Below are 72089 nucleotides of genomic sequence, written 5' to 3'. Positions count from 1 at the left end.
CTATGACATGTCATAGTGTACATTTCTATAGCATTTTCCTGTATTTGCCTTTTAACCAACTTCTTGAACCTGTGATTTCTATCCTTGGCAAATTCTTGGAAACTTTTCATTTACTATGCTTTTCTCTTACTGATTTGTCAAGTATCCACTTTTCACTCTGTTTCTACCATCTGGGAATACTAATTTAGTCCTTTGTTATTGTCTTATGAATTTGTTCCTTATCTAGCTTCTGAAGTTCAGCATGAGAAAGACCTGTCTATAAGCGCACTCCGTCTAAACTATCATCCTTATACTACTGTTGAGATTACCCAAGGAGACTGAGGTGTTACAAAGTCTACTAAGGACTTTCATGTAGCTTTTACCACTTAGGTGAAATTGGCCTCTCCTTTTGCCCCTTTCATCTTTTTATTTGTGACATCAAGAGACTATAGAATTGATGTTTAAATTTTTATTATAGTGTTTGCTTTAAATTTTTTTGCTTGTTTTTATGTTTTTTGACAGAGGGTTTCTCTGTCACCCTGAATGTCCTGGAACTGTACACATGAATCAAGCTGATTTTGAATGCATGGATTTCTACCTGCCTCCGTCTCCTGAGTGCTGGGATTAAAGTGCCAGCACATGGCATTATTTATAGTTCTTATTGAGTGGTTCTAACATCTGATCCCATTTTTATTGACAGTGGTTGATTATCTTATTTCAATCAAATTATGGATTTGCTGAGATTCTTATGACAAAGATTTTAAGGACATTTTAGTTTTTCTGAAGTGATCCTGTTGTTCCTGTTTTGTTTTCCCAAGCAGTCTAGGTTTTTATCTAGTTGTGTGAACTTTGGCCCATGGCAGTTTGGGTTTCAGAGCCCTGGTGATGCTAATCAAGTCTGCCCAAGTGCAGTGGTGCTGCTGAGAATCCTTCTTGGGGCTTCTTGGTGTCATGTGAGAGGGAATGAGAGATGCTCGCATCAGCTCTTAGTTTTTCATCAGTTTCCTAGGATACATAAATTTTAATGTAGCTAAATAGAATTTTATCTTTTTCACCTGTCTCTTTTTATTTTAATTTGGCATATGCCTAAATGGGCATGTATAATTTATGAAAATTTTCTCTACTCAGAGGTTATCAATAGTTACAGATCTTAATTAAACATTTAACCTTTTCTCATCATATGTTTACAGTACCTTTTAAACAGTGATTTTTAAAGTTATATTTTTCAATTTTAGATTAACTTGTTGACTAATTTGTAGAACAAATCTTATCACAGCAATGTGATATGATGTTGAAATGTCTAATTACTGCAGCCAAACAACATTTAAATAGAGATTGCCAAGAGGAAAAATAACTGATTATGACTACATGAAAACCACAAGGAATCTACAAAACCCTTTTCATAACTAACAAAGTAAGTCCATAAGGTTGTCCACATACTCTTTATGTAACAAAGGCTAACCTTAAACTCCTAATCTGCTTGCTTCTACCTCCCAAATCCTGGGATTATGTGATACACCATTTGCATATTTCGGGTATAAATTATGTGTGGCCATTTAATAAGAATTTCTCAGTAGCTTCTGGTTTCCACCTCCGGATCTGGAACACCCCTGGCCACAGCGTGCCATATCCAAGAGTCACAGGAAGCTATAGACCTGGCAGCCAGCTCAGAGGAGAGAGCTAGCACAGCCTGCATCCAGAATTGATCAGGGCCACAGAGCTATATACCTAAATACAAGAGAGTGGGTCTCAGCTGCCATCTTTGCTTCTGTGACTGTGTAACAGATTGGTAGTCAGGGTTCCCCAGAGTAGAGGATCGCTTGGGACACACCCCACCAGGACTCCACCTGCACCTAGGAACTCGGCAGCACCACAGCTATTTGTGCCAGGGGAAAGCAGCTCACCCAGGGTAGCTGAGATAGGCCTACAGGCACACACACAGGAGGGGCAAGGTCCAGCCAATTACAGCAGGCCCAACTAACACCAGAAATAACCAGATGGCAAAAGGCAAAGGTGGGAACATTGCTAACAGAAATTGAGGCAATATGGCACCATCCAAACACAATTCTCCCACAACAGCAAGTCCTGAATACCCCAACACACCAGGAAAGCAAGATTTGGATTTAAAATCACAGGTCATGATGCTAATGGAGGGCTTCATGGAGGGTTTCAAGAAGGACATAAATAATTCCCTTAAAAAAATACAAAAGAATACAAGTAAACTGCAAGAAGCCCTTGAAGAATGAAGGTAAAACACAACAAAACAGGTGAGGGAATTAAAGAAAGCCATCCAGGATCTAAAGAAAGAGGTAGAAACAATGATGAAATCACAAAGGGAGACAACTTGGGACATAAAAAACCTAGGAAAGAAGTCAGGAGTCATGGATCCAAGCATCAAAGAGAATATATGAGATAGAAGAGAGAATCTCAGATGCAGAAGAAACCATAGAAAGAATTGATACAATAGTCAAAGAAAATGAAAAATACAAAAAGCACCTGACCCCAACTATCCAGAAAATCCAGGACAAAATGAGAAGACCAAACCTAAGGATTATAGGTATAGAAGAGAGTGAAGATTTCCAACTTAAAGGGCCAGTAAATGACTTCAACAAAATTATAGAAGAAAACTTCCCTAACCTAAAGAAAGAGATGCCCATGAACATACAAGAAGCCTACAGAACTCCAAATAGATTTGACCAAAAAAGAAATTTATCCTGTCACATAATAATTAAAATACCAAATGTACTAAACAAAGAAAGAATATTAAAAGCAGTAAGGGAAAAAGGACAAGTAACATACATATAAAGGTAGACCTATCAGAATTACACCGGATTTCTCACCAGAGACTATGAAAGACAGAAAAGCCTGGGTAGATATCATGCAGACTCTAAGGGAACACAAATGCTAACACAAACTGTTGTATCTAGCAAATCTCTCCAGTACCATAGATGGAGAAACCAAGGTTTTTCATGACAAAAACAAATTTACACCAAAACAATCTTTCCACAAATCCAGCCCTTCAAAGGATAATGAATGGAAAACACCAACAAACGGAGGGAAACTACACGCACAAAAAAAGCAAGAAAGTAATCTTTCTTCAACAAACCCAAAAGAAGATAACCACACAAGCATAAAAATTATATCAAAAATAGCAGGAAACATCACTATTCCTTAATATCTCTTAATATCAATGGACTCAATTCCTCAATAAAAAGACATAGACTAGATTTGTAAACAAGACCCAACATTTTGTTGCATACAGGAAACACATCTCAGTGTCAAAGACAAACACTACCTCAGAGTAAAAGGCTGGAAAACAGTTTTCCAAGCAAATGGTCCCAGGAAACAAGCTGGAGTAGCCATTCTAATATTCAGTACAATGGACTTTCAACCAAAAGTCATCAAAAAAGACACAGAAGGACACTTTATACTCATCAAAGGAAATATCTACCAGGAAGAACTCTCAATTTTGAACATCTATGCCCCAAATACAAGGGCACCAGCATTTGTAAAGGAAACCTTACTAAAGATTAAAGCACACATCGCACCCCACACAATAATTGTGGGGAACTTAAACACCCCACTCTCTTCAATGGAAAGATCAGGGAAACACAAACTAAACAGAGTCACAGTGAAACTAACAGAAGTTTTGGACCAAATGAATTTAATAGATATCTATAGAACATTTCATCCTAAAGCAAAAGAATATACCTTCTTCTCAGCACCTCATGGTACCTTCTCCAAAATTGACCATATAATTGGTCACAAAGCAGACCTCAACAGATATAAGACGATCAAACTAATTCCATGCTTCCTATCAGATCACTATGGAGTAAGGGTGGTCTTCAAAAGCAACAAAAACAATAGAAAGCCAACATATACATGGAAGCTGAACAATGCTCTACTCAATGATGACTTGGTCAAGGAAGAAATAAGGAAAGAAATCAAAGACGTTTTAGAATTTAATGAAAATGAAGGCACATCCTACCCAAATTTATGGGACACAATGAAACAATGCTAAGATGAAAACTCATAGTTCTGAGTGCCTACAAAAAGAAGCTGGAGAGAGCATACAATAGCAGTTTAATAGCAAACCTGAAAGCTTTAGAACAAAAAGAAGCTAATACACCCAAGAGGAGTACAAGGCAGGAAATCATTAAACTCAGGGCTGAAATCAACCAAGTTGAAACAAAGAGAACCATACAAAGAATCAACAAAAGGAGGAGCTGGTTCTTTGAGAAAATCAGCAGGATAGATAAACCTTTAGCCAGACTAAACAGAGGGCACAGAGGCAGTATCCAAATCAACAAAATCAGAAATGAAAAGGGTGAAATAAGAAATTGAGGAAATTAAAAAAAATTATCATATCCTACTACAAAAGCCTATACTCAACACAACTGGAAAATCTGGATGGACAATTTCCTAGACAGATACCAACTACCAAAATTTAATCAGGTTCAGGTAGAAGATCTAAACAGTACCATAACCCCTAACGAAATAGAAGTGATCATTGACAGTCTCCCAAACAAAAAAAGCACAGGACCAGATAGCTTTAGTGCAGAATTCTATCAGACATTCAAAGGAGACCTAATGCCAATACTCTTCAAACTATTCCACAAAATAGAAACAGAAGGAGCATTACCCAACTTGTTCAATGAAGCCACAATTTCGCTGATACCAAAACCGCACAAAGATCCAACAAAGAAAGAGAATTTCAGGACAATATCCCTTATGAATATCGATGCAAAAATACTCAATAAAATTCTTGCCAACCGAATCCAAGAACATATCAAAACGATCATTCACTATGATCAAGTAGGCTTCATCCCAAGGATGCAGGGATGGTTCAATATATGAAATCCATCAATATGATCCACTACATAAACAAACTCAAAGAAAAAAACCATATGATCATTTAATTAGATGCTGAAAAAGCATTTGACAAAATTCAGCATCCTTTCATGTCAAAGGTCTTAGAAAGAACAGGAACTCAAGGTCCATACCCAAACATGATAAAAGCAATATACAGCAAACCAGTAGTCAACATCAAATTAAATGGAGCAAAACTTCAAGCAATCCCACTAAAATCAGGGACTGGGTGAGGTAGCCCAGTCTCAAAAGAACACACATGGTATGCACTCACTGATAAGTGGACATTAGCCTGGAAGCTTGGAATACCCAAGACACAATGCACATATCAAATAATGCCCAAGAAGAAGGAAGGAGCGGCCACTGGTCCTGGAAAGGCTCATTGCAGCAGTGTAGTGGAATACCAGGACAGGGAAGAGGGAAGGAGTGGATTGGGGAACAGGGGGAAGGAAGAGGACTTATGGGACTTTTGTGGAGGGGGGATTCAGGAAAGGGAAAATCATTTGAAATGTAAATAAAGAATATATAGAATAAAAAATAAAAACACCCCCCCTTTTTTTTGGTTTTTTCAAGACAGGGTTTCCTCTGTGCAGCCCTGGAACTCACTCTGTAAAACAGGCTGGCCTTGAGAAAACACCTTTTGAAAATTTAAAAAAAAAAAAAGAATTGTGACATTTCATGGCCATTGGTATTATACTTTTAGAAGTCATGCTAATAGAAGATTATTGGGATTATTAACAAAGGGGGAAAGGATACATTTCATCAGATCAAGCATATTGACTCCCCCTTACTGTCTACTTAATACTAATTTATTCTTTGCATTTGCTTCTAATTTTAAAGACGTATGTAGGATGTGATCAGACAAATATCTAAGTGTGGCTAATTCCTATTCGTTTTTCACAGCTAGAAAACAGGGTGCAGCTATGAAGAGCTCTGTATGATTTTATATCTCCTATGGAAAGTCATTACACCACCTAAGTTCTGTATTTTAAGTTTATTGTTCATATGTTTACCATAACTCTCATTATATAAAAATAAAGAACATAACGAACATACAAAAAGGATTTCTCCGTAGCCAGTTATCTATGTTCTTGTCCAAGCTCTATATTCAAGATTTAAAAGCAAAGAGAAATGGTGTGAGATTTCTCTCTCTCTGCTTCTGCTGTGTAGTGAAGAGAGCAGAGCCCTGACAACACAAAAACAAAAGCACACGAATGAGAAATGACCACAGAGATATTACCAGTGAACTTGGATAAAAATGCAAAAGCTATTTAAAGAAGGATTGATAGCCTTTTCAATAAAGGGTGCTGCAGGATGGAATTATTCTTACAGCAATTTATAAATAACTGAGACACAATACAACTTACTTGAAAACGGACTCAAAATGACTTAGAGACTTACAGCATAAACCTTTTAGAACCCATGAAGGGAAAAGTATATAAGACTAAGAACATGCATATAATTTTTAGACATGACACCAAAAGTATGATCCATAAGGGGAGAAATTAATAAATTGTCTTGAGTCCATAGATTTTGAGATTCACTCAATGCATAAAACATAGCAATCATTTGGGGTCTAATGCTGATTGATTATACAATCATATAGTTGAAACGACATGAATGCCTGATTTAAATTCTACTTAATAAATTCTCACTTGCTAAATGTTCTTCTATAACATATTCAAATAAGCATTTTTTCATATCTTCCCATTGCAAGTTATCATTTATCACCTGAAACACATGATACTTTCCTATTCTCTGTTGGCTAAGCTACAAAGATGAAACGGAACAAAAACATATTGAGTAAAAACATATTGAGTATAAGCTAGGTTATTTACTGGGAAAACGGAAGCTGGCTGACTAATTTGTTTATATGATTGAAGGAGACATGAGAAACAAAATGTAGGACGTGGAATTCTCATGAGTGGGTGACTGCATGTATGGCTGGAGACACAGGATCCAGCTTAGTATGCATTGACTGAGAGAAGTTAAGTCATAGAGGTTTTGTTTTGACCTTGTGAAAGATTATTGGTTATGTAGTATGAGTAAATGGAATATTTTCTTCCTTATGCAAGAAAGAGAATGTGATAGACAACTATGAAGAAATGAACCAGCTTATTAGACTAAAACTTAATAAGCACCAAGATACCAAAATCACATGGCACATTAAATGGTAAGTGTTCAAAAGCAAAACCACACCCTAATTATCAGTTGTTCCATGGTGCTTGGAAGAAATATGTCCTGACTACTCTTAAACTCACCCCACAGTAGATGGTACTTTGAGCTAAAATTATCCCTGGGCTCTCAGTAACCCCAACTGATGTCATCACTTGTAAAATGGCAGGAAATAGTCCCTGCGTTAAGTCTTATATACTTACTTTTTCAAAGGCCTGAGTATCCTGTTCCCTTGTCGACAGGGGAAAAAACAGACTTCCCAAGTGAGGAGGCTGATAGACTTCAGGAAATTGTTGGAGGCATAGGCCCTCTGACTTGGCTTGGAAAGACCTGCAAACCTAACCCAAAGAAACCCAAAGATACACTGGAGGAGAAACATAGACTTTTGGTGCCTCATTTAATACCATAGAGCAAGTTAGTAACTAGACCTAGTTGAACCAGAACTTATTTGTAAAGATTTTATTTCCCTTTCATTCTAAATCTCTAGCAATCACCAAACAAGAAAGAGGGGACAATGAAAAAAGCTTTTTCTGGAGGAAGAATGGTCTCTTTCATTGCTGCCTTAGTCACAGGTGCCATCATAGTGGACTTCAGCAGAAATTGTATCTGTGCTGTTCTTCCTCCTGCCTAAAACTGCAGAAGCTTACCTCACCATGGAAAGTGGAGCCATTGATTGGAAGGAGGAGCTTGCAATGCACAGCAACAATGGCGGAGAAATAGAGGGCATGGTGAGCATCCACAATGTCAGGAAAACATTCAACTGATGTTTTCAAATCAGTGAAAATTCACAGTAGCTTTTGGAGAAGATAAAAGAAGACAAAGGAGCAGAAGGAGGAGGAGGAGAAAGAAGAAGGCATGCTCAACTGTGCCTGCAATGTGCTCACAGGGTGGGTGCAAAATATTCAAACATCTTCTCAGAGGCCACAGAACTAGAGAGGAACCACCCCCAGACCTGGAGAGAGCAAGGAATGAAGATCTGGGTCAGCAAAAGCTAGTCCCGGCGGCAGCCAGGATTGGCTATCCAAGCACTGCTGGGACCAGCGTTTTCTTACCCATTCCTTCCCAGACTTGACCCATTCCCAGCAACACTGCTGCAGGGATATTTTGAACTAAATCAGCACAAACCAGGGAAGTGCTAATGTTGACTTGGTTTGGCAAGGTTCCAGACTCTCCGCCTGACTCCTGTTAATGTCATTAGGAATTCTACCCACCGCGTTCCCTAATAGTTGAAGTTACATCAAACACATTCCAGAAGTCAGAATTTGGCATTGCAAACACATAAATCAGGGAGAGCTGGATTGGAAAACATGTCATTATATTCCTAATCTTATGATATAAACCCCCAAACACTGGACAGGTTATAGAAGGCAACTCAAGACATAATGAATGGAGAGTGCTATCTTAAGTCACCAACACTGATTTTTCCAAGATAAAACTTTATTGGAGGCAGCAAGCAGTATACTGAAAGTGAGAGAAACATGCCTTCATCCTATAACTGAACATCAGATGCTCTCCTCTGAGAGAGCGTATGTGGGGCGTCAAGGTAAGAAGCAGGTATGTTTTGTACATAAACTGCTTGGAGCGTGCTTATATGACAGTCTTTTTTTTCCATTTCGTTTTTCTCTCAGTTCTTCAACACACACTTTGACTTCATTTCGGGGAAAATTAAACAAAAGACCAATCTGCCCCAACTGAGAACAGAGGTTCCCTTCCCCGGAGTTACTTAGGAAATGACACAGCTGCCCTTTTCTTTGAAGGGATTCTTGTCTTCTGGGATTCCCTTGACCAGAGGATCCTCTCCAGAACGTTCTTCAATGTAGTTCTTTATTTCCTCAGAACATTTAGATACCTGGAATATAAGGGGAGGAGATCAAAAGAAATATGTCAAGGAAATTGAACTTTGCCACTGTTTTTTGTGAGGCTCATATAGTTTCATAAACCATATTTAAAAACAATTTTCCTACTCTAAGATTATTATTTTATGAATATTATTCATATGTCATATAATCTATGAGAAAAATACTGTTCAAGAAACAAATGTTTGAAAATCATTGTATTAATAGTTCACCAATGAAATTTTCTATTCAGATTTGTCCCATGATTTCTTTACTCTCTAAAATGCAAATATAAAAATGTACCCCATTCAAACTCTCTGGATAACAGGCAGCTATTAGTCCCCAAGTGTTAAGGGTTATGTCATACCACAGAAGGAAGCATGTCATACTTGGAAGACATGGAGAATTCCATGGAGTGACAGTGATAGTCATAGAAGAGTCAGGAAAAGGCTGACAAGGGAGGTTAGATTTGTCTATTCACCACACTCTCTAAATCTTGCCTCAAAACTGCTCTGATGATTAAAACAATTATTATATTAAAAGCTTTCCTAGAGGCTTATCAGGGTAACCTGAGGCTCTGCAGTTTAGGGAATCACCTTAAACTTTTCTTCTCGTGGGACAGGATTAAATTGTCTCTCTAAAAATTCTATCCTTAAAAGACAAGTTGAAGATTTATGTTTTTTGTTTTTGTTTTGTTTTTTTTAAAGTAAGAATAAGTTGGAAATGAAAAACAAAGTTGACTGTCTTCAGAAAGGCCTGGTTTGCAAACAGCGAGTTAAAAGTAAAAGTTACAGACTGGTGAAAAATAGGCTTTGAGTGACTCTCTCCTAACGTGTTTACATATGCATCTCCAAAATGCATCAGTATTTATAAACACTCGCAGATAGCACAGTGTTAATGCATTTTGCATAATTATGAAACATAAACTAGTAATTAAAAAGTGGCACTCAAAAATAAACAGAAATAGGAATCTCCTTACTTCATTATTTCCTTCCCATACTCTTAAAGTACTGTTTGTATGACTGCGTGTAGGACCTACTGATCCAAAAGTGAAAACTAGGTCAAACAGTTACAGGAATTAAAATGTGATAATAAATGCTATCTTTCCATGAGTTTAACGGCTGCTGGCATTTATAGCGTGTATGTTCTAAGGTAGTGTTAATATCCAGAGTCTGGGGTTCCAGGGAAACACCTGGGTACGATCCAGGTTCCCCACTCTTCTTGTAGAGGCTCTTATACTGGGGCTCTGAAAAGAACCACAATCTCCCAAAGTGGGTAATTGCTCCTTCTATGATTGAGAGGCTACATCTGACCAATAATTAATTAGCTGCAGCCAGATGTAACCTGTGTATCTGTCTGCTTGGCCTGAGCAGAGCCAGAGCTCAGGTGTTAACAAAAGATTGACATGCTGACCCGGAGGGTACAGGGAAAAAAAGACTACTGAAGTAGCGGCTTGTGGCTCTCTGTGACTTAAGTGAGGAACTGGTTATCATCTCTGGGACTGAGGGGTTTTTCTTCTTTCAAGTGAGAGGGTTGAGTGGAAACCAAGCACTTCAGTGCTTACCCAGCGGCAATATAATCTTCTATACTTCATAGCAAAAATAAAGCATTTGGGAATGGTAAGGAGATCCAGAATCCTCTTTGTGTCGAGGAAGAATCACTTTACATCTTTCTGTCTTCTTAGCAGACACCTAGAATTTTCTGAGTTGGTAAACCTGTGCTGGTGGGAGTGAGTACCCCAGAGCTGTGGCAGCTGACCGGGGGAACCATAAATAAGGATGCTTCACTATCACATTGACACACCCAAGATGCTGCCTGATGTGATTTTGGAACTGGTCCTTTCCTCTACCCTGTGAATTCTACACAATGATGCGAAATATTCAGACAGTCCAGCTTTGCAAAGGCAGAGTATTATTTCAGCACACACCACACACCAGGCTGTTTAATGTGCAATCCCTCTGGCTGACACTGGACAAACTCCAGCTTTGTCATCAGCCAAAACAGCCCCCTCCAAGAAACAACATTATCCCAGAGTCCTCTCAGCTGGCGTGTTCCTCTAATCACATGGTTTCTTAAAGTTACAGGAAAAATAGCATCTCCCACTGCAAAATCTAGGAAGAGTGTGACTTTGCGTGAAGCAAAGGGCTAAATCTGAGGGGGGGGGTATGCATAAAAATATAAAACTCAAAAACTTTCAGCATCTCCCAATAACCACTAAGGAGTATTACGTCTTATCATGAATGTGTGTGAAGCCTCTTTATACCTTTTGCTTCATTTCTACTTCTTCACCCTTTTTTCAAATAATTGAAACCGAAGGTAAAAGTCAAAGGGCCTGGGGTGTGGCTCAGAGGTGACCACATACTCAGTGGCATGGAATTTGAGCCCTAGTAACCCCAAACTCTTAAAAATAACATCAGTTCATAGCAAAAGGCTGGAAGAAGCTGAGGAGGAGGGTGACACCATATGTAGACCAGCGGTCTCAACTAATCAGGACCCCTGAGATCTCTCAGACACTGAGCCACCAACCAGGCAGCATACACTAATTGGTAGGAGTCCCCCACCCCCATCCCAGCACATATACAGCAGGGGACTGCCTGTTCTGGCCTCAGTGAGAGAAGTTGTGCCTAACACTCAAGAGACTTGAGGCTCCAGGGAGTCTGGGGGCCTGAGGGGGTGGAACTGTAGGAGGATGGACTGACCGGGAAAGGGAAATAACTTGACTGGACTGTAAAAAAGTAAAGGTAATAATAATAATAATAATAATAATAATTAACGTCAGTCCAAATTTTTTTTCTCTGAAGAAAAGAATACTTTTCTTCAAAGTGAACAAACTATCCAAAAGCCTTTTTTTAAACTACAGGTTGTCTGACAGAGTGGGTAAAGGAGATTAATGTAATGAAGGCTCCTACTACCAGCAAAAATTCCAAGGTTTCCATAGAGTTTCAGCGAAGACTCCTGAACATTTTTTCATTGACTGGCCAGAGTGGCCTGAAACTCCTGACCCTCCTGCCTCCACCTCATAAGTGACTGAGAATTACAGGCATGTGCCTCCAGACCCAGCATGTATGTATGTATGTATGTATTTTAGTTTGCAGCCATATGCCATACAGTAAAAATATAATTACATGTTTATATGTAAATACCGAAAACACTATATTAATCATTTTACACACTTACAAAACAAATTGGAAATTGCATACAATTTGCAAATAACAGAAACTCAGGCAGTTTGTTCTCAAGTCCCAATGGAGACAGGGTCTTCCCAAAATCAAAGCTAAAGTTGTTGGGAGATTTTAAAATGTGGTTTTAGAAAAATTCTCTCATACACTATCCTTTCCAGAATGGAAGCCAGCTGCCCTTTTAGGGATGTGTTTGTCTCCCTGTTTGGGACTCTGTCTTGATGCCATTTGGCTTTATATTCCATATTAGCTCCTGGCTCTTTGCACCTTGTTTGCGATTTCCCGATTTCCCTCACACCATCTAGCAGCTGCCAGCCTCTATCAGACCCCCCCGCCCCTTAAAGAGAAGCGCCCAGAAGAAGACTGGCCCCCTCCCCCCAGCGTTTAATCAGGTAATCCTGACCTTGGTGCATTTCTGAGAGGGTATCCTGGAGTAGCCAGCCACCTTACCTGTTGTCTCTGCAACTTCACTTCTTTGCGAAGTTGCTCAACCTCTAGTTTCAGCTTTTCCTTTTCCGGCAGATCCTCGATGTGAAGGGCAGGCATCTTTGCGCCAGAAGTGGGCCCAGAAGTCACTTGTGCAAGGGAGCCACTGGAAGCGCCTAGAACTGGGACGCTTCCCCAAATACCCGCGGGCCCAGACTACCCGCCCCTCTTGTGCAGGACGTGACTGGCTCGGGAACCGCAGCTCCCAGCTCCCTGGGGGCTCGGCTTCCTGCCCAAACTTGCTGCCGATGGCCTTTCCCAGACTCCAAGCAACCTCGGGGCGGCTTCTCCAGGCCCCACCAGCCCTGTAGCCAGGCAGCCTAAGTATGAGACATCCTCCTGGCTGCTCTGGGCAGGCTGCAGATCCTGCAGGAGCAGGACCAGGTCGCAGCTCTGGGCAGGACTGGCACAGGACCCTTGCCACGCCCAGAGGAGCTGCTGGGCTGGAGACAAAAGTTTTACTTTTGTTCCGTGTGTGTCCCTCTGTGTGTGTGTGTGTGTGTGTGTGTGTGTGTGTGTGTGTCCGTGTCCAACTTAGCATCCGGGTTTTGTTTAAAGCCAGGAAAAGGACACTACTCAGCAGGAAATAACTAACGGTCCTTCACCTTTCCAAGTTTTAAAAATACACAGCATATAACTTTTCCATATACGTAGTGGGGAAAGTGGATATTGGGGAGAAAAAGAAGAGTAATATGGAACCTAGCTAGGTCTCAGACATATACTAGAATTGTGTTGACACATTTCACATAGTTTCCTAAAAGTTCAAAGGGCCTTTCACAAAAATATGTTTGGAGGAAAGAAGTGGTTTGACATGCGGGTGTTTCCTGTTGTTAAATGATCATCTGGGTTCACCATAATAGAGTTTTCACTTTTGGGGAAGGAAAGCGTTTTGTAACCCTGGGAGGATAAGAGGACACCACAAGAAGTCTAACAGAGGCTCAAAATTCCCTCCAGACTTTCTTCCATCCTCCCAAGGCTTGGGAATAACCCTCTACACGAAGGGGCAGTTTTCTTGCTTTTTAAAGTTTTGAATTCCTGGCGGACTTCCTTTCCTGGATGCAAGCAGCAGAGTCACTTAGAAGAGCTTTCTCTACATTCTGGAAAGTGTGGCTCACAGAGTGAAGCCTTGGATAGCCAGGAAAGTGTCTACTGAGAAATGTTTAAGCAGGCAATGTCAACCTTCACTGGTTCCCTTGGTCATAGTGCTCAAAGACACGAAGTAGAATAAAACATCTACGCAGGAAACTTCCCTTGCAGTACAGCACTCCCCGTTCTTCCCACAGACAACCTTCCAAGTCATAGTTAAATGTGGATGAAGAGTTGAGCCATTAACTGAATATGTCAGGGTACTGGACCTTAGATACCCAGTATTGTTTAGTAAGCATTAGCTTTGGGCAGTTTCTCACCAGTCTCTGTCTGCTGACTGTCCTCACTGAATATATTAAGATGAAAAGAACAATGGCCTATTTAATGAGTGCTGTTTCGTAGTCCTTCCAACTCTTCCTGAACCATCATAGCTCTTCAGTCACTTCAAGTTTTGTTTTCCAGTTTTAAAATTATGCGTCAGGGAAGGGAATGGGCTGCTGGGGTTTGTGAAGTGTTTAGATGCCCCATGTTCTGTATCTGGAATACCAGAATCTCCACCCTCTGGTGAAGTTTGGCTTGTTAGTGAACTGACAAGAGGAACTCACATCTGTCTGAAGAACCCAGTCATTTTGAATCCCCCATTTCTTAATGTTAAAAGATTGGCTAAAAATAGCTTAAGTAAGCTAGTGAAAGGAACTTAGTTGGAAGTGGACTAAAGTAAACAGATCCTAAACCAAAACGAAGTAAGTCGGCTAAGAAAATCAAGGTACATATGTCTGCCTTAAATGATAGACTATTTTGGCTGGTAAATTTCTTTGTTAATCAGCTAGTTGGGCATCAGAGGGAGGAGAGGCCCTTGGTCCTGTGGAGGTTTGATGCCCCAGCATAGGGGGATGCTAGAGTGGTGAGGCGGGAGTGGGTGAATGGGTGGAGGTACACCCTCATAGAGGCAAAGGGGAGGGGATAGAGGGGGATGGGATGGGATGGGGGTTGTAGAGGGGTAACTGGGAAGTGGGATATCATTCGAATGTAAACAAATAAAATGATTAATAAAAAAATAAAAAAAAATCCATCCCCACAACGTGAGTAGATATATGTTTGGGCAGTCATAGTACCAGTGCTGTGGGAATGGCCACATGTGCTGTGCTTGTACTCACGGCTGACTGACTCTACAAGAGGAAATTTGTGCTAGGTAGTATAAATCTCCTTTAACAAAACTCTTGTGGTTGGCAAGGTCCTAGACTTTGGGGTAACTTAATAATATTTCTTGTCTAAACTGATATGCAGTTAAAGAGCCTTCCAAAAAAACGTTTATATTTATAGACCAATGCTGCTCTCAGTCTTAATCAGATGATCTGCTTTCTAGTGAATGTCAGTGGATGCAGAGACCTATGGCTGCTCAAGAATTTGAAAATAAGTGGCGCACGACTTCTTAGTCCTAAGAAAGACATCTATGTTGTCCTCTCAAAGGCAGGGGAAATGCAGATATCTGGTGTGAAAGGTGTGTAAGATGGAGGGATGGCCACAAGCACCAACTTTTGGTTGGGGCACAATTATAAACTTACAGTAGGTGCTGATTTCTGTACTGAGGCTACACAAGACTGAGTCTGTTGGCTGTCTAGCATGGATGGAGGAGTGGCTTCAGGGACCCTGCTGGTGAACCATTGGCTACTGATCGATTTGGGGAGGAGAGTTACTACTTCAATTGTCTGCCTACTGGACATCCCTCTAGGCTTCATTTCACAGTTCCAGTTCCATACTTGTGGGCTGACAGATGGCCCTGATTAAAGTCAGTGGGCCACAAAATGAATCAATAAGACTTAGATTTAAGAAGGAAAGAAATGAGGCAGTGTGTGGAGAAAGTAATTGGAATTTACTAAATATATGTACAAAACTATCAAAAAATATATCAATAAAATAGCAAAATACAGGAAAGATTAATAGCAGTAGATTGCTGGTGTTGATGTCTTGTTTCCATATGTGCAAATAAACATATTCTACACACACACACACACACACACACAGCCATATACATACATACAGCCACTCACATAAACAGAAAAGCAAATGTTTACATTTTAAAACTGTAAAAAAAAAAAAAAACATGATCCTGAAATTAAATTTTTAAAATTTTCCCTTTTCTTTAAAATTATCTTCCAAATTTATCAAGTTTACTGCTAAAAATCATATGAAAGAAGTTCTTTATAAAAATATTAAAAGAAGTTATGTTACAATAAAAGAATGCTCACTTGAATATTTGGAACTGAATTCTGACCTTATGTTATCATGTGTGTTAAAAAAATAAATAAAAGAATAGAAACCACATTTATTTCTGCTTCTCTTTTGTAGGAAAAAGTAAGCTAGGTCACATTCCAAAATCTGCCTCTTGAAATCATAAGAATAAATGATAATAGTACAGGTTATTAAAAATGGCAGGTATTTTAGCACATATTTGTTTTACTCTGGATTCATTTGATATTTGTTGGAGTTAGGTTTTTAAAAAACTAAGCAATCTCAGGGCAACTTCTAGAACTGTATGTTCATCAAGAGTTAACCATTTGCATAAGCTTCCTGTTTTAGACAGAGAGGCCTTTAAGTCACAGAACCCAGAAGTCCATAGTGATTTGTAACTCACTATTCCAGTTTCCTTCCTCTACATTGTTCATATAAGACTGTAAGACCCTATCACAAATGATACTTCTGATTGTTGTACTTGACCAGTTTTCACATAGTATGACTCTGTTTTGGAAAGGATAGAACTTGAGATCAGAATTTTTTCAAAAAGAATTGACTAAAATCCACTCAATCCAAATAAAACTAGGACTGTTTTCTCCTCTTTTTCTGCTACTCTTCTCGGTGTTCATCCTTCTTCCTCCTCTTCATTCTCCTCCATCTTCTCTGCCTCTTACTACATCTTGGCCTCAACTTCACGTGTGCACCTCAAAGCACATGTGATTCAAGTGATAGACTCCATAAGTACTCACTCTTACTAACACGCCACAGGCTTTGTTGAAGAGCCAAATAGTGAGGCATTTTAGGAGATTGTTATTGTTGTTCTTTGTCTTTTGTTTTGCTTTTGACTGTCTTAGCCAATTCTCCTGAACCAAGTAACCCAGGGCCCTGAGATGACAGTTTTTAAAGAAAACAGAGTCACTGTCAGCTGCAACTGGGCTGTCTGGGGAAACAGTCACAGCTTCATTTTCTTCTTTCTGGATCTCTTCCTCTGTGATTCTCTCCTTTGAGTTCTTGCTTATTGAAAATTCAAGAATATGCATTTTTATTCAATAATAAACTGAACATTGTACCATAAGAATTCTGCCTTGTCCAATATAAACATTTGGCAAGTATGTGTTTTCCTGCTCTTAGTTCAATTAAATACGGATGAAGTCAGTCTAATTCTAGTAACAATTTGTAATAGGTTAGGGTGTTACAAACTTTAGGCTTGGAAAAATTATGATAACAGCATTGAAATGAAGACTCAAAAATTACATTTCAATGTAAAGTAATATTAAATGACTTCAAAGTATATATCTGTATAAGAAATTATCTCAGAAAAGGCAACTTTCAAAGGGCATAAGTGGCGTGGGGAGACACTTCAGGTGAGGAGATCAACGTGACCAAATTTCAATGGGAAGATCAGGGCACCCTGGCATTTGTTCTTATCTGTACAGGGACTTGACGGCGATTACAACAGTGCATTTTATTAAGCCTGCCATGTGGCTATTTCGGAGCTAAGAGATTACAAAACCCAAAATAAAAATCACCCTTAGTTTATTTTATACACTTCAAAAGGACATTTCAAAGAGTTGGATTTGCTTGTCCCAACTTCTCAATACAGGAGGCGAGCAAAGGACTTTAACTTTCAACCATCAGACCTCGACATGCATTTAGAGTCTGCTTTGCCTGCTGCTGAATGTCCTAACAAAGACTTCGCATTTCGGAACCAAAGGAAAATATGCCACAGCTTGTTAAATAAACACTAACTTACAGGTGGAAACCCCCCAAAGACAGACTTCAGTCCAATAAATAATTAGGTGTGATAGTAAAATAGGTGGCGATGTTGCTATAGAGGAACAGAGACTGAAGAAGATGAATAGAAATGCTGGGGTTGGTGGGATGATTGACTTTTGGACTTCTAAATAGGAGAGAAGTAATTTCTCCATAGGAAAATTTGATGAGATTGCATAATTTACCCTGGAGTATTTATGGCATAAGGTTTCTCAAGTGAAGACTTGCAGAAAAGGATGTAGCTGTCCTACGTCCATGATCCTGAGTCCTCACCTCAGACGTCTGCCAGACATCCTGAGTCTACAGTTTGCTTGTTTGAGAGAAAATTGATTGGGTTGAGTATTTCCTATGATCTAATGGGAGAACATGGAGCTGACCTTCAGATGTCCACCAGAACCAATAAATAGTACACGGTTTGCTTTCTGTCTCTAAAAAGATGGCCGTCACTTTCTCTTGTGGTGTTCTGATGACTGTAGCATTCAAAATTCACTGTCCATGTGAGGTAGCAACTAGGAGATGATGATGATAATAAAATGGTTTGCTTTGTGTAATTACACCTGCCATTTCTCACAGAAGCAGAGACAAGGTGGCTGCAATGCTCGTTCCTGTGGCTTGCCCTAGCGTGGTGTGCCGGTGAGAACCTTTATGGGAATGGAATGGAAAGGGTTATAACTGATAACATTTTGAAAGGCTTTTTTCTAGTTGTTTTTCCAGTTAGTGATAGTTCATAGCTAACAGTTACTGTGTCTCACCATGTGTCAGGAAATATATGCTGAGTGTTTTAGTTATATCCAGAACCAGTATTATCTTCATCTTCATAGAGAAGAAACCATGCTTTAGGAAGAAGCATAAAATAACCCAAGTCTGTTCAGCAGGAGAATGACAAAAACAGACTTCTTTGTCCCCAAACTCTGTGCTCATAACCTTAAATTCACTGTGTTCCGTGACCGGAGGCTGAACTCTTAATCCAGTTGGTACTCTGGGAAAAAGTCACATCATTAGTGACAGGTAGAATGGAGTAAGAATGTACGTGAGGCTATATTAACAATAGCCCTTTTGGTTGGGGTGAGGGAAAAAAAGAAACAACCAATAAAGTTTCAAGAATTAATGTATATGATATATAATAGACAATATATAATAGACAATATAGTACAATATACAATGTAATGTATATTGTATTTTTTTCTTGCTAAGATAGATGATCTGTGTATGAAAACAATAGGCTTCATGTGCCTGGAGCAAATTGAGAATAAAATGTGTTTAATTCTAAAAGTTCTAAAAGAGTATCGTTAATATTGAAAGGAAAACGAAAAAAATATAAAACTACTCAGGCAATTTTAAAGCAGGGTCCATCAATATTACTCCTAATTACTTGTTAAGCCTTATGTGAAATACTTCATATAAAACATGAGTATACATGTTATTGCATCTTCATTTTATTAAAATTTAAAGTTTATAAATTTAAATAACATATACAAGTTTAATTATAAAGGAGAACAGTTTGCATTATCATTAAAACTCAAAATATTCTAAGAAAACTTCCCCCCTGCCTAAGAAATCACACAGCCTCCTTTGAGCTCCTTGAAGGGATTTTTATCTTCTGGAATCCCCTTCACTAGAGGGTCTTCTCCAGATCTTTCTTCAATATAATCTCTTACTTCTTCACAACATTTGGAAACCTTAAAAGAAAGGAGACAGAGATAACTCATTTGTTTTAGAAAAGAATTCTTCGGACAGTAGAAATGTATTTATTACATTTCTAGGTTGTAGCTTTTTAAGATGATTCCATCTACGTTCTGCCAGTGCACTTGTATTTTCCAGGGTAGAAAAAAATCATTCCCACACTTCCCTTCTAGATGTCTCCAGAGGAGAGAAAGCTGACCCTCGGCTAACATTTCCTAGTAGGCCTTCCTCTAGCTTTGTCAAGGAAACACAAGTGTGGGATTTCTCAAATGTAGTCTCCCTTCTCTTCCTAAACGTTTAGTGTGAAGATGGATGAGAGCGAACAGTTGCTAAATTCCTGGCTTATTTTCAGTCTCTGATTCTCAGAAGTGCAGACTCACAGCTTTAAACTCAACAACAATGACTGTTCATAACAGTGTATGTCATGTGCTCCAAGAGATCACTGATTTTGGCTATTTTGCTTAGTATAGCCCAGGCATCTAGAACAGAGTCTGTGCTGAATTGAAGCTCAATCTCAATAAGCTAATGTGTGCTGAAATGGACATTCATTTATAGCTTTATAATTATGATTTAGAAAACAGCCAGGCTTTGGGACTGGATCTACATAGGTAATGTGCACATGTGTGTATTCAAAAGAGTTCAAATTATTCATCGCTTTTAGCTTCAATTCATTTTATATTCAATTAATGCCTTTTATGACAGTAGCACAGATCTGTATCTTTGACAACACAGTGACCAATTTGTAAGTTATTTAATACTTTAGTATCTTTTCCATAAAATTGTATACTATATACACAAACATGTACATTAGTAGACACACATGAATATATGTGTGTACTTTAAAATCTACATTTGGAAATAGTCCCAATCTAATGATACCAGGAGATGAAGCCTTTGACAGCTGCTTTCACCCTGAGGGCTAGCTCATGATCAGTGTTAGCCCTGAGAAGGAAGGCTCACCAGAACAGTCACTCCCTCATCTTCTTCTTCTTCTTCTTTTTTTTTTTTTTTTTTTTTTTTTTACCATGAAAGGACACAGTGAGAAGGCGCTACCTGGGAATGAGGGCACACGCCCTGGATTTGGATGAGTGGATGAGTGCAGTTCCAGAACTGTACAGAATAACATCAAAATGATTTACCACTTGTGTCATGGCACAAAATTTATTCCAATCTCTTACAGCAGCAAGAACAGACTAAAACAAAGTGTGTGTGTGTGTGTGTGTGTGTGTGTGTGTGTGTGTGCATCTGAACATGCATGTGTGCATGTGAAGGTGTGTGTCTAAATATACAGCAAAATATCTGTATTGGAGAAGGTGGGAGAAGAAAAGGAAGAAAAAGCAGTAGCAGGAAGACAACACAGGACCGAGAAGAGAGTGAGGTTTACGGTATAATATTGTTATTTAAACTTGCAAAGGCAAGAATATTCTAAATAGTGGAGAGGTGAGTGAGGGTGCAGGTCGTGTTTGCCTCAAATGAAAACTCCAAGGTGATTAATAAACCCGAAAATATTCACAATGCTGAGCAAAGGACACTCAGGAGCTCATTCATGTAATAAGGATGCTAGCTTGTCTGTTTTGTGCTCTGCTGTGCTGATGAAGATTTGAGTTTATCTTTATATCTTTGTCTCTATGGAAAGAGTAACATGATAGTTGGAGGCAATTATAAAAAACTAATATCTTAAATGTATTTTCTTAGAAATAAGGTTTGAGCAACGCATGACAAGACTATAATCTCTTTTTAATCTGTTCTCATAAGGATGTGTATACATACATATGTACACACATACATACATATATGCATGTGAATATGTGTGTGTGTGTGTGTGTGTGTGTGTGTGTGTGTGTGTGTGTGTGTAATATACTATTATCATTCATGGAGACGTTTTTGTTTTGCTATCTTGAAATGAAGTTAGGTAACCTAAAATGAAATGAACTTACTTATCACACATATCTATACTCCTTGAGATTCCGTCAGTTTAAAGAAAGCTTTCTATTCCCTTTTACTTTCTGTTCCATTTAATGCATAAACTCTGGGTCACTATTCTCAAGAGCTGTCAGATATTTTCTAGGAGAAACTAATGAGTTATTGTGGCTGAAATCATTTTTATTTGCAAAAGAAGACTAGGACAGACTAATTTGTAACTGACCAGGGCAGGGCTGGAGAGAATGATGTTGTACTTTTAAATACATCAACATCAAAGTATTATATAAACTGAAGAATATCCCATCAACCTATAGAAACAAGACCAAAATGTCTCAATCCCTTATTTCATTTGAGTGCTTAAAATGCCACCTCTGTTTTCAAAATTTCCCCTATTTTATTTTACTTGGTCTTTCTGTAAAAGTATAAAACATTTCTAAGCTCATTAAACAAAAATAGGCAAAGAGCCACACTTGGACCAGGACTAGCTTTCTAACTCTTGGGCTTAGAGTCTAACTCATGAAATAAATTTAATTGTTACCTTTCTTCAATGCTGATTATGTTTTCCACTAACAATTTACTTTTAGATACACTGATTTGTTCCAGTATATGCTAAAGGAATTGGGAGGCTCGAGTGTTTGCCATGCTGTCTCTTCTAGGGAAATTCTTGAGGTCACCACTTACCATCATTCTCTCCAGTGTCACTTCCTTCTTGAGCTGGTCTACCTCCATCTTCAACTTGTCCTTTTCTGTCAGGTCCTCAATATTGATCACGGGCATCTTCTGTCTGTTAGAAATAGAGTGTAAACATACACACCTGAACTGCTGGAGCAAACATTACACACACACACATACACACACACACACACACACACACACACACATACACACAGGGGGGGAGGGAGGGAGGGAGGGAAGGAGAGAGAGGGGCGAGAGGGAGGGAAGCTCACAGGCAGCCCATCCCTGTGCTCCTCACTTACCAGGGAAGTTGTTTTATGATTTTCTTTCAAATTGCCTATGTGCCTATGATAACCAGCTCCTCCTCAGGAACAAGCTCTCTGACCACTGCTCATATCACATGCCAGGCTTAGAATTTTAAAGCTTCTTCATAATCTCCCCTAATATGATTAAACTAAGCATTTCTCTTCCAACACCTGCCAGGAGACTTGAGGGGAGGGGACTGTTTAGTCAGCGTCTGATATAAAGTCTTAACGCCCCTCCTATCTTCTGGCCTTTTGCCGTCTGAACTTCCATGTTTTCAACTCTCCTCTCTAGTATCAAAGCCATCCACCAAGGAATCAATGCCGTTCGGTTCAGTCAGAGGTTATTTGGAGGACTTCCCATTAATCCTCAAATTGCTGGAGTATATAATCTGGTATTAAAAGAGAACTATTTATAAAGAGTACCATTATTAAATATATCATAGAGAATCGATTGAAATGTGAACCAATGGAGCTGAATATAGTAAATAAACTTCAAAAATAAGCTATTCTACAATTTAGAAATGTCGTTCAACAATACCTAGGATTTACAGGTAACTGCTGCAGTGCATTGAACAAAGCGTGTTGAGCAGCTATAACTTGTTAAAGATCATATTGATTCTGATCTACCAATGTAACTTTTGTGAGAAGAATGGACTCTTCTAGCACCTTCCTCTTATTTAGACTCACAGATAATGGAGAGGAAGGCTTGGTGGCTGTTGCTATGCCCAAACTTGCTTGACAGACATATTGTTATACTCAAATCACATTGTGTATGTCACCTGCTTCTCTCCTTTTCTACTTTACATCTGCAATTTAATTTTCAGATGGAAATATTTTGATGAAACATTGGATATTCAGATCACACACTATTTCAGGCAATATGACTTTGTACCTTTACAGGAAAACACTCGACTAAATAATATCATCACAACTGCCATTTGTGTATGTGTTATTTTCATTTCCAAGACAATAGGGGAAATGTTGTATACCTCTTAGTCTTAAGATGCCCTGTGGTCCCCGAGAAAGAGGTAATTCATGTCTTTTTTTAATAAAAATTCTGCATATGCAACCCAGCCCTAGAATAGAGCCACCAAGGCTGGCTACAGGAGCCCACTGTTACCCATGGGTCTTCCTTTTCCCATTCTGCTCTTTCAATGAATTCATGAAATTCTTAGGCAAATCGTTAGAACTGGAAAATATCATCCTAAGTGAGGTAACTCACAAAAGAACACACATGGAATGCACTCACTGATAAAAGGATATTAGCCCAGAAGCTCTGAATACACAAGACACAATTCGCATATCAAATGATTCCCAAGAAGGAAGGAAGGAGAGGTCTCTGATCCTGGAAAGGCTTGATCCAGCATTGTAGGGGATTACCAGGACAGAGAAGTGGGAGGGGTTTGATTGGGGAACTGGCAGAGGGAAGAGGGCTTATGAGACTTATGGGGAAGGGGGAACGAGGAAAAGGAAAATCATTTGGAATGTAAACAAAGAATATAGAAAATTTAAAAAACAAAACAAAACAACAACAACAACAACAACAAAAAAGAAATGATATAACAATACAGAGCCAGTTCTGTTCTATGTTTAGCAGGTGGAATCCCAGTCTCTGTTTTATTCTTATCTTACCTTCCACTCTTCTCACAGTGCCTGCAAAAATTCACACATGTTCCTGTGACTTCTTGCCCGCTAATGCTACTGTTTGCACAAATTTCCCCTCACTGACTGTAACACCACAATACATTCAAGAACCATTTCACTGTGTATTGTTATCACAGTTGACTGCTAAGGCTTCTGCACGACAGACTGCCCTTTATTAAGGTAACGATGAAGAGAATTTTGACGTAAGCAGATCTGGGATCGATCCACCAAGTGATTTACTTTTTCTGCTCCAGAAAATTCTAGTGAGTTACCAAAAGCAAATGACCATCCTCTGATACTTGACAATTGTATTATTTTGACCAATTATTAAACCTGTGACTTATTTACCTGAAATAGGATGATGGTAGAACAAACATTTATTAATTGTTAGCCATACATCTCCAATTTCTCAGACTGTACTTTATGTGGCAATGTCTGATAGCTATTTACACATTTTTAAATATATCATGAGCATATAATTTGGCTCCTTTGAGAACATGTATATGTTGCTGTAGATCTACTTAGATCTCCTTTCCTAGGGTGAGGTATTCATCCACCAACTCCTGAGGGTATTGACTATTATGGACAGATCTTTCTCCCAAGCTGGTTGTTGACTGTAGAACACACTTTGCCTGGACATGCCTGAAAGATTATATTCTTATCCAAGCCCAAAAGATATAGCAGATAACTTGCCAGTGTGGTGCCACAACAATATAACCTTTATGTCTTGGCTGAAATCTTTGTTGGAACTGAAAATTTCTAGAGCTCCAGAAACATCAGGGTAAGGCTGGGCTTCTTTTTGCTAACATCTCCTGTCCATCCTATCTCCCTAAGTCAATTAGAGGTTCTCCATGAGTGCCCCCCTGGATGACTTGGTGATCTGAACCAGAATCTCCATCTGGGCTCCACTTCAGGGAAGTCTAATACTTCTCAGTTCTCATAGCTACCCATTGTTCTGCATAGTATTTGCTAGAATAAAATCAAACCTGCAGATACAGCTACTGCTGCAGGTCATATTCACTTGCTATAGAAAAGCATGACAATTATCTAACATCATTTTTTGTTAAGTAATTTCTCTATTCTAGGTTTAACATTAAATATGTTATATTTAGTGTATGTTATGTACATTTTTGTTTTAGAGACTGGCTTTAGAAAATTCTAGAAAGCTTGCAAATTAAAGGTCCTAGGTCTATGTGAAAAAAGTCAGAGACTTCACATACCAAAAGTAGAGAACACAAATTTCAACCTCTTCAAAGACACTGAAACAGATGAGAAACAGATTATGTGTGTGGGGGAGGGGATTTCAAATGTTTACAGTTAAATAGAAGTAAAAGGGTTCAAGGAATCTAGATACAGTTAGTGAGACAGTTCAGTGGGTTGAGGTATTAGTCAAACTAAGCCTAACAACATGATTTCAATCCCTGGAGCCTAAATGTTAAAAAGAGAGAATCTCCACACTTATGTTAATACCCTCTAACCACCTAGTAAATAAATATAAAAAATTAAATTGCACATATGTATATATGTGTGTGTATGCATATGTATATATGTGTATATAATAATATAATTTTCCTGCTTTGTTGTCTGACCACCTTACAGTGACACAATGCTTGTCCAGACACACTTAATCACACAATGATGGTCTGCTTCCAATACAAATGCTCTCCCTCTGGTCTGATGTGCATTCTACTCCCACACACTTCTTTTAAATCAATATAAATGACTTAGTTGTTTCTTCATACTCAAGAATGGAGTTGAAAATTGATAACAGGTAGCACTAAATCCTTTTTCACCCCTCATAGTCTAAGCTTTCAGGTGAGGCCAATGCCCAATAAGGAAAGGCTATAACTTTTGTGAGAAGAATGGACTCTTCTAGCACCTTCCTCTTATTTAGACTCACAGATAATGGAGAAGAAGGCTTGGTGGCTGTTGGTATGCCCAAACTCCAGTGCTCCAGTTAAGAAGATGCTTGCTCCTTTTCCTCATCTTCTGTCATGTGCCATCCAAGGCTGCAAGATGCAGAGGCAAAGCAGAGAGAAGCAAGGGGAGGGAGATGAGCCCCCAGGGGAGAAATGTTTCTAACTAGTCCAGTTGACTATTACATTTCACCAGTTTTGAGACCCCGCCCGATACATAACACAGACTATCCTACTTCCAGGCTGACAGCCCACAAATGGCAAACATTTGTTCAAACAAAGCATCTGTATAGTTATTTCAAAGTTGGCCTTAGCTTCACCTTACTACTAAATATAAAAATATGTCTTGATTATTAGATACAGTATGGTTTACAGTAATAAATTATGTATTTTTAAGAAAAATAAGACTATGGTACAAGAGTAGTCTACTCCTTTTTAGAAAATTGTATCACCCATTATAATCATGAGATTGTATTTGGCACCATGTCTTCAGGGATGTTACACATTAGCAGTATGTGGGCTGCATCACAATACAACATCTCAAAAGTTCTTGGTTTTTGTCTTTTTCTGAAAGCCAACTTCTTTCTTTATAACTAGCCTCTGTTTCTGTATTGTATAAATACAACCCCAGTACCATAGTGATGATTTTACATATGCCAGTATGAAATATTTCTTATATGAATAAGACTGTGAGTTATACAAAATTCATGACTATAAATCTAAGAATCAGGGAGGAAGCACTGGTCACCTTGCTTTGCTTGTTCTTAAGTCCTATGCTAAACTTAAAACCAAATATGAGCAACAATAATGCCATCCATCTAAAGGATAGTTAAATATATAAAGAATCTACTCAATGGAAAATAGAAGTTAAGCATAGCTGCTGGTATGAACTTTCTATTAAGATATTTTCTATGCTTGTATCTTAATATATTGAGAATTCTTTAATGGTTTGTAATTACTGGCATGGAAGCAAGCAAACCTATTTTACAGCGTGGTCAGTGCTGGACAACCAAAGACCACTGTTTCCTTATCTAGACCATAAGTGAGGGGCATTTTTAAAACATGAAACTATGCAAGTGTGAGCTCCATTTCCACTGATGTCTGTCAAAGCTTACATAGTTTCTCCTATAAATGTGAGCTAGTGCAACCGTGCTTGCTTTCTGTTTGTTTCCACATATTAGACATAAGTGTGTTTCAAGCACGAATGCCAGATAAATTAAATATTTGTTGTGAAGAATTAGAAGAGGGGAAAATTATTCAAATTCTTGCTTAAAAGCGCTTTCTTCTGCCTGGCATACAGGATTGCAAATACTCCAGTTATCACTTGCTTTAGAAATACTCAGTGTGCACAGTTTTGCAGAAAGGATGATATAATGTTCACTAAACTTAAAATTATACAGAATAAACTTTTTGATAGTATCATTTCTTATCATATTTGGGGTTGTAGAACAATAAGAGCTAGCATCTTTTTATTTGTCCAATAATAAATACAAAGTTGTACTAAGATACTGTTGTCTGTGGAACTTATTCTAAAATCTTAAGTGTAAATCAGAGATAAAAAAAAAAACCTCACTTGGCTCTCTAGGAACTTCCATTCTAGCAAGATAGGTAGATGATAATATTCAAAAGTACATTATCCGTATTTAACTGGTACCAAATAAATCAGGGAAAGAATAAGAACGGGAACCAGAGAGGGATAACCTGAGGGCAAACAGGTATGAAGAAAGGTCCTTGAAAAAACATAACCAAACCAAACAAATCAAAACTCAAACTAGCCAACCAAACCAAAAACAACAAAACAAACAACCCCTCCACCCCAGTATGTTGGCTGAAGCCTCTGCCTATAGCTGATAGACTCACTAGTGATTTTATGATAGCCGGAGATCAGAGCCTAATTTTAATCTACCCCAGGTTAATCTTTAGCCACGTAAAGAGCCACCTTTGTTCACCGAGTGTTCGACCTAGCGTCGCTGTGAAGCCCTTTGCAGTGTGCTGACTAGCCAGACCACTACTTCCATCAATCAAAAGGCTATCCATGTTAACAGACAGACATCTGAACCGTGTCCTAGAGATTTTCCTGCTTAGCTGCAATCTCCTCACCTGCTGCTGTCACAGGTATATCTGAAATGTGGTCTTGCCCAGTGACTCTTTTTGTTTTGTTCCTATATCAATTTCATGGACCTGTAATCATCGTTGGGTAAATTTTGGTTCTTTCTGAGACGTGACCGTCCCTTGGTTTGGTTTAAAGTTCATTTGTTGTATGTTCTAAGGTGGCTGTTTAGGATACTGCTAGATTTTCATTTTTGGTTTGTTTTCAGTGTATCTGGTTTAAAATGCCAGTTTCCTTTCTTAGCTTTAAAATCATTCTGGTATTCAACGATTCTGGATTATGTTTGGGGTTGGATTTCAGACCTCTAAAGACATGATTTCTGACCTTTCAGTTCATTAAATCATTAACATTCAGTCTATTCCCCTGTGTATCCTCCATATTTGATTTAGCAAGGAGAGAACATTAGTGAAGAAAGTCAGATTTAGCAAAATGGATTTCATATATTAAATCATGTTTTTGTTTTTTATTTTTTTGCTGGTTTTGTTTTGTTTTTCTTGTTTATTTGTTTAGGTTTAGTTTTTGGTTTTTGGTCCTGAGTTTTGGATTTGGGGTTTTGATTTTTTGGTATCGGGGATTCTCAGTATAGCCCTGGCTATCCTGGAATTTGATCTGTATACTAGGTGGGCCTCAAACTTATAGATACAGTCTGCCTCTGCTTCCTGAGTGCTGGGATTAAAAGTATGAACCACCACTGCCTGAAAACATTTTTTTTTTATAAAAGGGAAAACTGAATTGAAAGTATCTTGCTTTACATTTAACTCAATGGTGGACATCTACTATCTATAAATTGGTTAGTTTTGTGTGCTTAACTAAAAGTACTAGAGAGGAAAATCAAAGAAAATCATACATACACAAATACTTAAAGTTCAAGATAACCAAATGCGATGAGATTGGTAATTTACAAAAATTAGTAAGAGCTCTAAAAACTACTTATAAGCTTAAAATGTAAAAAAGGTAAATAATATTTAGAGGTTATATGAAAACTAGAAATACATTTTACATAAATCCCTACTTTTCTCTCTTTCTGAACATTCCTCTTCATTTTCTAACAGAATAAAAATCAGGATCACATAAAACATGATGGCCTGTTTTAAGATAAATATAGGAGAGGGGGGAGAGATTATTTCACACTAAGAACTTCCCCTTTAAAAGCTACTTTCCTTTAAAAAAAATAATCATCACACTTGAGTATGTCTTATTTTCTCCTTGAGTGACTTTCTCTTAACCCTAATGCTTAAGCTTATATTAAAATATAATTATTATACAACTAGCCCTAAAATGTTTCTGTATCAAAATGAAAGCTTTTGGTTTGGCCTTAGTAGAAGTCCTTAAAGTCAAAGAAATCTCCTCACGTTGCCAGGTTATAGAGCGATGTCTGTCCCTCTAGCACTGACATTTCTGGTTACCTGCATCCATCTTGATCCATTGTGAGTGAGTTTGCTAGACTCTCCTTAAAAACATGGCTTATATAATACTTCAGGTTCCTCTGCTTCTGTTTTTGCTATTGATATTGTTGGTTTTCTGTTTTTTTGTTTTTTTGTTTTTTTGGGGTTTTTTTGGTTGGTTGTTTCTGGTCAAAACTCCACCTAACTTGTGGTAAGTGCATGAACATTGAAGATAAAAATTTTTAGACAAATTCCTACCTGTCCTGGGGTGAAATAAAACAATGCATGGTTTTTCCAAGGGACATTTACATAAGGGCTGACCCCCTCAGATGTCCCAAGCCGATATTCAGCCTCTGAGATAGTAGGCTAAGACACAATAGGATAGTGTCTGAAACACATTAAAAGTGATTGTTTCTATACATTCTCTCAGCTTACATTCTTTTTTGGAAAAAAGATATTATTAATTCTTTGAGAATTTCAATCAAATAGGTTTGATCATGTTTACATCCCCAATTTTTTTTAATGTTTTTATTTTCTATATTCTTTGTTTACATTCCAAATGAGTTCCCCTTTCCCAGATCCCCCCTCCCCATATGTCCCATAAACCTTCTTCTCTCCATCCCTTCTCCAATCACCTCCCTCCTTTTTCTCTGTCCTTATATTCCCTTCCAATGCTAGATCAATCCTTTCCAGGATCAGGACCCTCTCCATACTTCTTCATGGGAGTCATTTGTTATGCAATTTGTGCCTTGGGTATTCAGGACTTCTGGGCTAATTAATATCCACTTATCAGAGATTGCATTCCATGTGTATTCTTTTGTGATTGGGTTACCTCACTTAGGATGATATTTTCCAGATCAAACCATTTGCCTAAAAATTTTGTGAATTCATTGTTTCTAATTGCTGAGTAGTATTCCATTGTGTAAATATGCCACATTTTCTGAATCCATTACCATCAAATTGGGAAAGGATATTCACCAACCCCACATCCGATAGAGGACTAATATCCAATATATACAAAGAACTCAAGAATTTAGACCCCAGGGAACCAAATAACCCTATTAAAAATGGGGGTACAGATCTTAACAAAGAATTTTCACCTGAAGAAATTCGGATGGCCGAGAGGCACCTTAAGAAGTGCTCAACATCATTAGTCATTAGGAAAATGCAGATCAAAACAACCCTGAGATTTCACCTTACACCAGTCAGAATGGCTAAGATGAAAAACTCAGTTGACAGCAGGTGTTGGCGAGGATGTGGAGAAAGAGGAACACTCCTCCACTGCTGGTGGGGCTGTAAGATGGTACAACCACTGTGGAAATCAGTCTGGAGGTTCCTCAGAAAACTGGACATGAGACTTCCAGAGGACCCTGCTATACCTCTCTGGACATATATCCAAAGGATTCCCCGACATGCAATAAAAACACATGCTCCATTATGTTCATAGCAGCCTTATTTATAATAGCCAGAAGCTGGAAAGAATACATCCCCCAATTTTTCCAAGACTCACCTCTGCTTTCCTACCTACTCAACGTTGAATTTTCTTTTTTATATTTCTTCCAAGTTGAATCTAGTTTTTAACTGAAAATCTTAAAGGTGTTCTGCTTCCTTTCCTTCCTGCCTATCTCCTTTACTCTCCTTAAAAATAGACGTGTAAGGTTGGCCTCTCTGTGGGTCTTTCCTTTTCAGTGCTTCACAGCCTCAGTAAAGAGGAACTTACCCAACTTTGTATTGGAAGAAGGACCAAGCTTCCTCCTGTGAGACTCTAATGTCCCTCTTAATTCTAGATATTCACTTGACAATGTCTGAGGGAGAGACTTTCTGTGATTTTTAAGGGCAGAATAAACGAATTTAAACTCTGCCCATTACTATTTTATGAATCTTTGTCAATAAGCTTTTTAATGTGCTACTTACATATTCAGACTTTATACTAGTTGGGCTTTAATGCATCATTCAGGCCAAGAAATCAGCCTAAGTTCCCTACCTTCTCACTGAGAATCACTTCTGGTCCAGGGACCCTTAGAAAAATTAGACATTGAATATTTGTAATGACCAAATGCTGAGGGATTGCTTAATTCAGGCTAATGTTGCTGCTCTCTCTCTCTCTCTCTCTTTCTCTCTCTCTCTCCCTCTCTCTCTCTCATACACACACTCTCAGTTACACAAGGAAACTTGGGAACTATGTTAGCATTACTATACATTAAAACAATTAAAAGCATTGGCTCACACTGAGGGAGACATTTCCATCTTTCCCTCAATAAAGGTACATGCTGTCTCCTATCCAATTGTCAGATAGAGATAGATATTACTTAAGTGGGTATGACCAAGTTGACTTCATACTTTTATTGGGCATCTCCTTGAGTCTTAAGCCTTTTCAATTATCATGTTAGATATACCTTTAAGGTGTAAGACTCAAACTATGCCTTATGTCTTAAACATGCTGCCCATTTTCTGCCCTGTTCTAAGAAAGTATGTATTTGGGATTGTTAATTGTTTTAGTTCTATCAGAACAACAATCGACTACTAGTATAAAGGAGACAACAAAATCTTGTGTTTTAAAATCTACGGTATGTAGAACTGTGTCTGCACATGCTTAGATTTTATATTGTTTTTAAAGCAAGATATTAGTTGGTAAGTGTTCATGTAAATTCAATTTGCTAAATTAAAGGCAATTCTTTTTATTTCATAGTGTAGCTGGAGTTTTAAGGGAAGAAGTCCCAACTTCAATAGGCTAACTCAGTAAGTTTGGCTAGTTGTCTCAATATACAAATTAAAGGGACAGTATGAAGACAGACAAAAGAAAGAATAGTTTATCAATGAGAGAAAAAAATAATAAAGGGGTATGATGGTCCAAAAACTATCTTTTACAATATAAAGATGAGTTTTTAAATGTAAATTAAATAATTAAAAGGGGAAATATTGACAATGTTCTAGTAATGGTGCCATCTAGTTGAATTTGGTCTCAGTTCAGGTTCTACAAGTTCACTCCAAAGCTCCCCATTGCTTGAGGAATGACCTTGTTTTTTGTTTTTAAGATAATTGTCCAATTCCAGGATACAGCCTTCCCCCTGACCGATTATTTCTGTCACCTGCTATTATGAGCAATTTAGCAGAAATGTCAAACTTTATTCTGCTTTGGATGTTCTATAAGTTCAAATGAAAAGTAAATGCTAAAATACAAGCAATTTCAAAAACCCACAAAAATTTTAACATATTTTAATTGTGTTATAAATGTTAAATATCTAAGATTATATATATATATATATATATATATATATATATATATATATATATATATATATATATGCCTTTCGTGCTTTAGCTACAGACTCCTGAGTTTTTAGGACTATATTATCTTAACCATAAGTGTTCCCTTAATGACCATTCCTTGCCTACCTCAAACAAACAAACAAAGAACTGGGGTTTGATTTGTGTTGGCAACTATTGAGCATGGAACGTGTCTTCTGTGTGGTTGATATACTTCCTCTGTATCTGTTGTAGGATATTTGATCATACCATGACCCTGAGATAGTATTATTTACTGAAAAACAAAACAAACAAATACAAAAAAAGAGTTTCTAGTTGTGCTGTGACTCAACCCTAAGGCACACAATCCCTGTGGCTGGAATACAGACACACCCTTAGTACTCGCCTTTAATCCCAAACAATGAAGGTAAAGATAGTTTGCTGAAGGAAGCACCCATGTTTGAAAGTGATGTCTAATTGAGTGGCAGACAAAAAGAAAGATCTGACAGAATAGGATGTGCCCAACTCTTACAACAAAAGAAAGAGAGGCATCTTAAGAGAGAACAGTCAACCATTGGACTGAGCACAGGGTCCCCAATGGAGGAGTTAGAGAAAGAACTGAAGGAGCTGAAGAGGTTTGCAACCCCATAGGAAGAACATCAATATGAACCAAATAGACCACACACACCCCCAAGAACTCCGAGTGACTAAACCACCAACCAAAGAGTACACATGGAGGGACCCATGGCTCCAGCAGCATACATAGCAGAGGATAGCCTTGTTGGGCATCAATGGGAGGTGAGGTCCTTGGTCTTGTGAAGGCTGGATGCCCCAGGGGAATTTGAGGGTGGGGAGGCAGGAGTGGGTGGGTGGGGGAACACCCTCATAGAAGCACAGGGAGCAGAGGGGAACAGAATAGGGCATTTCTTGGTGGGGGAAACTGGGAAAGAGGATAACATTTGAAATATAAACAAAGAAAACATCTAATCAAGAGAGAGAGAGAGAGAGAGAGAGAGAGAGAGAGAGAGAGAGCAGCATAAAAAGAGGAGTCAGTTTTACCGGGACGGTTGCATACAGACAGGTGACAGGAAGAAAACAATCTTAAGAAGCTTCACAGATGTGTCATCAGTTTAAGAGAGCAGAGGGGAACAGAATAGGGCATTTCTTGGTGGGGGAAACTGGGAAAGAGGATAACATTTGAAATATAAACAAAGAAAACATCTAATCAAGAGAGAGAGAGAGAGAGAGAGAGAGAGAGAGAGAGAGAGAGAGAGAGAGAGAGAGCAGCATAAAAAGAGGAGTCAGTTTTACCGGGACGGTTGCATACAGACAGGTGACAGGAAGAAAACAATCTTAAGAAGCTTCACAGATGTGTCATCAGTTTAAGACATAGGATTTTCGCCGGGCAATGGTGACGCACGCCTGTAATCCCAGCACTTGGGAGGCAGAGGCAGGCAGATTTCTGAGTTCTAGGCCAGCCTGGTCTACAGAGTGAGTCCCAGGACAGCTAGGGCTACACAGAGAAACCCTGTCTCTATAACACACACACACACACACACACACACACACACACACACACACACACACAAGACATAGGATGTTCAAGATTTCTTTTGGAGAGCTAAGTGGAGATGTTAAGTAGGCAATGTTAATGATTCAAACGATAGGTAAAAAGCATATCGAATTATATGCTGGTGTAGGCACGTATATCCATGCATGTATACAAAGTTTTTAGAACGTGAAGTGTTCTCCTTGCCTTGACTTGCTGGGTTCTCACAACCTTTTCCGCTTAGCCAGAGGAAAGGGACAGATCCGCTGAGAAGGCGGAAGTGACTAAGTAGGTGAAAGGCAGAAAAATGAGAGATGAAGACTAGGAAAAGCATTTCAAATATGAGGAAGAACTCACAGTTGTCGAGCAGTGCTGATAAAGTGGACAAAATAGAAATACAAATGTAATCTTGGGTTATGTTGGTGACAACTGCTTGGGGTATTACCTATACCGAGAAGTCCTGTAAAATGAGACAACTATCATCTTTGATAAAAGCATCTCCTATCCTTTCTCTCTATAAGGTGGAACTTTGTTTGGAATATAATGCAGAGGAAGAGAAAAGCAGGAGATGAGGAAGTGGAAGTAGATAGACCCTTAAGCACTTCTGGTAAATTTGGTTGAAAATTTAAGCAATGAAATGGAGCCCTATTAGGACATGGAGTTAAAGAGAAAAGCCTATGAAAGAGAAAGAGAGGAAAAGATTTCAAGCAGTACTCAAAGAATTGATTTCAAATTGGTCCAGAGTAGTTCTTCCTTTAAGATAGTTTTTCTTTTATATTATGATATAATTAAATCATTTCCACTTCCCTTTCTTCCTTCCAAAAACTCCCCTATCCCCTCATCTCTCTCTTTTAAATTCATGACTTCTTTTCTTTCTTTAACTGCTGCTGCACAATTACATGCATATACATATATATTCCTAAATACATAAAGGTGTATTTGGTTTGCATAATGTGATTTGTATGTATGTCCTTCTACAGGCTGACCATTTGGCACTGAATAACCAATAGGTGTGCTCTTTCCTGGGGGAAATATGAGCTACACAAGGACAACCACAATGTGGGGAGGAAGGCCAGAGTCCTCCACCATACACAGGGAACTATAGCAATTCTGTTGTAAGATGGGATGCTCAGTAGATTCATCTGGATGGCAGGTACATCTCATCCTTCCCTTGCTGATGTCGTGCAAGCAGTGTTGGCCAGCACACTTAGCTCTTTCCAGTGCAGAAGTTCTTTCAACTCTGTTTCTCCATAAGCTAATAATCATCTGAGAAAGGCACTGACAATCACGGGAGATGCATATCCCTTTCAAATTGCATCCACAGTCTGCCAGTCGCACAGATGGTAGATTATCTCTTGTGTATAATTTAAGATATAAAACCTTTCTCACATAAGCTAAAACAAATGAAAATTTAGAGGGCATATAGCATTTATAATTAATACATAGCCAACACAGACTTTGTCTAAATTATCAAAGTGACAATTGTTTTGCTGGAAAAGCTGTCTACGTTTGAAAGGTCAAGGTCTATTGCTTTATGCTAAATATAACACTGAAAATGAGGGCTTTGGTGATTACCTCTCTCAATCCTCTAATCTGATTATCAGTTTGGGCAGATGTTCCTCTAGAGCATTATGGCAATATATTTACTGTGCTTCTATCTGTTTGCTCTCAGATGGATTGTGAACTTCATGGTTGGGTAAAAGACATCTGAGTTAGAGCTATCCTGGTACTGAACAGTAGATATGAGCAAATGTCTCACAGATTGAGTATCCCTAATCCTAAAATCCTAAATGCAAAATACCCCCAGATATGAAACTTTCTGAGTACCAATACAACTCCACCAGTGTGGAAAATGTAATACTTGACTCCTCCACACAGATGACAACATTTTAAAGAGTGGCTTAGTACATGGGACATTTAAAAGAAATATCACTGAGGTCACACATCAAACTAATTTTTAAAATCTATGCAAGTTCTAACTTCTTTTTAAACCAATGTATGATAATATTAAATTCTCCTCGTTGTTGAATTATCTCTGTTAATTTTCTTGATGTCACATTCTCATATCTGTCCTTGCTTAGTTGACAGGTCTTTCTTAATCAGTCTGTTCCATTTCCTCTGGCCAAAGAATAAAAGTTGGAATGACTTAACACTCAGCCATGGGAACTCTTTAATGTGATTTCACCTGAGTGAAAAAGTCTTCACACACACACACACACACACACACACACACACACACAATTAGAATGCTGGTACACTAAAATATTGTATAAAATTACCTTCTTACTACTTCAGATTGCATATGATAAAATTAATTTGGGGTTTGCATTTGAGTTTAATCCTCAAGACGTTTCATTATATACTCAGATAAAGCCCTAGAAACAGGCAACAAAATCAACTCACTGATGAGGGAACCTAGAGTACATTAAAATCTGTAAGAGTTTTATTAAAAGAACTCTACTGAACTTGCTTATATAGTTATCACCACTGTGCCCTGTTATGCTATGGAATCTCTAAGTGTGTCTTCTGTATCCTTATCCCAAACAACTAGGGCAAAGCTTGGTACATTTTAAGCACTTTACCATGTTATTTTTATTCAGTGATTGTAAGAATGAACATAATTGGAGACATATTATATATTCTACTATCTCTTGCTCTGCATAGACATTAGTCATGGAGCCTGTGCATCATCTTGGGTGAATCCATGCTGCATTATATTCTCAAATATACCTTCAGTCTCAAAGAGGGTGAGTTAGAGAAACTACATTCCAAGTGGCCCAAATCTCTAGGAAAATGTGTAGTTGACTGAGCAGTATTTAACAAAACCCTTCTGACTCCCATCTCTCAAAGGAGATTATCGGCCTTCCTAGGCAGATGTGTAAATTCCTCCTCACTGCTTGCTGGACTTCCTTCCAATCTTCCTTTGACAATATTCACTAACAGGTAGTAAGACCTTCTACTTCTTAAATCATCAATCTAACTCAAGTCACCTAGTTCAACTACTTCCAATTATTCACTAAAGACCTAGACATGGTGCTTTTCACCTAGGTGGCTAACAAAGATGGAAACCATTTGTCTAGCTTCTTTCTGTAAGTTCTCAGGCAGCTCTAAGGCCTGTGGATAGTTAGAGGACTGGACAATATACCAAAGCACTGCAAACTGTAGATGCTAATACAATGTAAATTTTCTCTGGATTCATTTGTTACAGGCAAGGTGGATGTGAGAGAAACGAGGAACAAATATCAGGTATGTGTAGAGGGGTTCAGGACTCACCAGAGCTTTTGTATTGAATTTAAGTACTTAGTGCTTACCACTAAGTTCAGACCTAGAAGTTGGAAAGAATGCAGGTCTGGGACTCCAGCATGTTAGGTTTTAATCTCAGCTCCGTAAGCAAAGGCAGTTTATAAACATGACCGGGTACTTTGGGATTCTAGATCGCAGTTTCTACCTCTGTAAAACCCACATACTTCTGGTTTCATGCGGTATTGAAAACATAAGAACCTGATAACATATATTTCATGGGACACTAAACTATTGTGTCTCTTTAGCCACAGCCACCATGACTGTCACTTGTTGTGGTAAGAATGAGTCAATCAGGAAGAGATTTTGTCCCTTTCCTCATAGCTTCCCTTTTCCTGTTGACTTTGGACAAAGGAAGGTTCCTTGAGCTTGTGGAAATCTTTTAACCTAAGATACAGCTTTAAGGACAAGGTCATGCATGTCCCTGTGGCTGTGGAAGTACACCTTTCTCCTCCCACACGTCTCAAAGTGTATGCTCTGTGAAATCAGAGTCTTTCTCAGAAATGAAATTTCTTTAGAACGATTAAGTCTTCTTCAGTTAGAAGGAGTCAGGCCCTCCCTGACAGCTGGCTTCTCTCAAGCTGATGTTCTCTCCAGCTTGTTACTATTCCTCTTATTCTTATTATTTTTTCCCTCAGTCAAAGGTCACAACAGCCTTCAGGATACACTCCATTTGGCACAGAAGAGAGGGCAGAAACTAATACACCCAGTATTGTATCTCTAGCCTGTGCCTAAGGGATACTTCACCACGGAAAAAGAAGAGGTCTCCTACGTTCCAGCTCCATGCTGATAAGCTCATTCCCTGAGAACCACTGTACAGTAGTACCTTACCAGTTTGACTCTTTCTATGCAAAGAGGTGCCCTGTTTAACTCTAAGGGGAGAGAGAGCTGGCTGGAAGAAGACTAACTTTCAGTCCCACAAGGCCATTCCCTACTGCTACTTCCTGACCCAGGATAACACACGGGGCTAAAATAGTCTGTCAGTGGGATCATGGCTAGGTCTGTTATGAATGGTCTCTGCGCAAGAAGCTGTCAATCTCTTCATACACCCCACCCCTTCTGTCTAACCTGCATCACACATCCAGACCCAGCATTGAACTTTCTTACTGAATTAATCTTTGAGGCTCAGAGAAATTAAGAAATCGAGAAATAAAGTTCTGATCTCTGATTTTTCCAAGTCTATCCCCTTAACACAGCATCCAACTTCCAAAAAAAAAAATAGCTGCCCCCATTAAAAAGGTTCATTTTTGATACCAGGAGCAGCAGGCTAAAGCACGTCCACTAGTTCAAAATAGGGCAACAAAATAAGAGTCATCAGCATTGAAGTAAAACTCTCATTCAGTATCTATCTTTGAAATCTATTATGGTCTCGTTTGGAGATATATGTCACTATATTCTGAAAGGGAATTCGTAAATATGTAAATTTTACGAATAAATCGTAACTCTTCTTCTGAACACAGCCCTGGTGAAATTCCCCTTCTCTGATACTGCCTGGAATGCACTAGGAGGGCCTAATCCTGTTCTCCCTAGAATGTGGGAGGGAGTTGATTGACTTCTAGAACCTGCTGGCTATCTCAGTGATTTATAAACTGAGCTGGCTCTGGCTCATGGATTATAGTCACCTTCTCCCAACTGTCCATTAGGTGAAGCTTCAGGCCTGGCTGGAAACTGGCCACCTTAGAAGTCTGGCACCTGTAAATCAGTGAGCAGCTGCCCCTCCCCCATTCTTTCTTCTAATCTCTCCCACCCAGTTGGCAGTTAAGCTTTGGGAGCTCTGACTGTCCTTTATCATGGCTATCTAGTAATGCTAGCAGCACTTACAGACCAGGCTAGTCTCTAAAGGCATCTGACTCCACCCTTGGACCTAAAACCAGGACAAGTCGTAATGTACAAAATATTCCAGAGTACTGGCCTACTGAGAACCAGTATGCTGTACTCTTCAGAATCTTACAGACGTCTGAAAGAGGTCTTCTTTAAAATCCTAGTATTTTCAGGAAAAATCAGGGATAGTTATTTATTAAAGAATGTCTGATAAACGAGGAAATAAGAAAGAAGGAAAGAAACATTTATCAAGAGAGTCCTTTAAAGTTCCCCTCGATTTTCCCTCAAAATCTAGTGTAAAATTTCAATGTTGATTTTGATGTCATATAGACAAAAGGCTGGCCATAATCTAATCTATATCAGAAGAATGGTGGACTTTATTAACTGTGCTGATTAGGATATGTGGGAAGGGATTGGCCAAAGCTTCAAAATTTGCCAGGCAGATCTCCCTGGACTTTTATGTTTCCTTTGCAAAGGTCATCATTGCAATCAGGATGTAAAACCATCCCAGATAACCATGTGGCAGCTTCTAATACCTCTTTATGCAAGAATAGTAAAAGTCACATTCCACACCTTCATTCATATGTACCAGCTGCAGACTGTGGCATTTCTATGCTGGATTTCAAATTTCAACTACCGGACTAAACAACACAGACATATCACCAAAAAAGTAGTTGAGGAAAAACACAAACCATCAGGCAGTCAGGATGACACGGGCTTCTAGTTTTGGCACTTAGGAAGTGGTAGAGTAAATGCGGGACAGTCATTTGCTGATGTTTACCCATTGCTGTAGAGCCATTTGGAAGTCAGCCTGACCTACATTAGATCTAGTTTCTAAAAGCGAAAATAAATAAATAATTAAATAAATTAATTAATAAGTAAGTAGTAAATAAATAAAATTAAATTTAAAAAAAATGCAAAATATAAACCTAAAGAGTACATCATTTAAAATATCATGCATATGAAATTTAGGAAGGCCAAGACTTCTATAAGGGCACAGAAATCAGCTAACTTGCCTTAGTACAGGCTTGTGTCATAAAGGGAGCTTTTGGAATGATGACAACTTTCTAGTTCTTCAGCAACAAGGAGAAGGTAGAGGCAGAAGGATAAAATTTCAAGGTCATGAATCCAAAGCCAGCCTAGGATCTATGGTACTGTCTCAAAAGAAAAAAGAAAAGAAAAAGTAAAAAGGTAAGAAAAAAACTGTGCTGCAGTTTTGATTAGGGTGCTGACTTTTTTTTTCTTTTTTTCTCTTTCTTTTTTTTATTATATATTTTCTTTATTTACATTTCGAATGTTATCCTCTGCCCCCCTCCCCCTGCTCACCAACCCACCCACTCCCATTTTTGTGTCTTGGTATTCTCCTAGACTGGGGCATAGAACCTTTTCAGGGTCAAGGGTCTCTCCTCCCACTGATGTCCAAGCAGGCCATCCTCTACTTCATATGCAGCTGGAGCCATGGGTCCCCCATGTGTACTCTTTGGTTGGTAGTTTAGTCCCTGGGAGCTCTGGGGGTACTGGTTGGTTCATATTGTTGCTCCTTCTTTGGGGCTGAAAGCTTCTTCAGCTCCTTGGGTCCTTTCTCCAAGATATAATTCAGAGACCATACGAAGCTCTAGAAAAAGAAAGACCAAAATATGGATACTTTGGTCCTTCTTAGAAGGGGGAACAAAATACCCATGGGATGAGGGAGAAACAGAGACACAGTGTGGAGCAGAGACTGATGAAAAGGATATCCAGACCCCACCTGGGGATCCACCTCATATACTGTCACCAAACCGAGAAACAAATGTGGATGCCAACAATCCCTTGCTGACAGGAGCCTGATACAGCTGTCTCCCTAGAGATTCTGCCAAAATACAGAAGTGGGTGCTCTCAGCCAACCATTGGACTAAGCACAGGGTCCCTGATGGAGTGGGCCCACTTTTTGCAGAGAGATTCCATCCGCTTTACCTTAAAACTTCTACTGCGTGGAATCCATCTGGAATAGATTTCTGATCTCAGAGTGCGTAGTAATGAGCAAGGGTTCATAAGAACCATGGGTCTGTCTTTCCCCTCTCTGTCAAACTTGTGCTCTGGGATTCAGCTTTCTTTGAGGTGAAGGGGCAAATTGACAATTGGCACCTTGAGTAATCCTCCCTGGGGTCATTTCCCTCTGGCTAGCCCACTTCCCATCACTGACACACAAGCATTCCACAGGCATCATCCCTTGGCTGCGGGACAAAACTGGAAATCAGGCTCAACTTCCCAACTCCCGGGAAATTCCTCTTGGGACACATTGAGCGCGGGGGCGGGATGGGCCACTGACACACATCACATGAATCAGCCACGTTTGGAGCTCCGCCCCTGTTGGGGGTCCAGGGGTGGCTTAAAGGCCGCTCTTCTGTGAGCAGGCAACTAGCACTCTCCTCCCTGCCCGCGTCCAGGGAGCCACAGCACCACCGGGCACTATGGACCCCGCTACTTCCCTGCGACTGTGGAATCTGCCGCTACTCCTGGTGGGCTCTGCTCTTGGCCTCGCTTCAGTGTCTGCCCAAGGTATCCGCCCAGGATCCCCCTTGCCCTTTTTTGTTGCCTTCCAGACACCCGCTTCCTTGCTAGGCAGTCTTTAGGTCCCTGGCGCCGCCCAAGGGGGAAGTCACTCCCTAGTTGGTTCAGAAACTTCTGTGGAGAGCTCTGGGGTCAGATCTTCCAGTCCCTGCTAGGCACCAAATCTGACCGTCTCCCTTGTTTCATTCCTTCTGGCCATTTTACAGGGAATAATCTAGAGATCTGCCTCTTGCCCTTGGACGTGGGACCTTGTCAGGCCTTTATCCCCAGATTCTACTATGACAGGGACCAGCAGAAGTGCCGCAGATTCAAGTATGGAGGCTGCCTGGGCAATGCAAACAACTTCCACAGTCGGGAACTCTGTGAACACACTTGTGGAAATATCGAGAGTAAGTGTTCCGTGTTGCACAGAACTCAGCCCGCAGCTGCCGGAAGGGGCGGGTCAGAGTTTGTACCTACCTCCCACAGGATTGCTTTGAAGTTTCTCCAAAGGAACTCCAAATCTACAACCACTAACAGTTTATTTCAATACCAGATACCATTGCAGCTCAGTGCCTGAGTGAACTTTGGGAAAGATGCCATGCGTTCACCTCAGGCCACAATAAATGCATGGGGCACGGGTACTCTTCTGCATCTGTCATTAGTTCCAGAAATACTGTCTTAGAGACCACTGTTGCCTCCTGTCTATTACCCATCCATAGGGAATGCTTTTTTATTGGTTATTTTTTTGAAGTGTTATTTAGCTCATTATCCGATTTTTCTTTTGTAACCAGACACTTGGATTAGTGTAGACATATAGATAGCCAACCTTCACGAGTGTCTGTTTTCTTTTACTTTGCCATTTTACATTTACATCTATTAAAGATGGTGTGGGGCTTTGGCCACCAAGAAACTCAGCCAGGAAGAAACGTGTACTGGTGGGAATAACCTTTCCTACAGAAACAGAGAGCAAGCAGCCTTTCTGTGGAATTTGAAACCTGTATCACTGGTTTCAAACCTGCTCACTCTATCAAAAGCTTACCTTCAGATGAATGGGAGAATTTTGGAGTTCACTATTCCAGTATGAAATAAGGTTATTAGCCCCCAGCAGTTTCAGAAATGATGGTAATGTTTCAGAAGTACTACTAGGAAAGCCGCTTTGGTTTTTATTAGCATCTTATTAGTTTCTTGGGTGAGCATACCCAATGGTGGGCTTTATTGGGCTCATTCGAACAAGCATATCTCTGTGAGTTCTCACCTTCCTTCTGCACCTTGCTTATCCCTTGTCCCTTTTTGCTGGTCCTTATAGCCAGGTAATCACACCTTCCCGTCTCATGCTGCGTGCTTCCAGGTAGCCACACCTTCAGCTCTCATTACGCATGTGCTTTGTGAACTCTTTGTCCCTCTCCCCACATCTATGTCCTCCCGCACCTCACTCATCCACCTTTTTACTTCCATCATACATACACTTTAAGCTAGAGTGCTTAAGAGAGTCAGTGAGAGCTGTTTGTCCTTCTGAGTGTTGCGTGTTTTGTTTTTCATGACATTCTCCGGTTTCGCACATTTCCCTAGAAACACTGCGACTTCATCTTTACCTTCATCTGAAAAGCATTCCATGGTACATTCAGCCATATTTATTTTAAAATCTATCTGTTATTGGGCAACTAGGGTGTCTCCATTCTTCAGCTCTTGTGCAGATATTTCTGTGATGTGTACACTGAGGGCTCTTTAGCTACATCTTTGACTTGGATAGAACTGGGTGGTGTGATAGAACTATTCTACTTTCGGAAGACCTTCCCTGATGACGACCATAGTGGTTACACCCATGTACTTTCTTATCGAGAGTGGATAAGGATTTATTCTTCTTGTTCCAACTCCTCACTAAGCTTGTTTCTGTCCTTCATAATAACCAAAGAAGATTAGTTTGAATAACGTGTTTATTTGCTTCCCCCCTCCCCAGAAGTTCCTCGAGTTTGTCGACTAGAACTCAGAACGTATCCATGTGATAAGCCCCATATACAGTTTTTCTTCAACCTGAATACCATGACGTGTGAGCCCCTTGGGCCCGGTCTGTGTAGCAATACTATGAACGTGTTCTCCGAGGAAGCTACATGTAAGGACTTATGTGAGCCAAGGAGAAGTAGTAAGTACTTTCATTGTGGTACTTCTATTTCAAGTTTTCATTTAAATTTTTTATATGAAGATCAATAATTTGATTTGAAATTAATATTGTTTGTACGCTGGTGATTACACTATTATGTGATGTAGTGTGCGTCTGCATGACTGCATGCCTTTGTGTGTGCGTATGTGTGTGTATTGACTTTAGTAACGTCTGCCCTATAGGAGGCAACATGTCCTTATTTTTCCATGTATGGGTACAAGCTAAAGGTTGATAATGCGCAAAATTCTCAAGGCCAGACTGTGACAAAGTTATTAGCAAAAAAAAAAAATGCTACTTTTTCCCTTGTTCCTAGAGAACATCAATTGAGGATCTCTAATTAGAAACTCTGTAATGTGAAAACTCAAAATCAGAAACTTGTAAGCACAAACCTTGCTTCCCAAATGGAAGTTTTCACACTTGACCTCAGCTGATGGATAGCAGTAAAAAAAAAAGCAGGTGTACTAATATTTTTGTGTTACATTATCTTCAAGCCCTGCATAGAAGATGTATATGAAACACTATGAACTTCTTATTTAGAATTGCATCCCAGCACCCCATCTGCAAGATACCTCATTATATAAAAACAAATGTTTCAGAATTTGGAAAACCATGAAATGTGAAGCACTGTTGGTCCCAAGTACTGTTTAGATTAGTGTAGATTCATATTGTATTATCCATGTCTTCAATTTATACATAAAATGTAGAGGAAGGGGTCTAATGGATGGTGAGGGACATAACACTTTTTCTCGTGGTGTGTGTGTGTGTGTGTGTGTGTGTGTGTGTGTGTGTAAATAGGGAGCAGGAATATTGGAACATGTAGGGTTAAGACCTTGGTTAAATTTCTCTATTTTTTGGTAATTATATCACAAAAATATTCTGTCCTTCTCTCTTTTCCCCATCTCTTCAGCCGGGTTCACCAGATGTAGCAGAGATACACAAATTTAAAAAAAAAATGTAATCATGACATCTCCTTTGGCAAAGAGTTTGGGAAAGCTGTGTTGCTGTACTGTGTTGGGCATGCATAATCAAATACTGAATGTATGTAGGTGATGGCACTAGCCCAAGAATGTTAAATATGCCACGTACTATCCTCTGAAACTTAAGTGCATTTTAGGATGTCCAACTGGAGGCTTAATTTCTTTTTACATAGAAAAGTGTGTAAATACACAGGTTTAGAAGGCATTACTTTAGCTTATAAAATTGAGGAGGGGCTGACTAGAGTGGGGAATGATATAAACATAGAACATAGGACACACATGCATACACAGACACATACACACATACTTACACACATGTACATATACATGCACACATATGCACACCCACACATGTGAACACACGCACATACTCACACGCACACATGTAAAAGTTTAAATTCTTAATTTCATAAAAAATAGAACAATCAAAATAGAGCAGGTAAGCTTCCCTTTCCCTGTGACATGAGACAGACCTGTTTCGAATGGTTCAGTATTTTGTATTCAGAATGAGGTCTCTGTGAGATTTTTCTCCAGCTAGACTCCATTGGGCGTCACTGTCTCTTAGTCTGGTATTAACAGTATTTCTAATTTCTTTTTCTTTTTCATAAAGTTCCATCATTTTGCTCCAGCCCAAAGGATGAAGGTCTGTGTTCTGCCAATGTGACCCGCTATTATTTTAATTCAAGAAACAAAACATGTGAGACCTTCACCTATACTGGCTGTGGTGGGAATGAAAATAACTTTTATTATCTGGATGCTTGTGACCGCGCTTGCATTAAAGGTAATAAAGCTTTTCTTTTTCAGTCATCAAGCAAAGAAAATGAATAATTCCAAAGGCAAATACTACTTTCTGTATTCATTTTATGAGTGCCAAATGGCCACTTCTATGTTAATCCTACAAATCTAACAGCTTGGTGTGTGCTGCCTTGATTTCTCAGACAGCAGGCATATACTGTCTGGCTGTAGGAGACAGTAGTCACAGCTTCAGTTTCACCTGTAGAACAGTAGCAGCTGAGTGCCTCAGGGCTTTATAATCTAGTTAGATGAAATGAGGTAAGATCAAAAGTATGCTAGAAAAGTTGATTTAAAGTGATTGTCAGACTGAAGCCATATGATAATTGTTATTTTGTTGTCTTTAGGCTGGAAGAAGCCCAAGAGAAGGAAGATAGGTGATTTCCGGCCCAGATTTCGGAAGCTTCTTTCGTAAGCATTTTTCTCATACTTAAGGAAACAAATCATTGGTAATCTGCTCCTCTGATTTTACTGATGCGTTACTTTTTTTTTAACCTGTGTGTTTTTATTCACACCAAGCTGCTTTCCAAATGTGAAATCATCATTTTCAATGTACTGTTCAAATGTTTAGAGACTGAATCCTTGCAGTGTCTCAGATATGAATGTGAACATGACTTGATCAACCTCTTGCGATAGCTAGTACTAATTTAAGAAGACAATGGTTATTAAAATAACAGAAGACAATTTAAGTGTGCAAATTTAACTTATATGAGCATCATCGAGAGCGGCAAAAGCATTGCATTACAAACTTAAAAGTTTAAATTAAATTTTAGGCTCCAGGAAACAAGTAGCCGATTTATGAACACTTTATTCAATCATTCCACTGGGTATTACTTACAACTTGCCAAGCATCCTTGCATTTATTTCTTGCCAGATTGCAATATTATGAAGAAGGAGAGTTATTTCAAAGGTATAATTATTATTGGATAAATCAAAAATGTTGGAGATTTATGAAAAAGAAAATGTTTTGCCTAGAAAAGAATCATTATATATTTAATTCTGTGTTTACTTTTCCATATTTGACAAATAAAATCTTCTTTGGCCATGTGCATTACATTATTCCCTCAGACAAAATGTTTTGGAGAACAGAAATTTCTGGATCTTTCGTACTATGTAAGATGTATCCTGCACCAAAATGCATGTATGATTTAACTTGAATTTCACAAATAAATTCTTTTTTAAAAGTGGTTATTACAATAAGATAGTGTTTTTCTTTCTCTGTAAAAGGAAAAATGAAGAAAAGAACTGAATCTATCAGTTTAGTAAATTTAACATTTAAAAGTAACTGTTTTACAAAATTACAAGTACATCCACTCTTCGCCTGAGAAGACACTCATCTGAAAACCTATCATGGTTCTTTAAAAACAGGGGTGTGTTTGAGGACATTGACTGAGGCAGAAAACTGGAAACAAACCATATGTGGGAATGAGATGTGTGCATATAATCAGACCCAGAAAGACAGTGAGCAAATGGGACCAGGGCAGCAAGAATAAACACACATACTCGTGGATATTATGGAGGACATTGACATATTACATTGAGAGAAACTTGGAAGAGGATGGTGGCAAAAAGGAGTTAATGGATATGGGACAAGATTAGATAAATGAGTCATACAATTTTGACTTTGGAAACGTTATTATATTTTGCATACGTTTAAATAAGTTGAAGGAAAGAAATTAAGCACTATTTGAACAACACCAAAAAAAAAAAAAAAAAAATGGTGCTGGGGACCCAAGGAGCTGCTGAGTAGTAGAATATGAGTCTTAAGTTCAGTGGCTTTCAGAACCAGCACGTGGCCAAAAATCTCCAGAAATAAACAACCCAGGGGTCTAAAAATTCTAAAGAAATCAGAAACGGCATTAAAAAGTACTCTAATTGTGATTGGTTATTGCTCAGCCACAGTCCCTATTCTGAACCTACGATGTATGGGATATTTCATGGCACTATATATCAAATGAAATTGGAGACATCTCTGGAGTCAAGGATTTTAGTTTCAAGAGAAATAATATATAGAAACATACATTTTTTGAGAATAAAAATAGAAATCTTCAAAACCTTAAGCTTGGATTAGAAATATTAGTATGAGAACAGACCACGTGTTTCTCAGGATATACGTTCTTTCCCTTCTCCCACTGAAACTTCTTAAAGCTATGACAACTGCCTTGCACTAAGTACCATTGATCTTCACTCATGTTCTCCTATTCATATATGTTATTAACAAGAGTCAGTTCCCTTCCAAGTCCCCAAACCTAAATCTGACCCAAGAACTATTCAGAGGAACCTGGGCAACACTGTTCTAAAATTCAAGAAGCAGCCAAAGGCTGCTGAGTTAGGGTAGATAGACAGGAGAGTGACATTAAGTAGCCCACACTGACAATATGAACATCAAAGTAAATAAGGATCTAGGTACATAGACATATATAAATGTATAGGACCTGTACATCTATCATACACACACAGGCACACACACACACACACACACACACACAATCACTCATGTGCACACACAATCACACAGTCACATACAAATATGCACTCACACATATAAACACACACACAATCACTCATGTGCACACACAATGACACACACACACACACACACACACACACAACGAGGCCTTTAGCCAAGATCCTAGACCTTGCAAACAAATTTCCATATTGGAAGGAAATATGATGAGCATCTAAGTCCTCAGAAGCCAAGGAAAGTCTTCAACCAAATCCGGTGTTTTATGAAATGGTTTCATCTGTTGGTCACATTTTTTTCAGGGCTAGGAAATGCAATCTGTGCCTTAGCAACAAGAGAAAGTAACATGCTATTAAAAAGTTTAATTTAAATAAACAGCCTGGGTTTGGAACTCCTCGGTGGCTATAGGCAATGAAGATAAACAGAGTTGTTTGTGCTCTGGGATTACAGACTAAGTAATTCAGAGCCTTTAGGAATTCTGGAAGCTCCTAGATTCTCCACAGGAAAATTAAATATATTTGCTGTCATTGCTACCTGGGGTGGTTTGAATATGCTTGGCACAGGAAGTGGTACTATTTGGAGGTGTGGCCCTGTTGGAGTAGGTGTGGCCTTGTGGAGGAAGTGTGTGATTATAGAAGTGGGCTTTGAGAACTGGCTTCTGGCTGCTTGAGGAAGCCAGTCTTCTCCTGTATGCCTTCAGATGAAGATGTAGAATTCTCAGCTCTGCCTGCACCATGCCTACCTAGACACTGCCATGTTCCAACCTTGATGATAATGGACTGAACCTCTGATCTGTAAGTCAGCCCCAATTATATGTTGTCCTTGGTCATGGTGTCTCTTCACAGCAATGAAAATCCTAACTAAGACACTACCCTACAGTCAAACTCCTTAGGAGATCGTGGACCCAATTCAGCCTATGTACAGACATCGGTTCAGCATTGGTCAGAAGTAGAACTTCCACCACAGCCATTGTGAAAGCTCAGGCCCCTACCATTTCATTAAACACATGTCAAGTACAACTACTGTTTCCCAATTAAGCATTAAGAGTTCAGTAATTTTAAATTGGAAAACAAGAAAGATATAGTTAAATTAGTCATGGAACATCTTCCAGAAAAGGGAAATTCCTTCTTACCACTGACTGTCAGCCTGAGAAAAATTCTGTTAGTGTTTTCATCAGACAGATGGATTCAAATGATTGTCTCCTTCTGTAACACAAAACACACATGCATGCACACACTCCCAGACACACAAACACAAAACATACACACATGTACATGTACCCAGGCACACATAAACAGGTGTTTATTTAAAGTATTCTTTAATAGGACTCCTATCTCCCTTATCACAAGCATTGTATCAACCATGGAAACTGAAACACAGCTTCAAATTCCCTGTGCTGTGCTAACCCTAGGTGTCCATCTTGCCTCCAAGCCTTGTAGACCATTAGCTGGTGATCTAATCCAGTAACGGCTATCTTTTCATGTCTGTTCTTGGGCTGTAAAAATCCCTGAGATGGTGCATCAGGGTTAAATCTATAGAATGATCCTGAAAAGCAGATACTAAGCAAATTTACCCAAATGATGTCTGCTAATCCTCTTTCAACCAGATGAACTCCATTATGGTGACAAGACTTGATCTTTACAAGCTTCTGCTTCTTTGAAAATGTGTCTTTTGAAAATAAAAATGAGAAATCATACAAAAGTACCAAATTACACAGTAACTATGTACTAGGTTATGCTAGAGTATGTGGAGAGAAGCAGACATGAGAGTCAGAATCATTTAGAATAATTCCCATATCCTTCAGTCTCATAGTCACTCATAACTACCAATTATATATATATTTAAGTTTGTTATGACCATTCTTCTTTACGATTTCAAAACATTTGTTCCCATCCTGCTGAGGCCTGCTCCAAATCCAATTATCCACACTAATGCCATGGCCCTTTCAACAGGTAAAATGTCTGGTCAGGCCATTCATTTGTTGAAAGTCTAAAATGTTTTTCTATTATATTAAATCATTGTGTGGGTGTGTGCATGCATGTGCTGTTCATATAACTTTATGTGACTATTTACATGTGTGCATGCAAGCGTATTGCAGGACAGAGGTTGACAACACATCTTTTTTTGGCCACTCTCCACCTTACTTTTTTGAGAGAGGATCTTTTCCTGAAGTGCATAAATTGGGATAAGCTGACTGACCAATGAGCTCCAGATATCAACTTGTCTCTGTAGACACACACACACACACACACACACATGCATACACACACATATTCTGTTTTTACCCACGCATGCTACTTCACACAGCTTTAACGTGGGTGCTGAATTCAAGTCTTTATGTTTGCCCAGCCAACACGTGACCCATGGGCCATCTCCTCAGTCTAGTTTCCCTCGTGAGTCTTTATACCAGTGTCCAGGTCATTACTGTGTTGCTTTTGAATAAAGAGTCTTGTATCCTAAACATATTCTTCTCAATTCTGTCTTCACCTCCAACCATAATTCAGCAGCACTGAATTATCTGAAATTTGAAAGCATGCCATAGAGCCTAGGCTTTATAGGGTGCAGTTCTCAGATTTTATGTATGATTATGATTATGTGTTGCATATCCAGGGGTTTTGATCTAGGGGGGTTGCAATGGCATTTACAGATGGACATGAATCCTGACAGCTCAGTCTGTTATACGATGGTGCCAATAAAGATGCACATGGTGGTCAAGGGCTCTGAAAGGTTAGGAAGGATCCTTGAAAAAGCTTTGAGAAATACTCTTATGTTCTACTACACATTTTCTTTCAAGAGTTATCCTCTTTTCACATAGACATGTCATAAACTGGCTCTTCTCTGAATTGCCAAATAAACCCTAGACCTCTTCAAGGAGGTTTGATCGATGGTCCCAAGAATTTCAATAATGACAAATTTCTAGTTACACTAATACTGCTTTGAATTATTTTCCTAACAGTTCTATTAAGGAATAGAAAATTAATAGATTTTTAAAGTTTTCAAATGTATTATCATATTCCTGGTATAGTATGTAGAAAATAAAAAACAAAGATATAAACAAAGCAATACAGACTCTCACCAAGTGATTAAGATATACATTCAATTTCTTGAGGTAGAAATCACTGAGTGAAGAGCTACTTGACTTTGTTCAGGTGCACTGATAAATTACATTGGTTTGTTTCCAACTACAGTTGTTCAAATATGAGAAATACTGTGGCCATAGGAAAAATACATCACTCCCCTTTGGTAAAATGGCTTTTTAATTGCTGTTTTAATTGCTGCTTCCAAAATCATTACAAAGGTCAAACTTGTTTCTATATAAATTTAAGATGTGTAGCCTAATGTTTTTATATAGATATCCTTAAATGATTACCATAGATTATCAACTTACCATAGCTATCACCTTCCATTGTTAACTTCCTTTTCTGGTTAAAAAAAAAAAATCCAAAATCAGTTGTCTTAGCCTATTTTCAACACACAATGCTAACTGTAATCCTTTTGACATATATTAGATCTATCCTGGCTTTTTTTTTATCCCACTTAACTGTAAGTTAGCACTTTCTGTTTAATGTCTTTCCATTTCCTTTCCTTTATCCCTACCTATCACAGTCTGGATTATACTTATGTTGCCATTTGCCAATATATGTGTCCATATAGTAATTTTCTTTCTGCATTTCCCTGACTTACATCCTCTAAGACATTCCATAGTGTTGCCAATAGCAGTGTCTCCATATCCAGAGCTGAGTATCATATTAGGTAGATAAATAAATTATAGATAATAGATAGATGATATATAATAGATTATAAATAACTAGATAATAGATAGGTAGGTAGGTAGATAGATAGATAGATAGATAGATAGATAGACAGACAGACATTCACAATTTCATCACTCATCAGTTAGTGAACATTTGTATAATTTCCATGGATTGGCTGCTGTGTACAATGCTGCAGTGCACAGGACTGTGCAGATGTGTCTGTGTGAGAGCATATCAAGAAGGATACTTGTAGTTTTATTTTCAGTTTCTTTGAAGAAGAAACTCCCTCCATCCTGTTCTCCACAATGATTTCACTCACACATATTCCCAGGGTGTGTTAGGGTTCCCTTTTCCTTGCCCTTTCCATGAATTGAATTTACCTTTTCTGGACGTTTAGGTAACAGGTAGAAGGTGGGAACATGGTGATTGCTCACTGTGGTTTTCATGGTCTTGTCCTCCTTAAAGAGCAATCAGAATATCTTTTCACTTTGCTGTTGACTGTTTCATAGCTGATTGGAAAAATATTTATTCAGGGTTCTTGCCCACTTTAGTTTTGCTCTTGAGTTATATGTTCTTCCATGAGGTTTGGATACTGACCCTTAGCAGACATGTAATACACATTGATTTTCTCCCAACTCATGGGATGGCATTTCATTTGCCCATTGTTTCCTTTGCTGTGCATAAATGTTTCCGTTTGATCCAGTCCTGATTGTCCGACTCATTCATTTTCTTCTTTTACTGATTGAGTTTCAGGGGTGGTATCCAAGAAATCATTGCTGTGTCCATCTCCAAGGACTCAATCTTCAAGTTGAGATCACCCAACCTCTGTGTTTCTCCTCAAAATTTTCTCTCTCTCTCTCTCTCTCTCTCTCTCTCTCTCTCTCTCTCTCTCTCTCTCTCTCTGTGTGTGTGTGTGTGTGTGTGTGTGTGTGTGTGTGCGCATAAGCACATGTCTACGTATGGAATCCAGCAGACAGAGGGTGCCTTCCTTAATGTGTGTGTATTGTTTGAGACAGATTCTCTCACTGAACCTGGATATCACCCTTCTTCCCCTCACTGTCCTCAGCAACCCCTCCCCAGGACTCTACACCTGACATGAAATAACTAAACCTCTCCCATCCTGAAGCCCTCCAATAGCTGTCTTTCTCATCCACCAGACTGAAGACTTCATAGTGAAACTGTCATTATCTTGAAAAGAGGACAGTTATGTGTGCTTCAACAGCTCCTTTTTCACTCTTTACTTCTGTTCTTCAGTTAAATGTAAATTGAGGTTTATGGTTTTTCTCTACTCCGTTTTCACCCAAGATTAGGTTACAAGTGACTTCATTAGATCTCATTATGAATCTTGTAATATGGCAGGGACATGAAGAGATTATTTATATATGTACTGAATATCACCCTAGAGAAAATGGGTGTCTCATACAATTTGTTAAAATTAAAATAATCTTTATTTTAAAGACCATGTGTGGATCAATTTTCTTTTTATCATTTTTTAGGTTAATCTGACTTTATATTCACACCTCTGAATGCATACAGACTAGAAAAGGTATATCCACACAGCCTTTAGAGCTTAAGCTCCTTAACCCATACATGCGTTTGTAACCTTAGCTTCCCCAGTATTTGATGTTAATAGATTCTTTAGCAAAGGCACAAATCGATATGACCCTGGAAAAGAGGTCTGCAGCAGAGCCCAGCTGCTCCCCTTTGAGTCTGAAATGGATGTTAATCTTATATTAATCTTATGTCATTTGCTTAGAAGGCTTTTTTCTTGTTTGCTACTGGAGAGGGGCGCCCTCTGTTCTTTCCATCTCTTGGGAATATTTCCTCCAAATCATAGCACTGTAATTGTCCCAACAAATTCATAGTCTATCACGCTTTTTAAAGTTAATCTTCTAGGTAACCTTACTTACAATTTTTACACAGAGAAGTGGCTCATTCCTAATTGTTAATTTCAAGAATATATTCTCAGCCCTTTGTTACTTGAGCATATTAGAGGAACAAGAATACTGTTATAACCGAAGTTTAACCCTTACATGCTGAAAAAAACCTCTGCTTCAAAGTGTCTACATTTTAGATGAATATATAAGCAAAATTATGTCTCCTTAATCACTTTCCTGCCCCTATGCAGAATGGGGCTGTTTTGTTCAGTCACTGGCACAAACTGTCTTTCAATGGTGCATAGGTCTACATGGAACATAGAATTTGTAGTACAGGAGGCAAGATTCATATGTAATTCAGACACAGCTATGTCTTTTTAACTCACCCATGACCAGCTTATTCAGAGAGGATTCTGGGAGCTCTTTCTAAAAGAAATAAGATGTATTTTAATCTCAGACTATTATGCTTGTTTTTTTGCCAGTGTGAGTAGATTTCTGTGACCCACATTTTATTGAAATGCCCCATAGGAGTACAATGCTGGCCGAACTCTTTCCTTATGTTGAGCTTCTATCCTATATCCTAGGCATGGCCTCCAAATCCATGCACCGTTTCCAGAGTTTTCAACCTTAAAGCATTTTTTAAAGTTCTGAATGATCCCATCTCTGTTTAAAAGGAAAGGAATAAATGACACAAACATGCTTCTGTGTAGGACATGACTACTCAAATGTTTTGGGTTGAAAACTTTTAAAAAATGTTATTGTTTCGTGATACAGTCCTTACTCCCCTGTGCTCAAACATGAATTGTCAAAAAGGGAACACTTCTGGTGTACTCACTTTGTGTCAGACAAGCATTAAGCCTTTCCATCAGTCATAATAATGCTGCAGCTACTTCTAAAAAATTGCAAATAGTGATATGTCTCCATGTTATTAATATGAAACTTCTCATTTTTCTCCTTTCTTGTTCTATTGCCTGCCAAGACGATCCAGACAAAATACCACACACTTAGTGAAGAATAATTATTTATTTATTTATTTATTTATTTATTTATTTATTTATTTTTTTATTTATTTAATATTGGATATTTTCTTTTTTCACATTCCAAATATTATCCCTTTTTCTGGTTTCCCCCCCCCACAAACCCCTTCTATCCACCCCCCTGCTTCTATGAGAGTGCTCCCCCATGCACCCACTCCCTCCTCCCTGCCCTGGCATTCCCCTACACTGGGGCATCGAGCCTTCACAGGACCAAGGGGCTCTCCTCCCATTGATTCCAACAAGGCCATCCTCTGCTACATATGGAGTTGGAACCGTGGGTCCCTCCATGTGTACTCTAGCTTTTATGAACATTATTTCTCTTTCTCATAGTCCAGGAGGTCTCTTGAACATAGGTTTGAGGTAAGTATTGTTTATCAGATTAATGCAATATAAAATTCTTTTTTTAATTTAGTAGGAAATTTACCCCAAATAACATACAGATTATGGGCTTATTTGGAAATCTGTGGGCAAAACGATCATATTTTATTCTCTTATTTTTACCCTTTGGAATAAAAGGATCAGATTACTCAAAATGAATGTGTATACAAATTCTGAAAATGTAAAACTTGCACAAACATTAGAACTTTTAATATAATAGTTGGACAATGAGATTTCACCTCACACCAGTCAGAATGGCTAAGGTCAAAAAATCAGGAGACAGCAGGTGTTGTGGAGAGGATGTGGAGAAAGAGGAACACTTCTCCACTGCTGGTGGGATTGCAAGATGGTACAACCATTTTGGAAATCAGTCTGGTGGTTTCTCAGAAATCTGGGCATAACACTTCCGGAGGACCCTGCTATACCACTCCTGGGCATATACCCAGAGGATTCCTCAGCATGCAATAAGGACACATGCTCCACTATGTTCATAGCAGCCCTATTTATAGTAGTCAGAAGCTGGAAAGAACCCAGGTGTCTCTCAATGGAGGAATAGATACAAAAATGTGGTATGTTTACACAATGACATACTATTCAGCCATTAGAAACAATGAATTCATGAAATTCTTAGACAAATGGATGGAGCTGGAGAACATCATACTAAGTGAGGTAACCCAGCCTCAGAAAATCAATTATGGTATGCACTCACTGATATTAGCCCAGAAACGTTGAATACCCAAGACATAATCTACATATTAAATGATGTCCAAGAAGAACAGAGGAGTGGCCCCTGGTTCTGGAAAAACTCAGTGCAGCAGTGTAGGGGAAACCAGAACAGGGAAGTGGGAAGGGGTACATGGGAGAACAGGGGGAGGAAAGAGGGCTTATGGGACTTTCAGGGTGTGGGGAGCCAGATAAAGAATATATCGAATTAAAAAAAAAAGCAATAGTTGGACTGATTAGTTTTCTGCCGGTGTTAGTTGAACTAGGGTTCCCTTGGGACAAGGGTACCAGCACTGAGAAAACACCTCTATCAGATTGGCCTGCAGGGTCAACACAATGATTTCAGTTTGAGCTACAAGGTGAGTACAGTCATTGATGTTGGAGGACCCAGCCCACAGTTGTCCACAAAACCCCAGCAAAGAAGGTCCTGGGCAGTCTAAGCAAGATAGCTGAATGTGAGCTTGAGGAACCAGTCAGCAATGAGAATTCTTCCATGTCCTCTGCTTCGGCATCTGTGCCTAGGTTCCTGCCTTGGTTGTTCTGCTTTGACTGCCCTTCACTATAGATCGCAACCTGTAAGAGAAAATAAGTCATTTACTCTGCAAGTAGCTTTTGGTCATGGCCTCCATCACAGCAATAGGAAACAAAGTAAGACAGGTTGGTTTTTATTTTTTAATTTTTGAAGGAATTTTCCAATAACCTGAATTTTTTCCCCATCCAAACATCCTATTTAATGTTGCCATTATTGTGATGACAGACAAAAATATGCTGAAATATTCCATCTTTTATTATGATCTGGGATTATATATAATTTCTTATTTGAATTTTTTGTTTTTTAATAATTTACACATAGACTTTTATGGAGTTCTGACACAGATGCCCATCCCTTCTTTTAAGGCTCTTGATTGAAGTATTCTATCTTAGCTGCCATTCCTCGATTTTATATCAAATTTAAAATGGCATACCTTTAAAACTAACATTTAATATTAAGATGTCATTTACTTATTATATGTAATTACACTGTAGCTGTCCCTAGACACACCAGAAGAGAGCATCAGATCTCTCTACAGATGGTTGTAAGCCACCATGTGACCATGTGGTTGCTGGGATTTGAACTCAGGACCTTCGGATGAGCAGTCAGTGCTCTCAACCACTGAGCCATCTCTCCAGACCCTCATTTACTTTGTTAAACATTAAAATAAACAGACATTTAATTAAATGTGATCCCACTGTGCCTTTTTGCATCTTAATAAATTCCTTAATTTTTTTTTAAACATGTAAAGTCCTTTCTGGCCCTGATAAGTGGTTTTAGTAGTATTAAAATTCAGTGTTGTTAAGGTTTTCTTTATTTTCTTTTTTATGTACTTGTGAATACTTTTGTTACTCTTTGAAGGAATCCTCAACATGAACAAGTAATTAGATTTATTTTACCCACAGTTCCTAAAGAACTGTGTAGTTTAACTATTGCTGTGAATAAATAGATATTTGTTTCATGGGTTGTGTTATGGTGCTGTGTGAACACCTTCCAAAATTGAGTTGGACTTTTTCCTCTCCTTTCCTCGGGGCACTGTGTTATTTGCCATGAACGTCAGGAACCTGCTGTGCACACTTTTGACCAGATTGCATCTCTCTGATAGATTCCTCTTCCTGTTACTGTGTTCTCTCTTTGTTCTGAAGTCTACTTATCACACATCAATACAGCTATTCATTCCTCTTTAAGAAAATCAATATTTGACATATCTTTTCTGTTCGTATTTTCAGCTGACCTTCTCATTGGGTTTGCACTGAATTTCCTACTAGCAAGATATTTTTCTCTAGCAAGGACTTTTTCTCCTTGACCAATATTTGTCCTTTGGTTAGTCTGTTTAGACCACTTACCTGTAAGATACCTATAACCACAATCATGCCTTCTATTTTCTGGTTAAACTCACAACTTCTTGATTTTTCTTCCTCTATTTCTCTGTTATCATCTTGTTGCCCTCTTTACTTGTCTAAGGTATTTGGGAGTGCATCTCTGCATAGTTCTCACAGCATTTGCCCTGTGTGTTACAATATAAATGTGCGACTTGTTAATAGCTAAGTAATACCAACATTTTGCAACTTTAAGTGAAGTATGGGAAGCACTTTTCCTATTTAGTACAGCTTTGTTTTCTCTACTTTCAGATATAAATGCTTTGATAGATATAAATTATAATTTTTGTTTCACTGCTCAAGCATACTTTACAGGAGCAGTAATAAATACTACCATCTGTTACACGCAATACTCCTTTTCCCTTGCACCCCCCTCATTCCTGATACTCCTGAATTCCTTCTTGTATATTCTTCTATCTGAAGTACTGGCTTTAGCCAATCTACAGAGGAAGGTGTGTTAAAAAAAAATAGGGGCTTTTTTTGTTTCATCTTAGCTAAAGGAAAATTTCTCTGAATAGAAAATACAAAATTGAAAAGTATATTCCTTAGCACTTAAAATATGCCCCCTTTCACCTGGTCTCTATGGTTTTAGATAAGAAACTTTGTCACATAAACTGATGCCTTTGGGGCAAATCATCTGGTTTCTCTGGCTGTTTTAATGGTCTTTTCTTTTCTGTTGATTAGAGTGATGTTAACTTCTTGGTACCAATCCAGTTTGGGAGATTTTTTTTTTTTCAGGGACCTCTCAAACATCGGCTTCATCACAAATTCTTCATAATACTGCTTCCCTTGTTTCCTTCTGAGCGCCCAGTAATGCAAAATTTGAGTCTTTTGTTATGAGTGGAAAATTTCCAGGTTCTGCTTATTGTTGAATAAAACAACATGGCTAGAGTCTGTCCCCAGTTTATAGATCTGTACTCCGCAGCTTCTGTTCTTCTACCCAATCCACTTAGCAATATATTTATTTCTATTGTTATCATTTTATTAGAACTTTCCTAGCAGCTTTGGAGATGATTTGTCCAAGATGTCTGACTTGGCCTTTTTGACTGAGCAGTCTGGATCTGAGGTTGTTATGTTAAACATCTACTCATGAGCTACAACTTTACCTTGACCTCTCTCATATCATCGTTCAGAGATATCCTTAGTTGCCTCTAATGTCACTCCAAGAGAGTCTATTTGTACTTAGTGAAGGGGAGCAACAGGAAAGGGGTCTATGCTGTGGTTTCTGTACTCTTGATTGCTCACAGACTACCTTTGACATGCTTCCTGATGCAATCAGTGTTCAGGTTATCCCAAACTCTCTCTCTCTCTCTCTCTCTCTCTCTGTGTGTGTGTGTGTGTGTGTGTGTGTGCACGTGGGCATGCATGTGCATGAATGAGAAATGTAAGCACATGAATATAAGACAAAAACATCAGGCCTTAGTTCCAGGATCCCACTATATTTGAAACAGGTTCTCTTGTTACTTTGCTCCAGTTTATGCCAGGATAACTGATCTGTGATTTTTTTGGGGGATTCATCTGTCTCTGCCTCTCATATTTGCATGGAAGCGTTGGGAATACTAACTCATGCAAGCACAGCCAGCTTTACAGCTGCTCTGAGAACTCAAAGACAGACCCTCATGGCCGCACAACCATCTTTCACCCACCGAGTCATTTCCCCAGCTATGAAAACATTATCGATGTTTCTACTTTTCTCTGTATGTTTTAAATGCTTAGCAAACTTATGGTCATTGGCAACTATATTTTGAATGAAATGATCATTTAAAATATCACACTTTAAGGGTCCTCATATGTTTGTGTTATCATTTCGGTATTTCAGACTTGACTCCTGGTTTGTTTGAAGACTCAAAATCACACTCGTATGTGTGTAGCAATTGCCTGGCTGTACAAGTGCTCTGATTGTTTTTGCTTGGGAATAAAATAACAGGAGGTAATTATGTTAGAGCAAGTGGTTGCTTGTTCATTCACACAGCTATTGATTTTTTTAACTAACCAGTCAGTGTGGTCTTTTTTTTTTTTTTTTTTTTTAATAACCAACATGCCATGCTTGTGTTCTTACCTGATGACTGCTAAGTACTGGAGCATTGCTGAGTGTACGGATAGCTCTCAATGGCTCTGAAACTACAAACCAGCCCTGACATACATTCTTTCTGCCAGGAAAGACAGATACAGGAAATGTTAAGTCCATACCCTTTAGGCATCGTTAAGAGACATCACTTGAAATTCCACTGGGCTTCCAGAATAGGAGTCAAGACATACAAGATAGCATGTAAACAGGATTTTTTCTTTTGCTATTTTTTTCATATTAAAGTTTCTTCTTGACTATGAATAGTGGGTGATTACAGATAGATACTGCGAATTTCCATACAAATTGCAAAGTTGCATTTATTAGGAGGAAAACAGCTTTGTTTCTGAAGAATAATGTCCACATTTTTCCTAACATCTTAAGAAAAATGACACCTTTTTTTTTCCTTCTGTAGCTCTAGACTAATTAGAGAGGTTTGTGTTGCTCAGCACCGAGTGAGTCATAGCCACTCAAGTGGAGCACACATATTTTAGATTAGTGAAATGTGCAGTACTAATAACGAGATAGCATAATCATGCACCATTTGCTCAAAGCGCAGCCTTTGGGCTCAGTGGGCTCAGATGCTGCAAGGTGGTTAACTTCTCTCATTTGCAAAACATATCTGCAGCCTCAAATTGGCAGGACTCGGGAGGGTGATAGATGGATTAACTCTACCAAGAAGAACAGGTGAGAGGAGGATTGACAAGGGACATTATAAAGGAGAGTATTGTAAGAGCAGGAGGCACCATTCTCTAGTGCTCTGGAATGGTGGGTGTCAATACATTCAGGGGAATGAGTGGATGTCTTCCTGTTAAATGTGGGAGACAAATGCACCAGGATACTGTTGAAGATGCACTGGCTTAGGACTTGACAGATGGACAAATAAATGCATGTAAGTGGGAATATGCATGAATTAATTTCCTCAGCCAACTCCTGAGTTGGTTTTGAAAATAACCAATAGCGGGGGTCAGGGATAACATATGCTTCCATACAAAGAAGGAGAAGATTTTAATGCTTGAAGCACTACTTGAGTAGAGTAAACATCACAAATGAAACCAAATATCCAGTGACTACAGTGGCCCTTACATAAGTGCTTAGGCAGACTAGTACATTTGAACGTGCAGCAGATGAATATCTAATAGAAAGTCACCCTGGGCAGGGTAGTGAGTGGGAGAACACAGCATCTATGCTGAGGGAATGTCTCGAACCACAGAGAACTCAAGGACATGCTTCATTTGCTTCAGGTTGACCCTCCTCAAGCTTTTCCTCTTCATCCAAAGCTTCCTATGAGTGGTCCATGGTCCACACACACTCAGTTGTGGACGAGACCAAGTCACTGCTAACGAATGGAAGAGAAGATAGACCAGGGAAGAACAGACCCATGAAGCATCACTAGACCACTGGGAACATGTCTATGTCTCTTGCTCATTGAAGATCTAGTTCAGGAGGAAGGCTTATCACATCCACATATCTGGAAAACACAGAGGCTTAGCATCCAACAGAGAAATGTAACCACTCTTCCAATATTTCACATGGGAACTGCCCACAGAGACAGGTTGAGTGGGTACTGAAATGTTGACCTGTCATTAAGGATGACTGCAACTTGGTGCTACTTCTAGAAGGTTCTAGATTGTTTTCATGTTGAAGAAGGCCTGAAACAACCAGGTATGTAAAGATGTTATCAAGACTTTTTTTTTTTTTACAAATATTTCATGAAATAGTTTTTCAAACTATTCATGTCTACAAAATTATTGTTTTGATAGGAACCTACATAGAATTGTGTGGAGTTAATTATGTTTCTTGTAAGTTTCATTGTCACTGAAGTCCAGATTGATATAAAGTAATCCCAATGGATGGTGCATATGTATTACATATTCTACCAAATGTACAAGTGCATATAGTGACTGCTTTAATTCATCCAATAGATGCAGACTTCCTGTCTCCCAGGGTAAGATCTGCTCAAGAATCTGCTCATTTCTTTCTTTGGTTTTAGGATTTTTATTAGCATATATTTAAATTATTACAATTTAAAATATTACAATGTAATATTTTATTTTGATAATTTCATACCTATGCATAATGTACTTGACGGTATTCATTCTTTATTACCTCATCTTAAACCTTTCGCTTTGCTCTTTTGCGGCACTCACAGTAAGTGTTTGGGTGATTTTGCAGTAAAATATGCATACAATAAAATGAACATCATGCATTTCAGCCCTGCAACTCATATGATTATTAAAATAAGAACAGCTACTGCTATCATCAAAAAATGTTCCTTCATTTCCATACTTATATCTACATATCTTCCAATAGAGGCATTGACACTCTGCTATACTATTCTGAAATCGAAAGTATACTTCTTTCCCTTAAATATATGTTAATTCCTCTGTTGTTGTTTTTGCTGTTGTTTGCTTTGGTTTGTTTTGGGCTGCCATTTATGTCATTTGCCTTTGTTTTTAAAGCCATCGTGGGAGTAATATCTCACAGGGCTTCCAGCTTACATTCCTTTGATAATCAATGTACTGAGAAGTTGTCCGTGTGCTTAGATCATTTCTATATTTTCCTTTCTGAACTATTTACTGAAGACTACCGTCTGTATTATTTTCTTTCTATTGTTGAATTAAAGGAATTTTTGTGTCTTCTGGATGTAAGTTCATTGCACACACAAAAGGTACAGGATTAGTTCCTAATCTTTGGCTTACTGCTCATTCCCACATAGGGTCTGGTGGTGAGTTAGCGTCACATTAAATCTCATTAATCAGGTTTCCTATATTTTATACTTTTCCTTTCTATCTACAGATTAAGAAACCTCTGTGTGCTCATCGGTGGGAAAGAAAATATTCTAAATAATTTCTTGATGATTTATGGTTAAATTTCTTGATAAGTTTTTGGCAAATGGTATATCTTGAAAACTCATACTATAAAGGATTAAACTTCTTACCTTATGATTTTCAATCTTGCACATGGCAAGGACATTTGTGTTTATTCTGGTTTTTTTTTTAATATAAAATCGATCTTGGTATTGATTTATCGGTTTTATAAATATTCATAAAATAAATGTTAAAGGTATTTACTTTTATTTTTTCTATGAGCATTCATATGTCTGTTTGTGTTTGTGTGTGCATATGTTTACACACATTACATGAATATGCATAGGTTGACATTACATGGCTTCTTCTATAGCTCTCCACCTTATTTTAGAGGCAGATTCTCTCACTAAACTTAACTTTTTGCTTGAATGACTGAGAGTAAATCACAGGGACCTTTCTGTCTCCACTTCCCCAGGACTGAGATTACAGCAGCATAGGGCTTTTACCTTTCTCCATTTTACTGCATGTAGCACTACAGCATGGAAAGAATCAGGAGAAGCAATAAGGAACAACATCCCACTGCTGACCTGGAGCAGTTTCTATACATTTCAGATATGTTGTTATTGCTGCCTTTACATGTCTTTGAAATTGATTTTCATCCTTGCAACTCTAGTCGGTTCTAACTTGGAGTATGTTTTCATGAAAACAGAGATAAAACGAGGGCCCAGACACCGGCTGTTGAACACGAGGATCCCGGCTTGATCCTGCAACCGACACGGTAGCAGCAAAGAGCTAAGTCTCTCAAGTCTTCTTCCTACTTCCACATGCACAAACAGAATGAATTAAAAAGTAAATAAGTAAAAACACTAAAAAAATAATGGGCAAAAATGGACAGGCCAAATTTATCATCTACAAATCTGTTTCTGTCTAACAAATTTTTATTCTTGATTATGGGGCATAATACACTGGACTGTATGATCAGTTCTCGGGTCAATGGATCTTCTATTATTCTTTATGTATAATGAAAGACCCAGATTTTGTTTTTTGTTTTTTGTATAGAATGGAGTTTGTTCAGGGCAAAGGATGGGAGCTAATGGGGAAGTGGAGCCAGAGAAAGGCAGAGAGAGAGAGAGAGAGAGAGAGGGAGAGCATAGAGAAGTAGAGGCCGGCCATGACCACGTGGAGAGAGGGGGAGGGGAGGAGAGCCCAAGAGGGGGGAGAGGGGAATAAGAGAAAGAGAGAGCAGAGCGAAAGACCCAGTTTTGTTGAAAGACAGCTGCTTTTGCTGGCGGTGGTTAGTCCTTAGTAATGCCTGTGCTCCCATCTCCCGCTCTGAGATGCTACTAGAGGAAGAAGCCGGAGGAGGCTAAGAGGATAACATTTTGTACTTCAGTCTTCATAATTTGTGACCTTTCAAAGCATTACAGTGTAACTTTTTCATACACACCCCTTTGTTATTTTGTTTCTATATGTAGATTTGGGGAGAGAAACTGACTGGTTGTTCAGTTAACATATTTTATCCATCAGATATTATATTTCATTGGCTTTGGGGGATTTAAATTCTTCAAATCCATTATTTCTTAGAAACAAGTGCCTGAGGTGAAAATTTAGTCAGAATTCCCCTTCCTTCAAGACTCAAATATATATAATTGCAAAATATCTTAAATGTAAAGAGATGTCAGTCATCTCCTTTGTAGGGTTGAATTTCAGAATCTGCCAAGCTGTTGGCACTTTTTGTCAATACAAGTTTTAAATAACACAAAATTTTTTTCTAAAATTTTCCACTCTGTACAATATTTTCCCATTATTTTTTCCTCCTACAGACTTGTGTTTTAGGAAATTTTTCTCTATACTAAGCCATATTTTCTACTGAGTGGCTGATATTGCCTTAAACAAATAAACATAAGGTTTTTCCTTTTAAAACTGGGCCTTTGAAATTGCAGGAGATAACTTAGGAGTCCATATGAATTTTGTCCAGTGAGTCAGAGCTACAGGGGCTTCGAAAGGGATACAGTGGGGAGAGATCTAGAATGCAAGACTCTCTTCAACAACAGCACCTGTATCACTAGACATATAGATCAGGTTTTAAATGAAACCAAAGTTTAAATAAAAGTTTATCTCTGACAGCAACAATGATATCTGCTGGTATCTTATAATAATTGTATTGCGTGGCATCTATTTAGTATTTAATTTGGGGATCTTTGAGGAGTTAAGGAAGGTAAAAGAAAAGTCCAGAGGACATTCAATATTTATTCTTAACATTGTTATGTTCTCCATTATTTCCTTTTCTTTATTCGATATATTCTTTATTTACATTTCAAACGTTATCCCATTTCCTGGATCCCCCTCCCCGAAACTCCCATAAGCCCTCTTCCCTCCCCCTGTTCCCCAATCCACCCCTTCCCAATTCCCTGTCCTGGTATTCCCCTACACTGCTGCACTGAGCCTTTCCAGGACCAGGGGCCTCTCCTTCCTTCTTCTTGGGCACCATTTGATGTGTGAATTGTTTCTTGGGTATTCCAAGCTTCTGGGCTAATATCCACTTATCAGTGAGTGCATACCATGTGTGTTCTTTTGTGATTGTGTCACTTATCTTAGGATGACATTCTCCAGTTCCGCCCACTTGGCTAAGAATTTCATGAATTCATTGTTTTTAATAGCTGAGTAGTATTCCATAGTGTAAATATAACACATTTTCTGTATCCATTCCTCCGTTAAGGGACATCTGGGTTCTTTCCTGCTTCTGGCTATTATAAATAGGGCTGCTATGAACATAGTGGAGCATGTGTCCTTGTTACATGCTGGGGAATCCTCTGGGTATATGCCCAGGAGTGGTATAGCATTATTTCCTTTTGATCAAGTCAATGGTTTCAAGCTTCATGACTCTTTGGTAAAACCTCTCTTCCTGTTTAGAGACCTTCAGGAATCACTCTGAATAGACATTCCTCTAGTACTTTTAGTTACAAGCATTGCCTTTAAACTCTAGCCACGTTTAATGAAATCATGAAGTTTCTATTTTCATGCCTAGGCTTCATTGCCAGTGTTCCTCCAGTTTCCAGATTTTCCTATCACAGTCTTCGTGTCTGTAAGATGATTTTTCCTGGGGACAATAAGAATGAACATCCATTCACTCCAGAAAGGTTGCTGACAGTAGACTGAAGTAATAGCCCAAAGCACCCTCATCTCAGTGAATGAGTTCATTTGGGGTAATTTACAGGAGTATAGGTGAGGAACTACTTCTCAGAACGTGGGCAGCTTAAAGCAGGAGCATCAGCATAAGCCCCACTTCAGCGTGGTGCTTCACTGAGACTTCTTAAATGATTTGAAGGCAGGTCAGCTGCTCAAAGACTCTTATCTTTAGCAAGAGCTTCTGCTTCTGTAACCTTAAGAAGTGGCTTTCTTCACAGCCATGCTGGAATTTGGGAACCTAGCTAGCTTCCTTCACCTTCTGAATCTTAACACACAGCCCTCCTACCTCCAAACAGGAATGTTTTAATGTAGAAGAAACAACTGTACAAAAACATGCCCAACACAGACTGTGGTACGTGTGCATGCCGGCTATGTTGAATACATATGTACGCGTTGAATGATAGAGGTAATATATAACTAGATACTCATATGACAGGGTAAATGCTGTGTTGGTTCAGACTGTTAGTCATCACAGCCAGATGACATAGAAGAAGAAACAGGAAAGCAGGGAAATATTAGAGACTCTGATGCATATAATTAAATAGTAAATCTGTTCTAAAAGACTCGGTCGTTATATCGGCTTCCACAGCATATCATGTAAACTTTATGAAACATTCATGGAAAATTAGCAATTTTATATCAATTAAAAAATCCACACTCATTAATACTCTTTAAAAGGGTTTCCTAGTTAATCACAGTGCTGTCATCACATATACTAATTTCTAATCTGTGATTACTTGTTTAATAGTTAAATATTTTGATCTATTTGAATTCATTAAGCTGCTGATTTAAGTTAATTAGGAAGAATGAAATGCCAAAGAAGGGATGTGATCTTCTTCAAAACTAAGTGTAGTAGGTAGGTTTTTCAGTTGCTGGAACAACTGAGTGTTTAACACTTTGAAAAAAAGTTCCCTTTTGGATGTTAGAATTTACAGAGACATATGAGTAGTTATTATGTTTAATAAGCACTTGGGAGTTCCTGAATGAGTCTGTAGGGGGTCTCTGGTAAATTTAAAACTTATGAAACATCATGAAGTTAACTGGTCTTTTAATATTATGCCAGCTTTTTCCAAAAAAAAAAAAAAAGACCCGATATCTTAATTTTAACTATCCAAAATACTAAGACAGGGAAAATAATTAATACTTACTGCCTGACTTATTCTAAATCAATCGTTTGACTATTAATTAATTTGGGGAGATAGCAAATTTGAAGTGATGGTGTTTTTATGTTTTTCTTTCTTCCCATTTCCTTCTTTCGTTTCTTTTTTTTTACTGTGAGCATCCCTGAAAAAATGCTCCATACCCAAATACTTTCTATAGTTGCATAAAATTCTGATTCTATTTATTTAGCAAAACAGAGGAAAGCAAAGTGGCTTCTTCACAGAATCATGAGCTCCAGAGCAGCAGATGCAGGTGCCAACAAACGCTTGATTCCCACTGCTAGGGGAAGGGTGGGCTACAGCGTGCAGTCGAGCAATTAGGCATGGCTGCTCTCTAAATTCAAGCACATCCTTCTTACAATTAGTCCCTCCTCCTTAAAATGGGCTCAGGAGCTTGCCACAAAACATCATGCTTGTGATGAAAATGTAATTCTCTACACATGATGTATACAGCATACTCAGGGAAGGCAGTCATCCTTCCTTCCCTCCCTCCTTCCTTCCTTCCCTCCCTCCTTCCTTCCTTCCTTCCCTCCTTCCTTCCTTCCCTCCCTCCTTCCTTCCTTCCTTCCATCCTTCCTTCCCTCTTTCCCTCCTTCCTTCCCTCCTTCCTTCCCTCCTTTCTTCCCTCCCTCCTTCCTTCCTTCCCTCCTTCCTTCCTTCCCTCCCTCCTTCCTTCCATCCTTCCTTCCTTTCTTCCCTCCTTCCTTCCCTCTTTCCCTCCTTCCTTCCCTCCTTCCTTCCTTCCCTCCTTCCTTCCCTCCTTCCCTCCTTCCTTCCCTCCTTGCTTCCTTTCTCCCTCCTTCCACCTTCCTTCCTTTCCTCCCTTTTTCATTCTTTTCCTTCCTTGCTTCTTCCCTCCCTTCTTTCTTCCCATTTCCTTCTTTCGTTTCTTTCTTTCAGCAGAAAAAAATTCCTCCTCTATTTTCATCTTTGAGGATAAAAATTATAAAGAAAACAGAAGCCACTTTCAGAATCATTGGGCATGGAAAATATGAAAACTATAAAAGAACAAGATTGTGTCTTAATAGGAAAGTACATGGAAGTTTCTAGGAGAATCACAAAGGAGGAAATTATCTTCTTTTGAATGTTTTCACAGCACACTGAGAATCTCTGTGATGACTACAAAGACAAGCCTGGTAGGTTCGTATGACTTACATAGAATCATGGAATTGTACCTTTGTATCCTATTTTCAGCAACTAGAAATAGCTTTGCCATGCTGACTAAAACTTCAGCTTAGAATAGATTGCATTGCTAAATAAATTTCTAGAGATCTCAAAAATCTTCCTGCTATACATCTTCTGTCTTGAAGACAATTTTCATTGGAATTTTGAATACCTGGATATATGACAGTGGATTGTATTTAGGGATAAGTCTTTCTTACTCATAAATAGAAAATATTTTAAAAACCAAATCAAATGCAATATTTAAGATAAACTCAGGACTAAAATAATGAACATGATAGAAAAAACAACCTAAATGCTTTGTGTCTATTTATTGTCAAGGAGCAGTGACCTTAAATGCAGAAAGAAAAATGCTAAATGCATAGGAAGTTTATACTAATCCATGACATTATCATAATTATAGGTGTCAACTTAGGTCAACATCCCCAACTTTAAAAGAGATGAAAATAAACAAATAAAACAGAATGAAGGGATATAAAAGGCCCATTATATGTGACCAAAATAGTCAGCACAGATAGCTTATAAGTCATAATCACAATGGAAACGTCACAGTCCTATCAAAGCCATGAGAAATGGTTACAAAGTAGCCAGAGGGGTAATATCCTCTGAAGAGGTCATTGTCTCCTGCAAAAGACAAATGGAACTTCTTGTCCAACCTTCTGTAAAGCAACAATTTTTGGTGTGTTTCTGATAAATGAATAAGTGTCATGCTTACACACATAGAGTTGTTCATATTGAACATCCTGGGTCTGCCTACAGTGTTGTTTCTACAAGAATTTGACATGTGCTCAGACAAAATCCACTGCAGATTTGAGGGATGACAAATAGAATATTGTTGCTATATATTTATTTATCATTTATTATTTATTTCGCTGAAAATAGAGTATGGAACCCACCGCCCCATACACATACACATGCACAGCAAGATGACTTCTAAGATACCCAGCTGTCATGAATAAGCAAGAAGAGTAAAGGAACCTTACAGTTTGCTAAGCAATATAGCTCTCCATTCACATGTGTTTCCAATGCAATAGCAAAGTATTTCTTGTGTCCTTTTTACATTAAAAAGTTGTAAGCATGGGATGTAAACAGAGAAGAATTTCCTTCCTTAAAGAGTATAAGACGAAAGGAGGTCAAAATGGCTGCATTTACTGTTAAAGATAGACATACCCAAGTTAAAAGTAGATATCGGGGGCTTGGGAGTTGGCAGAGTCCATCATCTGTGCTGAGGGCCTGAGTTTCAGTCCCCAGAACCCACTTAAAAACTGGTAATGGTGGCACATGTCTGTATCCCTGGTGTTAGGATAGGGATGGAGACAGGCAGATCCTGGAACTGAGAGGATAGCCAGTTTAGCCAAATCTGCAAACTCTAGATTCAATGAAAGATTCTGCCTCACAAATGTAATATGAAGGAGGAAGAATAAGATTTAAGTGTGTTATATGAAAACTTAAATAAAAATGAGGAGAAGAGGGACTTAGGAAGGCACTTTGTGGCTTTCATGCACACACACACATACATTTGCACATGCACTGGTACATGCACAGACACACATGCACACACACACAAATACAAACACATGCATAGACACATGCATGCACACGCAAACACACACACACATGCACACACACAAACATGTACATGCAAACACACACATACAAACGCACACATGCACACACATATATGAACCTATACTTGCACACACATATATACATGCACTGGCACACACACATACACATGCAAACACACACACATGCACACACATGCACAAACACAAACATGCACACAGAAACACACACTCAAACACACACACAAACACATACACACAAACATGCACACTGCACACATAAACACACTCAAACACACACACAAACACACACAGGCATATATATATATATATATATATATATATATATATATATGAACCTGCATTGGTACACATACACATGCACACACACAAACACACACACACATTACACATGCACATGCAAACACACACACAAACACACACACATATGTACATATGCTCACAGGGGAGCAAAATCAGATAGGATGGTATTTTCCCAGATGTCCTACACTTGCACACACATGCACATGCACTGGCGCACACACACATTCACACACATATGCACACACACACATACGCACGCAGGCACGCGTGCACACACGCATACATACACACATGCCACTTCAGGACATTGCAGAAAGTGGCACACACTTTACAAGCATCAGAATGCCATTGGGAAGGCAGAAGGCGTAGAACCCAAGGTAGGGAAAAGTAAAAGATAAACGGCGAGGCTTCAAACCTGTCTAGGAGTCACGAAAGGAATGAAAAGTTTGACAGGAAAATAACACCTGTTAGAATTTGCCGTTAATAGAGTGAGAGCGAGTCTCAGCAGATTCCTTGTAAGCAGAAAAATCACAAGCAAGATTGGCAGATTCTGTTTCTAAATAAAGTCTGACAGCAGCATTTCACAGTGTATCCATCTGCGGAGAACCTTGCTTCCTCCCGAAAGTACAAGCGCCATGTCTGGGTGAAGAGGGGGAAGGAATAAAAGGTGGCCATTACGTCTGTGAGAATCTGCTGTGGGTTTTTCAGTCGGTCTGGCAACTATTAACGGTCCAGTGCTCCGGTGTTGGCGGACTGGAGCCCCTCCGGTCTAAGACAGCGCGCTTCAAACTCTTCCTGCATGGGGCTTTGTCTACATCTTCTCTGGGATTTTAAAAATGAAGGATCAATCTTCTCATTTGCTTAATTTCTGTCTTTCCTGCAGATCTGTACCAATGGCATAAGGTTGCTGAGAGATGTGAGCTATGTAGCATTGAATGGACAAAATGTGTCCGGGTTTGTTCACCCTAGAGAAAGATTCTCACAAAAAATAGTATAAATAAATCACAGGGGAGCAAAATCAGATAGGATGGTATTTTCCCAGATGTCCTTAGATCACTCTAAGAGCACTAGCCATCTTGGAGATTAAATTTGCCCCCTAGCAGTGTGGGATCCAGACCTTTATTGTAGTAACCAAACTTTAGGCTTAGTTTAGGTTTAATAATGTTTGAATCAATAGTCTCGTTCAAATTCATTCTGGCAAAGTGTTGCTCCTTCAAGGCCAGGTACATCCGAGGCAAAGGGCTTGAGATCAGAAATGGCAGAATGCACTGTGTCTAACTGTTGGGAAAATCTAGGTGACAAGCAATTGTAAGTTCCACCCTTCTGGTCATCTTACATTCTGGTCAGAGCACAACATTGTCCATTTTAGTGAATGACAATGCAATAAGCCACTGCGTTCCCTTAAGCTTTCATCCCAGGCTGGGCATTGATAACACAAACCCTGCCTCTTCTGATGGTTTCCCAGTTACAGTATTTAGAACTCCTTTTTTTTTTTTTTTCATATGGAATCGTATATGGTCCTTTCCTTCAGATGAAGAATAAATTGTGTGTGTGTGTGTGTATGTGTGTGTGTGTGTGTTTTATGTTCTGCCTTTCATGGAATTTTTTGAAATATCTGGTGTGTTTCCTGAAGGATTTCGTCATTTTACATTTGGTCGAGGTGGCTTCAGTGTTTCTCCATGCTGACCCCTCTAACCTGATGGGCACACTGATGGAGATCCTTTCCAAACAGCTTCCTGACAGTGTTTAAATGGTGAGAGAGCTTCCAAAAACCAATCTTGTCAACAAATCCTAAGCTTACTTTCAGAGACAGTGAAGTTTTAAAACACCACTTTTCATCAAGGAAAACAGAATAATTTTATGGCTGAAACAGTATCATGCCTGCCAATATGTTAAAAGAAAAATATGCATGTGATTGAAATAATGCAGAAGATATAGATGTTGTAGAAAGAGATGGTCTTATTTTAACTGATTTTTAATAAGGTTACATATTTGGGGCATTGCTGAGCCTGAAGT

At 38.8% G+C, this 72089-nt stretch overlaps 3 protein-coding genes across 3 annotated transcripts; 1 reads left to right on the top strand and 2 right to left on the bottom strand.

Annotated features, from left to right (window-relative positions):
• Positions 1–8439: 8439 nt before the first annotated feature.
• On the bottom strand, positions 8440–13009 carry Gng11 (G protein subunit gamma 11). Its single transcript, XM_052173202.1, has 2 exons — positions 12488–13009; positions 8440–8872 (listed from the first exon to the last, which is right to left on the bottom strand). Exons 1-2 carry the CDS (start codon positions 12581–12583, stop codon positions 8747–8749), a joined length of 222 nt encoding a protein of 73 aa, XP_052029162.1. The 5' UTR covers positions 12584–13009; the 3' UTR covers positions 8440–8746.
• Positions 13010–19167: 6158 nt separating this feature from the next.
• Gngt1 (G protein subunit gamma transducin 1) lies at positions 19168–22000 on the bottom strand. Its single transcript, XM_052172421.1, has 2 exons — positions 21905–22000; positions 19168–19296 (listed from the first exon to the last, which is right to left on the bottom strand). The coding sequence occupies exons 1-2, from the start codon at positions 21998–22000 to the stop codon at positions 19168–19170; spliced, it is 225 nt and encodes a 74-aa protein (XP_052028381.1).
• Positions 22001–41496: 19496 nt separating this feature from the next.
• Positions 41497–46816, top strand: Tfpi2 (tissue factor pathway inhibitor 2). Its single transcript, XM_052172420.1, has 5 exons — positions 41497–41712; positions 41931–42113; positions 43664–43846; positions 45452–45622; positions 45981–46816. Exons 1-5 carry the CDS (start codon positions 41625–41627, stop codon positions 46046–46048), a joined length of 693 nt encoding a protein of 230 aa, XP_052028380.1. The 5' UTR covers positions 41497–41624; the 3' UTR covers positions 46049–46816.
• Positions 46817–72089: the final 25273 nt, after the last annotated feature.

Source organism: Apodemus sylvaticus, chromosome 2, assembly GCF_947179515.1.
Source record: "Apodemus sylvaticus chromosome 2, mApoSyl1.1, whole genome shotgun sequence".
Lineage (NCBI taxonomy): Eukaryota > Metazoa > Chordata > Mammalia > Rodentia > Muridae > Apodemus > Apodemus sylvaticus.
Note: the sequence above shows the minus strand (reverse complement) of the source record. Positions and strands in the feature narration are given on the sequence as shown.

Coding starts and splice junctions, on each gene's coding strand:
- Gng11 (XM_052173202.1), bottom strand. CDS start 12,583: ATGCCTGCCCTTCACATCGAGGATCTGCCGGAAAAGGAAAAGCTGAAA. Junction 8,873..12,487: donor TGAAGTTGCAGAGACAACAG/GTAAGGTGGCTG, acceptor CTTATATTCCAG/GTATCTAAATGTTCTGAGGA.
- Gngt1 (XM_052172421.1), bottom strand. CDS start 22,000: ATGCCCGTGATCAATATTGAGGACCTGACAGAAAAGGACAAGTTGAAG. Junction 19,297..21,904: donor TGACACTGGAGAGAATGATG/GTAAGTGGTGAC, acceptor CTTTCTTTTAAG/GTTTCCAAATGTTGTGAAGA.
- Tfpi2 (XM_052172420.1), top strand. CDS start 41,625: ATGGACCCCGCTACTTCCCTGCGACTGTGGAATCTGCCGCTACTCCTG. Junction 43,847..45,451: donor ATGTGAGCCAAGGAGAAGTA/GTAAGTACTTTC, acceptor TTTTTCATAAAG/TTCCATCATTTTGCTCCAGC. Junction 45,623..45,980: donor TGACCGCGCTTGCATTAAAG/GTAATAAAGCTT, acceptor TGTTGTCTTTAG/GCTGGAAGAAGCCCAAGAGA.